Raw genomic sequence first — 71,667 nt, forward strand, 5'->3', positions numbered from 1 at the left:
ACCTAGGCGTCCTGGAGAACCAACATTGATCTTTGGACTGATATCATTTCTATAGCCCCAAAGGAAAAGGATCACAGAGTAGCTGGGCCTAGAACTTTTCTCAGTCCTAGACACATGTCATAACTTAAACTGAGCTTGTATGTTGTCCTTTCTACTAGAAAAATAGAACATTCTCCTACAGATCAGGGACATCATTTTGTACATAACAGCATAATATAACTACCATAGCCAACAGTGTATGAGCAATACACTTGGTATTGATGAGGAGTTACTGACCAACACATCATATTGATAACAGTAATACAGCTTTGCCATCAGGTCACCTGAAAAAGGTCATGAGGTTAGCTCAGTCCTCATGCCCAGAGGAACCATAAACATGAGCACCATGCAAGATAGAGCCTGTCATGCTAGAGCAGCATTTCCTGCTATGTGTGCTGAGAAAACTGGCCCTGCCTGGGCTCTGGGACCAAACAGAGACTTGCATTTCCTTAGGACTAGAGCTGGGAATCTGCATCCTGGCTCTCTTTGGGAGTCTGCTATAGCACACTCCGAGAAGGTTCTGATACGGCCTGTAGCTGAAGTATCTGCCTGGGTTCATCCTGGACAGTCCTTAATATATTCTATCCAGAGAACGCTTCACACAGGAAATAGGCTAATGTTACAGAGAGCACTGTTCAAAGGTGGGAATCTCTCCTCTACCCAGAATGTTCCTAAATAAAAATGCTGTTTCAGAAAGGTATGGTGGTGCACACCTTTAAATCACATCTCTGGGGAGGCTGAAGCAGGCAGGTCTCTGTGAGTTCAAGGAAAGTCTGCTGAGAGCAGAGAAAGGTCAGGAGGGAGAAAGTGAGACTCAATTCTAATAAAACATGAATACCAATGTATTATTTTCTGGATAGAATTTCTTGTTGACTGAATCAGCACAAATATCTTTTGGTTTCTTTTCATGGTTCTATTTCGGAGCCAAGCAGAGGAGCAGAAACTTATAAAAGACAAAGGTCCAAGGAACAGGGGATCCACTTGTCTGTACCATGTCCTCCCATTCTGGGCTCCTACCTCATCTGGGAGAACTCAAAGTGATGCTGCAGCTTTTCTGCTAAGTCCTTTTTCTGGGTGTCTGTTTCCTTCTGCTTCAGCAGGAACTGAAGTCTTTCCACCAATCCCTTGAGCTCCTGTTCATTAAAAGATTGTGTTCTTAGTGGAGGATTACACAATCTCACACAAATCTAAGCACATACAAAGGATCCCAGTAGCTTGCTGGTCATCCAGGAAGGAAAAACAGTAAACATCCAGGGAAGTAAGGAAGCCTGATTCAAGGCAGAGACTGAATAGAAACACAGTGGTCTCTGCTAGCCAATGCACACGTGTGCCATGCACCACAACACCCATATGCTTACACTACATACACATAGGCACACACACAAATACACACACACACACACACACACACACACACACACACAAGAACTGAGAGTTAAAGAAAAAGGAACAGAGAGGGAGAAATAGAGTTTGTAGAAACATCATGGCGGATGAGCAGTTTAGACGAACCATATCAGCTCTTTCAGAACAGTCCCACAACTCAGCCATCATTTCTTGAGGATTACTACGGTTGTGATTTGCTTGGCCAGACTATGTCGAGCTGATAGAGAAATTCTTCCCCTGCAGGCCCAAACCTCCCACTTTCCACCACCAGCTTGTTAAAACCCCCAGCAGATCATCCAATCAAACCCAGACTGAAGTCTGCTGGATGGGAGAACTGTCCAGCACTAATCCCAGACAACAGGGCTGAGGAGCTGCTGCTACTCAGGCTCTGTCACTGGGAACTGAGAGCTGGGCAAAGGGAAGAGAACTCACTGGGACACAGGAAGAAAGGAGAAGGCCCCATGCTACCCTAACCCATGCCAGTGAGGGGCACTCAATAGGCCTTGCATGGGGATCTCCTCCTCGCAAACTGCTTCCCACCTGTGATCTCACATGAGCCCTGCCAAGCAAATGAGGCCCAGGAGCCAGACCTCACTCACTCAAAGCTCTGTGCATAGAATGCTACCTATCATGGATCCATGTACGTGTGTGGTATGTTATTGACCCTTCCCTTCACTGGACTGCAGCTCCAAACAGAGCAGCAGGAATGGTTCTCCTGTTTCAGACAGCAATTCCAGGTCTTGGTGACTATTGCTGTGCACCTAGACAGAGCAATAACTCAGTTTCTCCTAAGAGGCTAACTTCCCAGAAGTACTTGCGCATGGACCCTGAAATGAACACCTGGTAGCATGAGGTGGGTGACTAATGGGAACATGAAAGAGTCAGGTGGGGGCGATAGCACAGGTGAGGGTGGGCAGAGAGCAGTCAGAAGGGCAAATGGGGCCAGACCGTAGCCTGACTGATTTGCCTGCCCCACCTGTTGTTGCTGGGTTTTGACGTCACTGTTCTCCTCTTGGATCTTACAGAGCACTTTCAAGTCCTCTATGTGGTGCATCAGTAGGACCCAATCATCCCGCAATTTCTTCTTCTCCTGTCTCAGCAAGTCCACCTTCTGCTCCAGGTGAGTATGCTGCAGCAGGAGCCTGCTGTGCAGACCTCTGAAAACACAATCTGCATAGTAAGGCCCCGCCAGCCTCCTCCTGCCTCCTCTGCCTCACCCCAAAAGGCTTTATGTTTCCTGGAAGATGTAGCTAAGAGTCTGACACAGCCTTGACAGCTACACTCAGAAAGCCAAAGTGAGACAGCAGCTAATACCAGAAAGCATTAAACTACTATGGAAAACCCAACACCAAAGAGGATCCACGTCCCTTCAATAGGAAGAGGAGTCTCCCACAATTGTCCTTAACTGTCCATAGTAATGGAAAAACATCACCAAGTAGATGGCGAATACCCTCCAAGAGGGGACAGGTGACCAAAGGTGAGCTTATTCTACCTACAAGTTCCACAGCCCCCAGATCTCTAAAGCCTGGGCCTGTGTTCCAGACACTCAGGGCTGCCTGGCATTTCCCTCATGGTGCAAAGCCCTTTTCTATCTAGAGGCTCCAGAGGCTCTAGGACAATGGTGGTAGGGCTAACAGTCTCTTTCACACTCCCAATGAGTCTGAGAGACACAAGTCCCAGAGCTGCTTGCTAAGAAGCAGAAAGTCTAGAAGCAGAGGCAGGAAGTCTCCATGCAGAGAAAAACAAAGGCAGAGATGGCCGTTCCACAACTTTCAGGGCCCACGTCAAGATGTGCCCTTACCGATACAAGACTGTCTCCAAGGTCAGCTCACTCAACTTTTCTGAGGCCTCGGTGTTCTCGTCCTCCAGGCGCTTTAGTGCTGACAAGGCCTGTTTGTGCTGTAGCTTCACTTTCTCATTCAGGGGATTTGGCGGGTGGTAGGGCCTAAAACAGGAGGAAAGACTCCCATGAACACAGGCCTCAAGGATCATGGAAACTTAAGTTGTATCCTGGTCTACCACAGCCCAGGGGTTGCCACATTCTGGATACTATGTTCTGGAACCTCGTGATGCTTATTTCTTGTTATCCTGACCCTAGGTCAGCAGAGGCCTGCATGAGCTCACGCAGTAGGCCTAGATGGTCAGTCTAGCTCTCTGTGTTACCAGGAGTCTATACCACAGGTCTTGCCACACCAGATATTGCAATGAAATCTCTTCTGTTTCAGAAAGCGATTCTAGACCCGGGATGACTGTCATTGAGCAGTAAGAGAGAGAACACAACTCTGGGTTTGAGACCCAACAGCAGGACAGCAATATAAACAAACTCCATAAGGGATTCCTAGGTGCCATCAAAGTGAGCACATAAGACAACATTAGTAATGCTTAAAGTGGGGATCCCACCCTCAGCAGTGGTGTCTCCTAGAAACTGGGTCAGGCAAATCCTTAGCTTCTACCACAGATCCCTGGCTGCTGTTGTCTGCAGGGACAGAAAAACATGCAAATGTGTGTATGCAGACTCACATGCAATAGAGAGAGAAGGAGAGATATAGAGACACAGAGAGGAAAAACACCCATAATCAGATGCCAAAGAAATGTGTGGAGCAGTATTGTCAATGAGTACAATGCACAAAATTAAAGGGAAACAGTGATGAGCACCAGAACTTCCAGTGACACTGAGATGGACCAAGTGGGAAGAGGCCCCTCCAGCTGCTACCAGCACTTTTCTGCACCCGAAGACTCACCACAAGCTAACAGCAGCTCGTATCTCACACGGCCACCATCTGTCATGTCTTGATAATGCATGTTGGGAACTACACATTACTGCCCCAATCCCTGAGCTGTGTGACTCAGACCACAGGCTCTGGTTTTCATTTGCAGGAAGCAGAATTGTTAGAGTCCCCATCTCAGCTTCGGGGCTGCCTCTCCTCTGAGAGGAACTTAGGACATGAGGTTAGTCAATCAGGAAGTGCAGCCTCCTAGAACCCAACAGCTTTTTTTTTATCAGATTTTTTTTTATTTTTTATTTAAATAGAATTATTGATACTTCTTTTACATACTGATCACATATACCCCTCCCTCCTCTCCTCGCTGTTGCCCCCTTTCCCATCTATACCTCCCTCCCGTTCCACTCCTCCTCTGTCTCCAGCAGAAACAGGCAGGCCTCCTGTGGACTTGAGGAAAACACGGCAATACAGGCTGAGCTCCCTGCCTCGTGTCATATCTAGGGTAGGCAAGGAAGTCCAGCATGGGAAGAGGTTCCCAAAAGGCAGATAAGCTCCAGGGAAGGGTCCTGATTTCACTGATAGGAGCCCTACTAAGAGATCAAGCTACACACTGTTACACACATGCAGAGGGCCTAGGTCATCCCATGGAGGCTCCCATCTGTTGGTCCAGAGTCCATGAGCTCCCACAAGCTCAGGTGAGATGGCACTGTGGAGCCCAAGACCTTAAAAGAAAGCAGGTGAGGGGGACATTGCTGACAGTCCCATGAAGTCTGAAACAATGGATACCTATCATCCACCTTTCCTTCCGTGATAAAGATCACGTGATCTCTCAGCTCATTTCTTTTCCTGGTCATCAGCTGCAGCTCCCTGGTCAGCCTCTCCATTTCCTTCTGCATCTGTTTCTGGGTACGGGGCCTTGGTTTGGATGATGGCACCATAGCATCATCTGTGGGTAGATGGAACACTAGTGAGATGGCATAGCAACAAGGCATAGACAATGGACCCTGAGGACCAAACAGAAATACCATGTCGGGAACCTGGTGACAACCCAGGCTGAGATGCTCCCTCTGCGGACCTCGGCTCTCCCATCGCTCTAGAGATGTGGCTACATAAGCAGCTGGGGCTTTCCTCTGCCTCCTACACATGCTCAGGGGAACAGACACCACCTCTTCAGACACAGTATTCACAGCAGCACAGAATGCAGCATGGTCCGAAGCCCTGAAGCCTGCCTGGGTTTCAGAAGCCGGAGAATAACAGCACAGTGCATGAGCACTCAGCTGCTGTGAGGAGCCCAGCTCTCCTTCCTGGTCAATCCAGGCCCACGGCTGTCAACTGAAAAGCCATGCGGGGGCACAACATGGTCAACGGGCTCCCCAGGTCACCCACTGACTATCCAGATCACGGAAGCTGGCAGGAGGCAGCCAGTCTCTGCTCTGCTCCCATACCTCAGACAGTTGTTTGGCTACACTAGAGAACTGCCTGCCATCCTCAACTGCTGACATAGAACAGGGGGCCACTGTCAGGGAGAGGTGCTCAGAGGAATTCTGCAGTACAGTCTGAGCACATAATGTCTTGTCCAGAGAACTTTTCTTCCCTTGTGGCTAGTGTCAGAGAGAGACTGGACCCACAGGAAACTGCAGAAGGTGAGAGGCAGTGATGCCTCCCTAAGATGGAGACACATTAGTCCCTCCCTTCTTTCTGTGGTCTCCTTCCGTCCCCACATATCAACCCAAACCACAGTGAAGGTCACAGCTAAGCGGTCATCCCAGCACAACATCCTTGGCCTGGTCAGCTTCTGGCTTAGGAGATGGGTAAACTAATGTTCTGGAACCCTTGACCTTGATGAATTATGATAAGCAGGGATGTCCATTAGCTACTGAGAGGCTCCTGGTCCTCTGCCCCATTACTGGAAGGCCCACCTCAAATCCACCTTTTCCAGAAAGCTGCCCACCTCCTGCCCATGACTCACAGAGTCTTTGCCAGAACTGTTTATTCCTTCCTGCTTTACGCCCAAACTGAGCGTCAGCTTCCTCCCCCCTCTCTCTGTTCTTTGGACCTTCTCCATCCGCTCTCCTAATTAGACCCCTCAGTCTTGAGAACATGACTCCTGCTGGACCCTGTGGGCACCGAGGAATGTCCTAAGGGCAGTTGGTGTTGCTACAACACTGGTGACATCACATGGAATGTAGGGAGCTCTCCGGGATACAGTAGAATTGTCCGGGGAAGGGACTGCTGATGTCATGGGGACCTGCATTTGTCCCCCTGCTAACTAGCAGTCCTGAACTGACCAGAACCCCAGCTTCCCCATCCAGGAGCCTCTCTGGGAACACAGAGTAAACCACTCAGCACCCCCTCCTTCCAAACCCAGAGTTCCCTTAGCTTGATTGGAGGCCATAGTTGAGAACTGAGCTTTTCCTTCAAAAGATGCTGAAAATGTCTCATTCCTTCCTCAAAATCACTCTGTTCATCAATATGAGCAAGCAACTCTTACTGAGAGTCTATGTTACTATGAACATAACCAAGGAAAGGTCACCTTCCTCAAGAACAAATGTTAGAAAGCACGTTCAGGAAGAACCTGCAGAGCTGGTTACAGTGTGGGATTTAGGTTAAGGGTACAGTCATGGAAACCATGTACTTAGCTTTAGAAAATTACCCTGGGACTCCTTAACACATAAGGAATGCCCACATGAGGGTGCTAGCAAAAGTGTGATGATCCATTAGCAGAGAAAACTGAACTAGGGAATCCCCGGGGGTGGGGGGGTGGGGGGGGAAGCCCACAGGCTGAGTGTGGTGCTCTCCACTCTGCTCAAACTCAGAACCTCAGGGCTTCTATTGCTGTGGATTTTTATTCACCATGAAATAAAATTCCAGATCTCTAACGTGAGTGCCCTTTGCCCATTGCTCTGCTTCCTGCTCCTGGCATTCAGCTAGGGTCCCCCTCCTCTATCTTCACGTCTCTCTCACTCACATTCACACTCCTTCTCCTTCTCCCCTTCCTCCTCTCTGTGCAAACCCCATGTCCAGAGGCCAATCTGATGGCATCTGAGTGACTCCAGTGGACCTTCCCTCCACCCCACACACGCGCACGCCCCTGAACCCTGTCCTTGTTCCAGCTCTGTTATTGTCATTCTGTCCTTCAGGAACCTTGGAGAGGTCATGCTGTGTCACGTTCTATTTTATGCCTCTGTTCTGCTTGGCTTCTGTTATTGTTTCCAGTACAGTTTTCCATTTCTGACCTGTTCCCAGGTTCCTTCATTAACATATAAGGGACATTAACATATCAGGGACAGCAAGCCTTCATTGTCTCTGGGTTCTAGATGGCTTTCAAAACCGACCTTTGCCACACTTTGAGAAATTTGACAGACTCTTTGTCTGGATCGTCCTCTGAGGAACAGAGACTCATCAGGATCTAAAGCCTCTGATTATTTTCACTTGGTGTTTACATAGAACATATTGCTGTGGCATTGAGTTGAACTGCACGTCAGCCTGGCTCCACTGACTGCTGGTGTCAGAGCTGCACTGCCCTCGCTGCGGTCTATTTTACATTTTAAGCACCTCTAGCTACAGGAGGTTCTGGTTTGGAGGTGGGAGGGGCCTGCCCACAATAAGGAAGTCTTGAAGACAATGGCTTCCCAGGGAATGGGTTGGGCGCCCTCTGAGGTCCTTGGCTCTTCTGGAATAGCAGCTCCAACTCACGTTCTCCTCTTCCTAGCCTCTAGCCTACACCAGCACTCTAGCAAAGATGGAGTGTCTAAATTATTTCTCCTCTAGGCAAGCATAGGGCACCTGCCAGCTCTTGAGTCACTGGCTAGGTTTGTGTGTAGCCTCCTGGGGACATATTCTTATGTGGATGGATTTTAGAATTTTGGATCTTGGACCTTGATTGCTATTCTTTTTTCCTATCTCCCTTTAGCTCCCTGCTATCAGAGACTTTGTGGTCAATAGGTTTTATTCTTGCTTAATGCCTACTGAGTTTTTCTACCACACAATGGCAGGTTGGAAGGGTCTTGTAGACAATGCTGTGAAGACTCCTGGAAGAGGACACCAGCAGGAAACTTGAGAAGATTACTGCCTTTCATAACCTTTTCTGCTGCAGGGGGAGGTAGTGGGTCCTCCCTGCTGTCTACAAGGCTCTCAGACTCAGCCAGGTTCTGCCACTCTGTCCTGCACTTGCTTTTCTTCCATGAACTTTATCCATCCCGAGACTCACCGATCCCACAGGTTTCCGGGTTGATCCATCACATCCCTCACTCAACCTGCCCTGGCTCCTCCACAGAAGGCCTGGAGAGCTCAAGCGAAGGAAAGTGACCCGTGGTCAACACCAGGGAGTTTTCAATAGATTACAGGGTGTATAATATGAACTCAGCCCCAATATCAATCAGAAGGAGGCTAGTAACATCACCTGTATCCTTTTCAGGAAAACAGCATTCTGCACAGTTATGAGAGGGATCTGTTCTAAGACACAGCCATGCACAGGATAGAGCCAACAACTCAATGTCAGCAAAGGGATGCACTGTGGGATTCCTTGTTGTGAAGCCACTGAGACATTTCCTTTGCTGTAAGCTGTGTGCAATGAAAGGAAAGAAGTCTACTTTTCATTTTTAAAATAGCTGTCTTGTTTGATTTTTCTTATTTACCACAGAACACATTAATTCCAAAATAATAAATTTGTGTAAAAGAAGAGAGCGCTACTACATCCTTCCTTTTTCTGAACTGTAGAAACTCGTAACAATTAGATGAGACAAAGCAAGACAGAAGGTCCACCTTGGAAGACAGGAGATCCGGAAAGGGCTGGCCAGCCAAAATAGCCAGAACAGAAAATTTCAGGTTCAGTAAGAGACCTAGGGTCAAGGGAATAACGGAATGAACAACAGAGCACTACACCGGAGTTTATTATGTAGCCTGCAAACACATCCACCAATGTACACATTTACACACCTGCATCAATACACACAAAGCACAGAAATCAGAAGGGAGCCGAAAAAAGAGGATGACATCATGGTGAATGAACAGTTGAGTTTAGACTATGCACACCAGGTTGAATGAACAGTTGAATTAAGACAATGCACATACGGTGTTTCAACTGAGACCCACACCTCTGCAATCCATCCCATGGAGACTAAAAATGCCTAGAGGAGCACATAGATTAGCCGAACGACACTGAGGTGATTGGATAAAATGTTCTCTCTTGAAACCTCAAATCTGTTACCCCAACCTTCAGCAAAGACTGCCCACATCTAGGGTCACCCAGTCAGCTTCAGACTGGAAGCACCAGGATGAGAGAACTTCCCAGCACCACCTACAGAAAACAGGCCGACAAGCTGATACTCACACTTCTGCCAGTGTGAACCAAGAGTTGAGCAAGGGGAAGAGAACACACTGGGATGCAGGAAGAAAGACCATATGCAAACCATAAAAGTTGACACTGAGAACCACTCACTTGGCAATGGCACTGGGTTCTAGTACTAGCAAGCTACTTCCTACCTGATATCTCACAGGACCCCTGCAGTGCAAATGAGCCCCAGGCCTCCGATCTCATCAATGAAAGCTCTGTGCTATTTCTAAAGTAGCTCTCTGCAGAGCAGTCCTCCATCCATAGTGACATGTAGGTGTGTAATGTGATTGACCCATCTCTCTGAAGGCACTGCGGTTTATAGCAGAGAAGGAGGGTTTGCTGGACAACCATCAAGCTTCTTGCAAGAGACTAACTCTCCAGAGAGACTTATGATATCACAGAAATTAGCAATTGGAAGGTATGTAGGTCAGAGTCTGGATGGCTGGGTGGATGGATATGTGGGTGTCTCAATGTTTATGGGTGGACAGGTGAGCAGGCCCCCACTGCCTCGGCCAACCTGATGCCCACAGATCTTCTCAATGGCCTCCTTAATGAGCCTCCTACCTCCTCACAGGACTCTTGCAGTTCAATCTTCTCCTTCCGCAGCAATCGGTTCTTCAGCCTCAACACATGCACATTTTCTTTCCGCTGAGTCAAATCTTGCAGGACCAGGCTGTGGAGATAACTGAACCACCATACAAAAATGGTGAGCCCCATCCAGTCTGCACCTGCCATCCCTACCTCCAGGTACCACCAGCCCTGAAAAGTTCCAAGACCCCAGACATCAAAGACTAGAGCTCACAGTAGTCAAGCCAGTATCACTCAGAAGCAGACCAAATCCAGAGAATAAACAAATTCCAGAAAGAGTCAAACTACTTCTGAAAACCTGGGCACCCAAAGTTACACTGCGACCCTGAGAACAGGATGCAGTCCCACCTGTGCTTAATGGGTCATGGAATTGGGAAAGCATCCGCAGATGGAGGGCAGACACTCCTGAATGAGGGCAGAAGTCCCAAATAGAATAAATTCTGTCTACGCATCCCATGGATATCAGCTCTGTAAAGCCCCTGCCAGAGTCCCAGAGCCCCTAGAGCTACCTAACACTCACTTCACAGTGCAAACCATTTTTCTATCTAAGGGTTCCTGAGGCTGGCAGGACATCACTGGGAGGGGCACAGTATCTTTTCACACTCAGCAAAACTGAATCAAAGAGGCACAATTCCAAGGGTCACAAGACAGGTTCCTTCTAAGAGACAGACAGACCAGAACCAGAGACCTCATATTGCTTCAAAGACAGAGGGAAGTGACAATCTCTCCAAAGCTAAATCAGGCCCTTACTTTAGGATTCGTTCTCCTCTCCCAGTCGCTTGAACTCATTCAAGGCATCACTGACCTCCATGGGCCATTTCTGCAGGTCCGACATCATGGGCTTCTGCTCATTTTTCAGCATCTCAAGAGAATTCAGGCTGTGCCTGGACTACCCAGGACAGTGAATGTCACAGCCTGGTATCTATACACTGAGACCTCCTGGTGCTTATACAAAATTATATACGATAAGAACAAATATCCTATCCTAACTAGCTTAAGTCTTGCATAATAAGGAACTTGTCCAAGTCATAAGAGGAAAGTAACTACAATTATCTAGTCTTCAACCCCATCGAAGACCCGAGAAGGGAGATAATATCACTTGAGTAAGCAGGAAATGCCATCAAGCAACTTCCAAAACGTGCAACACATGACAGAGACAACTGGCTGCCTGGGCAGTCACCCAAAGTCTCATTTGCAATGTTGAAGTAACCAACTTTGGCTAAGGCCTAGAATAACTGACAGACTATTTTCAAAGGAGAGAAACTTTTCAAAACCGTCTCACCCTGTCTTGACAAGAGTTGACAGTCCTACTTATCCATTTCCAGATACTATGTATTTTGACATTGGTTGAGGCATGGGCATTTCTTTGCCCACAGGCCAGTTTTTGCCAAGAAAAATACAAGCTCCAAGTGGAGTGTCTTTGGTGCTCAACATTCTCTCAGGAATAGATCAGTGCTGCCAGGAGCAATTGTGTCTCACTTCAACAGAACTCTAAGTTATTTAAACGCCATATTCTACAGCTCTTTGAAGTGGTTGAAGATTATCTATCTATGCAGAATATAATCTCTATGTATCTAAAGAACCTGACTAGTCTAACTATAAGTATGACAAACATAGATGACTATTGATCTATAATTCTTAATACCTATATAACTTAAAAACTAAGACAATAAACGAGGACAATGACCTCCAAATGTAAATAATATATAAGTATCTTGATCAGAGATAGAAATGTACACTGCAATATGGTAAATATATAATCAATACATAAAAAATGTTTTAAACAGAGGTAGAAGCATGCATGCATACAATATTCAATATAATTTAACTTGGTATCAATATACAAGAATGTATACCAATGTAATTGTCTATAAATAATAACTCACAAATACCAATCTATTATCCCATCATCCAATTTTCAAAATTTTTCAAAAAGATTCCTGAGCTTAAAAAATTCCTCCCCCAACCTTCAACTGTATACCAATTATAATCAACTCCTAAATGCTGTCCCTAAGCCTGAGGACTAGCTTTTCTGGGATAGGGGACATCATCCTCTAGAATTACTTCCAGCTGTCATGGGGGCGACATTCTTTCTAGGGGATCCTGTGAAAGTAAAATAATGGTTAAATTTCAAGATTAATGTCTGGTAAGACTGCAAATAGTCTCTGAGTATTTTGTGGAGGTCTGGCCAGAACATTGTAAAAGATGTGCACCATTTTAGCTAACCAAGTTAGAACTGGCTTGTGCACCTGGTACCCAAAACAGGTCTTGTAGTAGCGCTATCAGTATCATGACATCATATCAACCAGGTGGAGTTGTCCTTTTTTGCCTCTAATAAGATGATCATATGGTCTCTGTCCTTACTGATTTTTTCAGATTAATAACAGCTGGGTTTTGATATTGTTCCTATCTGAATATTTTTTTTTTTTTGATTTTGAGACAGGGTTTCTCCGTAGCTTTTTGGTTCCTGTCCTGGAACTAGCTCTTGTAGACCAGGCTGGCCTCGAACTCACAGAGATCCGCCTGCCTCTGCCTCCCGAGTGCTGGGATTAAAGGCGTGCACCACCACCGCCCAGCTTCTATCTGAATATTTCTGTGCTTCTGTTCTGTTGTGGACTAAGTAACTAAGCATTTTTTTTTTTGGTTTGTTTCACCAAACCCAATTAATAGACTTTTTTTTTAAAGGGATGGATGCTGATTCTGATTTTAATCAGGGATGAATCAAAGACATTGATGTGTATACTAACTTATTTCCACATGTACAATCTTACATCATTTTACAGCACAATAATTTCATTAGACATAGCACACAGATTGTTTTTTGCATTGTCTCTGCTACTATATCCATGTTATGCCTAAGAACTAAAAATATTAATATTGAGATTCTATTATCACTTGTGTCCCTGAGAACCACCAAGAATTTAAAATTCAAAGTCCTTGCTTTGAACTCCAAGGATCAATATGAACACATGACATATTTTATCTTCTTTATATATAGAATACCCTCAAATGTAAAAACATTGTAAGTCTTTAATATTGCTAAAGAACAAATGATACAAGTCGATTAAATGTTTAAATATTTAAATATATTTCATACTTAGCCTTGTGAATTTTGAATACATTCAGCAACTGCAGTTACAGGGTCTTCTCGTAAAACAACAGAGCACCTAGCCTGTACCCTTGTTGGGGAAATGGACTTGGGTTATACCAGCCATGTGATCCCTAGCCTACATCCAGCTGCCAGTGCTCAGGACACATGATAGACATATTTGGCTTCATCATGAGCATGCAGTCAGAAAACCCAAACCATGAAGAACTACATGCCAAAGAGTTAAGAGTTCTCCCATACCACAGATAAACTGTCAAGGAGAATTAGAGACAAGAAGGAAAATGTGGGTTCTGGGAATTATGTCATCAAAAACAATAACCTTTAAGAATAAGTGACTGGGGATGTATACCTGGGTGACAATAAAAACAGATATGACTCGGTGTATCTGTTACTACTGGTGGGGGAGAGAACAATGCCTTTGGGTGGGGTACCTGAGGGGCCTCTGAGGAACCAGAAATTTGTTTAATCTGCCTGTTGATTGTGAGATGTCCATTTATCATTAGGCACTAAATCCTGCATTTGTTTTGGGTGTTGATGCAGAGGCCATGGAGGGTGCTGCTTACTGGCTCACTCTCCACAGCTTGCTCAGCCTGCTCTCTTACAGAGAACAGAACCACCATCTCAGGGGTGGCCCCACCCACAATGGGCTGGACCCTCCCATATCAACCAATAATTAGAAAAATGCCTTAAAGGCTTGCTTATCTTATGGAGGCATTTTTTTTCAGTTGAGGCTCTCTTCTCTCTGATGACTTTAGCTTGTGTCAAGTTGATTTAAAATTGGGCAGCACAAGCAAGCTGTAGGATGTGTTTCCATATTCACACACACACATTCCTTCAACACATGATATTCTAGTTTGCTTTTATATTGCTGTGATTAAACACTCTGATCAAAAGCAAATTAAAGAAAGTATTTATTTCATCTTACAATTCTCATGTCACAATCCCCAAGGGAATTCGGGGCAGGAACTCAGGGCAGAAACTGGCACAGCCCATGGAGGAGTGCAGCTTGTCACTGGTGGTCTTGCTCTTATTCAGCTACCTTTCTTAAACAGCTAGCCCATGCTTCCCCACCCACTCACAGTGGGCTGGGCTCTCCTGTATCAACCGTTAGTCAAGAAATTCCCCCATAGACATGTCTACAGGCCAATAGGATGGATGCAATTCTTCAATAAAGGCTCCTCTGTCCAGTCTGTCAAGTTGACAATGAAGGTGGTCCCACACGCCCACAAATAAATATTAAAACAAAGAGTATTTAATAAAATTAACCCATGATTTTTGCCTTATACTTTACATTTTTTAAAAAACATGTAAACTTAAATACACCGGGCAAGATTTCTACCATGTTTTTATGTCCCCCAGACCCTGTAACTTCACGAGTGTGTGCACGTGTTGGAATGCACACGGGCATGGAAGCCAGAAGAGAGCTTCCAGTGCTAGTCAACTTTATTTCTTTTTAAAAGCAAACAGGGTCTTTTATCGTCTGGAGCTCTCGAAATGGCTAGGCTGGCTCACCACCGAGCCCCAGGGATTGCCTTGGTCCTCCCTTTTTAATTATTGGCATTTATCACCATACCCAGTTTTTTCTGCACATAGGTTCTGTGGACCAGACTCAGGATCTTGTGTTTGCTTACACAGCATGCCCTTCTTGACTGAGCATCTCACGACCCCTAACTTAACATATCTTTAATTTTGCTTCCCCCCTGCCAACTTTGGGGTTTTTGCTTTTTTTAAACTTAACATAGAGTCAAACTTACTTTTTTCAGTTTAGAGTTCTGAGTTTGGACATAGATGTAGTATTGTGTAACCATGACCAGAACCAAGAGAAAAGACACCTCTGTCATCCCAGAATTCTCTATGTTACTATACTTTATACTATATAATACAGCCTCCCACTACCCAGCCACTCAGAGTTTTGCCTTTTCTGGAATGTTAGGGGGTGAAATAATACAATGGATAACCTTTTGAATCTTGCTTATTTCACTAGCAATAATGCATTTTGTGTAATGACATGTATCAATAATCCATTCTTGTTCATCACTGCATACTAATTTATTTCTTCTGTTATTGCCTATTTCTCCTTTGGTTTCTATCCAGTTTGGTGAAATTGATATGGAAACTGCCTATATGGAGAGGAGAAAAGAGATACTAAAATAAGAGATCAGACACCCCCACCTAGAAAGGGAGAGAGAGCAATGGAGAAGGATGTGTCCTAATGATGGTCCACTTCCCTCAATCAGAGGTTCTGGTGTGGTATTCTGTGTGTATAACTTAGGGGTTGTTTTTTAACTCATTCTCCAAGTGTGTTTCTGCTCTTTGCATACATAAACTTCAATTTTTTTCCCTGCAGAACTACAGAAAAGCTGCCTTGTTTTGTAAAATCCCCATAATAATCATCCCACCTGCAATGAATGTTAATTGGCTTAAGTAAAGAGCACATAAAAGGGATGTTTGTGTACATGAACAATATTGCTGTTCAACTATATACGATGCTATGCTAACAGTTCCTTTCCTATACAACACCATGTTTTCTGCAGCTGTCTGATGTTCCCATTTCTTTGGTTTCCCATATACTCCTGCTAGTTCACCAGCAAACCTTCCAACAGATCTTAAAACAGGAGAGGTCAGGGACTGTCTAATGGCTGGGGCTTCCTTACACTGACTTGGTGGAACCCCATGTGTTGGGATTTACAAACCTCTAGAGGTTGTACAAGAATGGTTTTCCCATCAAATTTTAGACATGAATATTTTACAAGTTTCATATTTCATTTTCACAACTATAAGGAGAAAATATGTAGGAAATTCACATGGAAAATACTGGAAACATCAACGATAACACATATGGTGATAATCAGTTTAATTATACAAAAACAGGAGAGAAAATTCAATTTCTCATGATGAGTAAAGTTTATAACTTAAGCAAACAAACAATTCTAGTGAATAGAATTTCCTATGCTATACAAAGCTTCAGGATTATGATTTATGATAACTGTCGTATTTCAGAGCTTACTCGTCCTGGAGACTATCTGCCCTTAGGAAGTAAATATTTAAGAGATGGTATAATTCTACTTTCGGCAGTCAGAGCAGGTATAAACTCAGAATACACTCAAGGCAGAAAGAGGACTTTGCCCTTTGCTTCAGAATCTTACTCACTGCACTCTCGACACCGTCAAGTGTAAAGTCCTCTCTCGCTGATGTCAGGAAAGGGAGAGGACACTGAATCGGAGACATTGATTCTAACTAAGCTCTAATTTCTCATCAGGTACATTTTTGCCTCATAAACTACTACCCCTTCGTTATTTTAACCACATAAAAATTTAATTATTTTCAGGATAATACATTTTTACAGATTCTTCTGAAAAATGTCCAGGCTATACTTGATAAGCAAGAATTGTTTGGAACCGAATGTTAAATCTAGTGGTGTCTAAACTGTGACCAAAGGGTTATTAGAGCACATACATGTTTATCTTTTGAAACATTGTGACAGTATACTGTCATCTACAAAGTTAATATCAGAGAAACATGCAATCAAATTATCAAAAGCAGTGAAGAATATCACAAAAATACCTCATTATATTTTAAGATTTTGTGTTGGACTACACTCATACCTAACCTGGGTCACATGTGACCTGCAGGCTGTGGGTTAGATATCTCTGCTTTAGACTCACTAACCCCTGAATGTCTTCTGAAGTACAGGGTATCTTTAGACTCAACAACCGCTAAGGGATTGGAGGAAGAGCCCCAGCAGCTGGTCAACAGGTAAGACTCCTGCAGGCAGGCCGCTCCACCACCCCTGCCACCTACTAGACGCTGGAACCTTCAAGTCCCACTCCGCCTCCCAAGCCCACAGAACCCATCACCCTCCCTCCAGGCCAACTACCCCCTGCAGCATCAGCAGCCCCTGAAGGCACAGACACCACCTGTACCAATTGGAGGAAGAATCAATACCTGTACCTATAATTAATCCCAAACCCAGATGAGTAGACAGTAGTATAAAAATACATTCAACAACATAAAGGGCAATGTGGCACCACCAAAACCAAGGGGTTCTACAATAGCAACACCTGACTATCCCAACACAGATGAAGCAGGAGAAAATGACCTTAAAAATAACTTTATGAAGATAACAGAAGCCCTTAAAGAGAAAATTAAAAATTCCCTTAAAGAAATCAAGGAAAAGACAAAAAACTGGAAGAAATCAATAAATCCCTTAAAGAAAGTCAAGAAAACCAAGAAAAAGCAATCAAGTAAGTAAAGAAAACAGTTCAAGAAAATTGAAATATAGACAATAAAGAAAACACAAACCAAGGGAAATCTGAAAATGAAAAATTTGGGAACCACAGATACAAGCATAAACAACAGAATACAAGAGATGGAAGACAGAATCTTAGGCGGTGAAGATACATCAGAGGAAATAGATTCATCAAAGAAAACATTAAATCCAACAAAATCTTAACACAAAAAAAAATTTGAGACACCATGGAAAGACCAAACCTAAGACTAATAGAGATAGAAGGAGACAAATACTAGCTCAAAGGCACAGAAAATATATTCAACAAAATCATAGAAAAAAACTTTCTCAACCTAAAGAAGGACATGCGTATGAAGATACAAGAGGCTTACAGAACACCAAAAATACTGAACAAAAAAAAAAAAATAGAAAAAAAGAAAAAAGTTCCCTCGCCACATAATAATCAAAACACTGAATATACAGAATAAAGAAAGAATATTAAAAGCTGCAAAGGAAAACGGCCAAGTAACATATAAAGGCAGACCTATCAAGAATAATACCCAACTTCTCAATGGAGACAATGAAAGCCAGAAGGTTCTGGGCAGATGTGCTACAGAAACTAAGAAACCACGAACGTCTAGCCCAGACGACTAGATTCAGCAAAACTTTCAATCACCACAGAAGAAAACAAGATATTCCATGACAAAACCAGATGTAACCAATACCTATCCAAAAACCCAGCCCGACACAAAGTACTAGAAGGAAAATTGCAATCTAAGAAGTTAGCCACGCCCACAAAAAGACAGACAATAGATAATCCCACATCAGCAAATTCAAAAAAGTGAAAAAAACACACACACACCACACACACACACACAACTACCAACACCACCACCAAAACCAAAAACAACAGGAATAAACAATCACTGGTCATTAATACACCTTAATATAAATGGACTCAATTCACCTGTAAAAATACTCAGGCTAACTAACAGAATGGATACGAAAATAGGAGCAGCCCTTCTGCTGCACACAAGAACCACACCTCAACCTCAAAGACAGACATTACCTCAGGATAATGGTTTGGGAAAAGACCTTCCAATCAAACAGACCTAAGAAACAATCTGGTGTCGCTATCTTAATATCTAACGAAACAGACTGCAAACTAAAATTAAGAGATGTAAAAGGACACTTCATATTCATCACAGGAAAAATCCAAGATGAAGTCTCAGTTCTGAACATCTATGCAGCAAATAGAAGAGCACCCACATTTGTAAAAGAAACATTACTAAAGTTTAAATCACACATCAAACCCCACACACTCATAGTGGGAGATTTCAACACCCCACTCTCACCACTGGACAGTTCATCCAGACAGAAACCTAACAGAAACAGGAAACTAGCAGATGTCATTAATCTAATGGACTTATTAACAGACATCTACAGCACAAAAGAATGTACCTTCTTCTCAGCACCTCAAGGAACCTTCTCAAAAACTGACCACACACCCGGTCACAAAGCAAACCTCAAGTGATACAAAAACAATAAAATATCCCCCTGTATCTTATCAGATCACCACGGTTTAAAGTTAGAATTTAACAACACTAATTGCAGAAAGCCTACAGACTCATGGAAACTGAAAAATGTTCAACTGAATCACCCCCTGGGTCAAGCAAAAACTGAAGAAAGAAAGTAAAGATTTCCTAGAATTCAATAAAAATGAATGCACAACATACCCAAACCTATTTGGACACTATGAAAGCAGTGCTAAGAGGAAAGTTCATAGCACTAAGTGCTTACATAAGAAAGTGGAAGAAATCTCACACTAGCTAATTAACAGAACACCTGAAAGCTCTAGAACAAAAAGCAGGAGTAGACAACAGGAAATAATCAAATTGAGGACTGAAATTAGTAAAATAGAAACAAAGAGAATACAAAGAATCAATGAAGCAAAGAGCTGGTTATTTAAGAAAAAACAAGATAGACAGATCCTTATCGAAACTAACCAAACAACAGAGAAAGACTATATAAATTAACAAAATCAAAAATGAAAAGGGGGGCATAACAACAGACACTGAAGAAATCTAGAGAATCATGAGGTCATACTTCAAAACCTTATATTCCATAAAATTGGAAAATATAAAAGAAATATACAATTTTCTATATAGGTACCATATATCAAAATTAAGTCAAGACCAGATAAACAATTTAAATAGACCTATAACCCCTACGGAAATAGAAGCAGTCATTAAAAGCCTCCCAAACAAAAACAGAAGCAGATGGTATCAGTGCGGAATTCTACCAGATTTTCAAAGAGCTAATACCAAAACTCCTCAAACTGTTCCACACAATAGAAACAGAAGGAACACTGCCAAACTCCTTTTGAGGCTACAGATACCCTGATATCCAACCACATGAAGGTGCAACAAAGAAAGAGAATTACAGACCAATCTCCCTCATGAATATTAAGGAAAAAATAATCAATAAAATACTTGTAAAACGAATCTAAGAACACATCAAAAAAAAAATCATCTGCCATGATCATGAACACCCCAGAGATACAGGGAAGGTTCAACACATAAAAATCCATCAATATAATCCCACCATAAAAACAAACTGAACCATATGATCCCCACATCTCAAAGCCTTTATCAAAATCCAACACCCCTTCATGATAAAAGTCTTGGAGAGAGCAAGGATACAAGGAACATTCCTAAACATAATAAAGGCAATATATAGCAAGCCAACAGCTGACATCAAATTAAATGGAGAGAAACTCACAGCAATTTCACTAAAATCAGGAATAAGGCAAGGCTGTCCACTCTCTCCGGATCTGTTCAATATACTTGCAGGCAGCATTCTCAAAAGTTGTGTCATCTCTCTAGTCTCCTGCCATACCTTTTAAAAACCAAACTTTGTTTTATAGTTTTGAATGTTAAGACCTTTAAGTTAAAACTTTATGACACAAAACTAAAAAGGAATTAAGTTAATCCATTAGATTTAGACATAAAGAATTCTTTTTTTTTTTTTTGGTTGCTTAAGATAGGGTTTTCCTGTGTAGCCTGGACTATCCTGGAACTCGCTCTGTAGACCAGGTTATTCTCAAACTCACAGAGATGCCTCTGCCTCCAAGGGCTAGGTTAAAGGTGTGTGCCACCTCTGCCTAGCCTAAAAGATTCCCTTTTTTTAAAAAGATTTATTTATTTATTTATTTATTTATTATGTATTCAGTGTTCTGCCTGCATGTACCACTGCAGGCCAGAAGAGGGCACCAAATCTCATTACAAAAGGTTGTGAGCACATGTGGTTGCTGGAACTTGAACTCAGGACCTTTGGAAGAGCAGACAAAGGTCTTAACCACTGAGCCATCTCTCCAGCCCCAGCCTAAAGGATTCTTAAAAGGCCCTATTTTACACAGATTTTCAGTTAAAGAAACTGACAACCCAAGACACTTGAATATATTGCAGACCTTCATTTTTATTTAAATATATTCATCTTGAGAGAGACTACACAGCAAATATAAATGTAAACATGCATGTCTACATCAGAATTAAGCCAAATGAATTTTTAGGCACAAGATTTTAAATATCATTAATAAAGGAGACAAGGAATCTAAGACCAAAATAACAGAGGCAACAAAAACACACTTCCTAACACTTCCTACTGGTTAAGGCCTGAGTCTTAGAAAGTCTAAGTTCCTTGCCAAGTGGAAAGATCCACTTTATTGTTCTTAATACATATCTACAAAACAGATTAAATTCTCTTTCAAAATAATGTAATAAATATCACACACACACACACACACACACACACACACACACTAAACCATACTATCAATACAGAAAAGAAAGGACTTTGGAATTTTCAAGTTTCCCTATTACTGCAGCATATCACCCATAGATAAAATTATTCTGCTACAGAAATAAATTACCAGTGGCATTATTACAAATCTCTAGTTTATCTGTATTGCATTTTCCCAAAACTTTTCAAAGGATTGCCATGGCTTCTCTGTAGAACTAGTTTTCCCACCTCACCCAAGTGGCTAACATTGCATAGAACAAATAAAAGGTAATTTAAAAATTCAGTAGGGACTTGCATGGGTAGTTTCAGCTTTGTCTCAATGCCTGGAATGATGGAGAAAGGTCATTTGTCTATCTGTTGCTTTCATTGGTTAATTAACAAAGAAACTGCTTGGCCTTTGATAGGACAGAAAATTAGGTAGGCAGAGTAGACAGAACAGAAGAATGCTGGGAAGACGGGAAGTGAGGCAGACGCTATAGCTCTCCTCTCCAAGATGGATGCAGGTTAAGATCCCTTCTGGTAAGCCACCACCTCATGGTGCTACACTCATTAATAGAAATGGGTTAATCAAGATGTGAGAGTTAGCCAGTAAGAGGCTAGAGCTAATGGGCCAAGCAGTGTTTAAAAGAATACAGTTTCCGTGTAATTATTTCCAGGTATAAAGCTACAGAGTGGCGCTCCAACGTGGTAACTAACACCACGTAAAACCTGAGAGGGCTTAAAAAGGAGAGAGAGAGAATTTAACACAGCTTTTTGCTGTTTGTGGGTGGCAACCTGCAAAGAAATTTCCCTGACTCAGCAGCCATAGCAGGAAAAAAGCTGCTGCAAGTTTAAAACGCAGCTTCCTGGGCTGTGCCGCCAGCGCGAACTCTGGCTATAAAGCATTTCAATGGCTTTTATGAGACTGGATGTTTGTGTTCCCGCTCGGGATCAGGAGGAAAGTAGCTGAGACCATGGCCTTGGCCCAGCTCTTGCTGCCTGGGCAGATGGCAGAATCAGATTTAGGCAGGCTGGAGAGCATGGCGGATTCCTGCTGCCATACAGAGAGATGTTTTCAGACTATGCAGTGTTCTGCATGTCCGATTTGGCTGCAACTTGGATGAAGAGAGTTTCTGTGCCACACGCTCAGTCTCAGAGTTAAAGTGCTGAGTGCGGCTCCTACCTGGTGGCCCCAGAGCTAGTAGAAAATGGTACGTCCTCCATTTTGAAATCGGAGAGAGGTGGAGCCAACAACCAGAGCAGCCCTCCGCTCTGCAGCTCAGAGGCACAAGTGACCCAGAAGCACAAGCAGCTCCGCCATGCTGAACTGTGCTGGTCTCAGGCAGGAACTATCGTAATTATCCTAATAACCGCGCAATTAAGGTTTAGACTGGCAGTAAACAGGTGGTACCGTATTACCTCTACATGGCGCAACTTAAGTTTTTAAGAAGTGCTTAACATTTTAAGAAGTGTTCCTGGATAGTAAAAAATTACAGATTCACAATAGGACAGATTCAGACATAAAAGACCACTAAATGGGTCACAATGTTGGATGAGTGTACGTAGGCTTGAGAGAGAGAAAAAAAAAGATGGAGAGAATAAAAACAAAGGGTAAAGTCTTTAAAGAGACAGAGTACAGATAGTTATAGATTAAAAGAAATAAAAGAAAAATAAGCCACGTAAAAATGGAAAATTCACAGAGAGTCTGGATTATGTACATTGTGTTTTCTTTAAAATTTTTGACTGTAAAGGAGCTAAGTACAAGGAGACATTTCATTATATGGGCTACCAAGCTAGACCAGAATGGATATCATAAGGGTATGACTTCAGAATTTGGACCGAAGGATATGATGCTTTGGAGAGGGTCTTCTTTTGTTTTCACAGAGGATGAGACCCTGTGGATTGCTTCTATCCCAATTTGGTATGATAGACCACGCCCTCCTGAAAGGTTGCTATGAACACCCTCAAAAAAATTACTTCATTCAACTGCCAACTGAGATGAACCTGGCACACAGGTTACACCATAAAAGACCTGATTAACAGCGCCCCCATACAGCAGGAAGCAGTTTGGAGAAAAAACTGTGTCCATGTTCCCAAATACTGTTTATAAATGTTCTTTTACATTTAAAAGGGGATATGATATAGATATGAATAATCTACATTGGTATAAATTTTACTTTATTGGTATTAAGGTCAATTTTGTTATATGTATATGTATTTCTGATCTTTATTAAGGTATTGTGATTGTGTAGTTCATTTAAAAATGTAATGTATAATCAGGAAATATAGGTTGTTAATGAATAATCATCGATAATAGTCAAGCATGTAGTCATGTAGACATTCTTCATGTCATTCAAAGACTGCAGAATATGACATTTAATGTTTTAATAACTTAGGGCTTTTCATGACAATGAGACACGTCTGCTCCTGGCAGCACCAATCTACTTCAAGAGAAAGATGGACTTCGAAGAGGATCCTTACGGAGTTGGTTAGCCATTTGGACACGAAACTGCTTTTGCCTGGACTGATGCATAACTGGACACAGAGAACCTTCAGAGAGAGGACTGCTGAACTTGCCTAAAGGTGAGATGGTCTTGCGGGGTTCCTGCTTCATAAAAGAATTCGCGAAACATTCTGCAGGACACAGCAGATAGTGACTGAACTGTCTTTGAAATTTCCTGCTTCATGAAAATATCTGCTGGATACTATGGGCCTATAGGCCGAAGATGGATGCCCCAACGGTACAGAGGAACTTTGGGTAATTGTCCAGGCAGCAAGATGTCTCTGTCATTTCTAGATTTTTGAAAGTTGCTTATTTCTTGTTTACTTAGGTAATATTATATCCTTTTTTCCTTCTGGAGTCTTTGATGGAGTTGAAGAATGGATAGTTATAGTTTTCCTTAGTTATGATACAAGATAAAATAGATATAAATATTGTAACTGCAATTCTTGCTTGATAACTGTTTTGTTATATGTAATTTTACTATGTTAAAGTAAAAGCCTTTTTTTTTGTTTAAACAGAAAAAGGGGAAATGATGGAGAAAGGTCATTTGTCTATCTGTTGCTTTCATTGGTTAATTAATAAAGAAACTGCTTGGCCTTTGATAGGACAGAAAATTAGGTAGGCAGAGTAGACAGAACAGAATGCTGGGAAGAAGTGAGGCAGACGCTATAGCTCTCCTCTCCAAGATGGATGCAGGTTAAGATCCCTTCTGGTAAGCCACCACCTCGTGGTGCTACACTCATTAATAGAAATGGGTTAATCAAGATGTGAGAGTTAGCCAGTAAGAGGCTAGAGCTAATGGGCCAAGCAGTGTTTAAAAGAATACAGTTTCTGTGTAATTATTTCCGGGTATAAAGCTACACTGGAATGTTTCCCCTATGCTTATTCTCAATCCTTAACTAGTTAGTTCTCTCAGCCTCTTGCCCTCTAAGCTAGGAGCACATGCATGTCTACTTCTGTACTTTTGAGGTGCTCATACCAACCAGAAACCAGGTAGGAGAAAGGCAATTTGTATGCACATTAGGACATACCCCATAGGTGGGAAGACCTGAAGAGTTGGTGAAGATGGTACCTGAGGAGTCTGGAGAAGGTTGAGTGGGTGAAGAGGAGGGAACAGCAAAGGCACAGAGACAGGAAGGAAGTCACTCAGTTGGCACAAGGATACCCCTGAGAAGTCATCATTGTCATCATCAATGTAAGAGGCAAGAGTCTGGATTTTCAAAAATGGTTTTTGTTGGTTTTTTTGTTTGTTTGTTTTTGTTTTGCTTTTTACTAAGGAAGGGAAAGGAGATGGGAGCACTGAAGGACTGTGCAGAGAGCACAGACTGGAGCCAACAAAAGCATGTGGTGCTGGATAGGCCGGGTGACATGGAGTCTGACTGACCAAGCCCAGTGCCACATGCAGGCACTTCCTATAGAAACAGTCACTGGCCAGCATACCCACACACAGTTCTGTCTACAGAAACCAAGGCTTTAGAGAAGGGCAGAGCAAGGGGAGACCTACATAGCATTTTTAGTTCAAGTTCCTGGAACCTGCCCCAGTGTAAGCAGGCAAAGAACAGTAAGACAATTCAGTTCCCAGATCCAGGGACAATTCAAGCCACCCAATCAGAACCTGCACCTTCCCTGAGCTGCCATTACCAAAGAATTATAAAGCAATTATCAGCTTGCTATAAGGAGGTTCCCACCTGCCATGGAGATTCACCGAGCATCGCCCCAGAGGCTGAGACCCCAGCACAAGGTACTTGGGCAGAATGGTGTACATGTGCTGCTGGGCAATGGCTTCTATCCTACCTCAGCTCACTGCAATCTGAGGATCAAACAGTTAGGATCGTACCTATATGGTATGAGTCTAACCTAAGTCCCACCATGGACCATTCATTTCCTTTCTAGGTCCACAACACCTCCCTCCACTAGCTCAGGAGAAAGGCTTATGTGAGTGGAGGAAAACCCAAGGTAAAAAGAACATTAGTATTATCTGAAAGACAGGAATTTCCTAGGATATATTCATTCTAACTACATCTACTGTGAGATGGGTGGCAACGTACAAGTCACCACACACTTCCTCAGTATGGAAAATTGACTCGTGACCAGTTTCCAGCAAGAACAGTTATTTGGAAATGGCACACTGCAAAAGGCAATCTTGTGATTCTCTTCTATGAAAATACCAATTGGTCTGGGAGTCAGGCACAAAAGCATAGAGAGCTCAAGAAGAGTGTTTCATACGGCAGAACTCCTATCTGGACTCTGGAGGCTTGCAGCTGGCCAATCTGCTCAGAGGGTTCCCCACTACACCCCTCCTTGATTCCTATCCTCCGCTAACAGCCACAGGATTTAGAATACCTGAGGATGGATCCATGTGAACCCAGAAGTCTCAGATGAGCTGAGGATGTGCGTCAGCGTGGCAGCTGCTGCTCACTCCGCCTCACATACACGGGAATTGCCTGAGTCTGAATCCGAGCTGAATGGCAGCAATGCTTTTGTCTTTGGAATCTGACAGAAACGTCTGTGCAGAAAAGTCTGACGCCAGCAAGTGTAATTCAAAGAAGTAGCGAGCAAGCGTACACCTGAGACAGGTGACTGGACATTCCCTGCAGTGTGCTTTCCTTTCCTAGCTGCGCTGGGTCGAGCAACTGGATTTCTAGCACACACACCCACAACCACACACCCACACATACCCACACACACACTAATTGACCCAAAGACTCTGCCAAGGTCTACTTCTATGGTCTTATCAAACTGGGTCACACAAAACTTCCTTACCACTTCATGTCAAACATGGAAAGTGGTCTTAACATATTTCTATGACACAGTTTGAGGATCTCCTTTCTTTCCATAACCCTCAAAGACTTTTATTTTACTGGTACAGACTGCCTGGCCAAACTGATGGCTGCTGAATTACTGGCCTGGTGAGGACAGGGGCCTTGAGGGCCTGAGATCAGGGTGCAATGGCCTGTTTTTCATTAATAATGTTAACCACGTGGAAACAGAATTCCATTCATTCTCCTATAGATCTACTTAAACTCTGAAACAAGAGATTGTTCAAGAATTATGTGAGAAAATCACCCACCACCACCAAGTCAAAAACTGAGTGTCTGCATGCTCTCAGGCCTTAACTCCTCCTACAGGCCCTGCTGTGCAACATCCTCCTGTGGCGTGGAATCCTGGCAGAAGTCGCTGGGTCTTGCAGCATGTCCACGTACCGGAAGCAGATTTCAAAAGCCTGGAGCTAGTCATCACTGTCACTGCCAGACTCACTTAACTGCAAGTCATTTCCTACGAAAGAAAACAAAATGAAGCTAAGAGCATAGCAGTTAATAACTTTTCTGGCCCCTCTGCCTTCTTCACTTCCCTCTGCTCTGCCTAGAGTGTAGCTCTTTATACTTTAATATGCTTATATTTCTCCTTCACTTAAAACATCAAGACTTCTTTAAAATTCTTTGGCTGGCTGCTCAGCTATCACATAATACTAAAAGTTTCCAAATCGGGACTGGAGAGATGGTTCAATGGTTAAGAGCATTTGTTGCTCTTGCAGAGGACCCAGGTTTGATTCCTGATACCCAAATGGTGGCTCACAACTACCTATAGCTCCAGTTCCAAGGGCATCAAACATGCACATAGCATTAACACATACAAGCAGGCAAAACATATACACAAAATAAAAAGAATAAATCTAATTTAAAAACAAAATAAATACCAAAAAAACTTTGTTAATCCAATTTATAAGGCAGGAAAACCAATCTGGCTCACTGAAAAGGCTGGAGCAGTTGACATTCTAAAAGAAACACTCTTTTTAGGATGTACAAAGCAGTTTGGTACTGCTTATTAGTACTGAGAAGGAGCAGCAAGACGGTTTTAAATGTGCTAAGAAAATAGAAATAACACACAGCATCTGGCAGACTCATTCACATTAAGTTGCTTTATAATTATTTTATTTTATGTATATGAGTGTTTGGCCAGCATTCATGTCTATATACCATGTGGGTACCTGGTACCCTTGGAGGTCAGAAGAGGGCATTGGATCCCCTGGAACTGGAGCTATAGGTGGTTGTGAACTAGCATGTGTATGCCAGGAATCAAACCCAGGTTGTCTGCAAGAACAAGTGCTCTTAACCCTAAGCCATCTTAGCAGCTTCATAAAATTGTTTTAGGAAAAACTAAGAGCCAGGTGTGGTGGTTCATGCCCATTATCCCACTACCAAGGAGGCTGCAGCAGGAAGAGCACGAATCCAAGCCCCAGGTGTGGTGGCTCATGCCCATAACCACAGTACCAAGAAGGCTCTGGCAGGAAGATCAAATTAAATTCAACCTCCCTAACTCCCCACCCGACTTTCAAAAAAGTTAAGTAAACAAGATGTTTCCATTATGGAAGCTGAGAGCCATAGCATGCTAATCCAGTGTCACCTCTGCCTACCTCTGACCAGGATATTTCTATTTCTTTAAGAGAAAGCTCCAGATTCTTAGATGGTATGTAGGTATCTAGAATTCAAAAGGACTCAATACTTCAAGTTCACATAACAGAAATGTATATAAAAGAACTTTAGCTGACGGCAGTTGAATGAAAGTGAACGTCCATATTTCTTAAGTTTAAATCAGCTTTTTCTGTCTCTGGACTCAGCACCCTTGCAGAGGGCCCAGCATCATCCCTAAGGACTTCCTTTTTTGGCTGTGTGAGGACAGACTTCTTACCTGGACCTCAACTTACACAGACGACAGGGCACACCAACCAGGCAAAATGCTGAGGTGTTTTAGGTGAAGGCCAGACACTACACACCCAACAAGGCCTGCAGAAAGGAACTACCCATCCTGGAATGTCCACAGTGTTGAAACTAATGTCTGCTTGGGCCACATTGCAGGGTTAATCAGGTCTGCATCCCACCTCTGCTGCTAGGCCTTCTAACTTCATCATGCAAGGTTCCAAAAAGGGAGTGAGTGAAGGAGGGAGGGAGGAAGAGAGAGGGAGAGAGGGAGAGGGAGAGAGAGAGAGAACACAGAATCGCCCCACTCTGAAACAAAGCCAATATTTATGGCTTTTCTGTTACCTTATCAACTGCTGGAAATATACCCAAGCATGACAATATCCTGTCTTTTCTCTTGCCAAAGGCTACCTAAATAGAGGTAATGGGTTAACTTTTAAAAGCCAGCTGTAGGCAGACCATATCTTAAACCTGGTGTATGGAAAACCAAAGAGCGTACAATCAAGTTTAAGCATTTTGTAGAAGTCACAGCCACAAGTAAAGGGTAAAAAGAAAGAAAAGATTGTGAATTTGGGGTCCTTGTCAAGAACCTTCCCTATGCCCTAAATGCCTATAAATATAGGTTCTGGCACAGGGCAACAGAAGCTGCATATGGTGTGCCCTGTCTCAGCCACTAAAGGAGGACACACTTACTGAGCGTATTCATCAGCTGAGAGCTTCCTTGGGGCCGGCTGGTTCCATTGGCCACTGTGGGCCTGCTGTTGTAGGACTGCTGGTGTGAAGGCTGGGGAGGAGAGGCTGGGCCGTTGTCCTCTCCTCCGCTGCTGGAGCTGTCGTCATCACTCCCAGAGGAGCTCTCAGAGTCAGAGGAACTGCTCCCACTGCTGCTGCTCATCTGCTCGATGATGTCGACCTCAGCCCGCAGCTCTGCAACGACACCAGGGCATCAGTACCACCCCGCTCTGAGATGACAGGAAGTGTCTAGGAACAGTGAGCTGACAAGACCAACACCAGAGAGGGACTTCGATCTTCCGTTTCTGGAGTACAACACAATGAACCTCCAAACTGACAACAATACCTACTCCATTTTGGGGCTGATGGGAACACTGAATTCATCAAAATGAACAAAAGGCAGAGCTGCTACAGAATGTCTCTTCTGTGTAAGGCACATCAGGGTTATTACTCCCTTAAATACAGACCCTGATTTGGGTGTGGTGTGTGCCCATAGCCAGTGGAGTCAGGAGAGCTTGAGTTTGGGACCAGCCTGGGCTACAGAGCAAGACTTTTTCCACAGACAAGCAGACAAATGGGAGTTATCATCTAAAACTCCAGCTGAGAGAGAAGAAAAACACTTACCAAGCAGTGGCAAGTCAGAGGGCTTATTTTAGATCCAATCTCAGTTTCTCTTTCTGTCACTGTGACATAGCGAGGATTTATTCCAGCTCCCAGCTATCAGTGAAGTCACAATGCAGGAGCCTGAGGCACTGAGTCACTCTGCACCCAGTCACATGCAGAGAGCAACAGAAGCCTGTGTTTGCACTTTCTCTTCCTCTATAGTCGGTGATCAAATCCGATGGTGCCTGGTGCCCAGGTGTTCCTACCTCTAATCTAGACAATCCCCCAGGGCCATGCCCAGAGGCTAAATAACCCCTCACCGGAGTGCCTAGAGGCTTGTCCCTAAGTGATTTATTTCAGAGCCTGACAACTTGACAGTTAACACTAAACATCACAACTGCTGACTAGGAGTGAGGCCCATGTCAATGGATTTCCTCAGCCACTAAGGAAAAGAGACAACTGGCCAGCCTGTGTGAGCCTGAGACCTTTCTGACTCCCATGGACGCCTGTAAGGAAGACCCTGGCAAGGGGGGCATGGTGTGGGACAATTCTACATTCTGTCAATTATGTTTTAAATAAATGTTCATTGGCCAGTAGCCAGGCAGAAAGTATAGGCAGGGCAACCAGACAGGAAGTAGAGATAAGGCAATGAGAACGGAGTATTCTAGGAAGAAGGGAACTCTCTCCCAAGTCCTGTCCAGACACTGAGGAAGCAGGATGTGACCTGCCCCCCTGAAAAAGGTATTGATCCATGTGGCTAACATAGATAAGAATAATGGGTTAATATAAATTGTAAGAGCTAATACGAAGCCTGAGCTAATGGACCAATCAGTTTTATCATTAATATAGACTTCTGTGTATTTTTTTGGGGATTTACCAGCTGTGGGAACTGGGCAGGACAGAAACCCCAACAAGGAGGCCCTCATGTTACAGAATGGCGCCCAACGTGTGGACAGCTGCATCCACATAAAGTCTGAAATAGCCTGGGAAGTAATTCTAGAAGAAAATAACAGCATTACGCATGGTTTCTTGGTAGCAGCAATTTCTCAGATCTGCTCTGCTTGCTAGAGGCAAGCAAGGGCTCTCATCTAAGAGAGGCTTCCTGACTCAGCTTTAGCTGTAAAGCCTTGCAGCTCTTTTAAGAGGTCCTGCCAAGAAACACTTAAATAGTGTTGATAAAAAGCTGACCGCATACTTTTCAGTTTTCAGCTGTAGCAGGAAAAAAAGCTGTGCCATTTTAAAATGCCAGCTTTCTGGGCCATCCTGTCAGGGCAAACTGACTCTTTCAGGCAGGCGGTCTGACTACAGAGCATTTGAGTGTGGTTTGTGCGCATACTGCTGCAGCTTACTTGCTGGCAGGGACCTTGAAATGCCATAGAGTTATGGCAATAAACATGGCTCCTGCCGGTACCTCAGCCATGAGGCTGGAATCTCATAAAGCTAAGGAATGGGGTGGATTCAGCCATCAAAGCCACAGCTTTAATCCTATCCATATTGCTTGGTAAATTAAAGACTTGTGCAGTCAGAAAAAGAGAGATATACAGTAAGGAAAGATTCAAAGAAAAAAAACCTCTAAATGTTTTACTGTATGTTAAAAATATATGCTGGCTTGGGAGAGAAAAGAAAAAGGATTAAGTCCTTAAAATAAAAAAGAAAGAGAATAGTTGAGTGTGGTGGTACACACCATTAATCCCAACACTTGGGAGGCAGAGCGAGACGGATCTCTATAAATTCAAGGTATGGTGGCACATGCCTTTAATCCCAATGCCTGGGAGGCAGAGGCAGACAGATCTCTGTGAGTTCAAGGTGTGGTAGCACACACCTTTAATCCCAACACTTGGGAGGCAGTGGCAGGTGGATCCCTGTGAGTTCAAAGATAGCCTGGTCTACAGAGGGAGTTCCAGGACAGCCAGAGATATAGAAAGAACCTGTCTCAAAAAGTAAAAGTAAAAATAAAAGAAATAGATGTTAAAGTAACGTCACATAAAGGTGGAAAATACACAGCGAATCTGGATACTGTATGTTATATTTGCGTACATTAGTATGTGAGTTCAGAGAGCTCAGAATCTATACACTGAGAATATTCTTTCCAGGAGTCTAAAGCCCTGGATAGCTCTGGCTTTAGCCCTGGATAGTAGTGCTTACTTAGCCCCTAAGCCTCTAAGAATGCTGCCAAGACAATCCCACTCAACCCGAACTCATTCTTGTCAAATGATGCATGGGAAAATGTCAGCCCTCAGCAGCTCCAGAGCCAGGAGCTCTGGTGACACATCTATAAGGTAGTATGAACTCTGTGAGCTTCTTGAGAACCCTGTGCCTGACTGCATGCACTAGCCCAGTGCTCTTACCTCTTTTGATGTCATCCAGCTGGGGCTCAGGTGAGGGCGTATCCTTTAAGGGAGATGTTTTGGGTCCAGCTGGAGGCTTCGTTGGGGCTCGGAATGGTATGGGTGGTGGAGGAGGAGGTAGCTGTGATGGCTGTGGGGGACGAGCAGGCTGTTGTTCCATTCGGGCTTGGATTTTACTGCTCCCCTCGGCTCTGAAATAGACATTAAATCAAGAGGCAAAATAGTTTCTCTCCTGATGACCAAGCACACAGGCAGTGTCTGCAGAACCAGTGTTCTTTCCGGGTGACTATAAATCTGATCTTTATGACTTCATGAAAAAGCACTCAACAACCACATGGCTACTGCATCCTAGAACTGTACTAAGCATCGGCAATTCAAAATAATGAAATGACCCTCTGCTTCCAAGGAGCATACATTTTTTCCTTTCTGAGTCAGGGTCTAACTGTACTCTGGGACAGCCTCAGCCTTCCAAGAGATGAGATTATAGATGTGCCACATCCAATATAAGTTCAGCAAGGAGATAAAACACAGATATAGTGTGATTAAATGTGTTTATAAGAAAATATCACAATATGACTTAAATTCAATATACAGTTGTAATAATAAAGTTTCTGAATAAACTAGATTTTGAAATGTTGGCAGCTTGCAAAATTTTCCATTATTTCCATTATCTACTTCCAAGTGAGAAATTTTACTCATTAATAATTCCTCCTGCTCCTCTCATACATGCTGTGATTGTTTGTGGGAGCCCGGTGTATGTGGGACTCCTAACAGTGGAGTGGGGGTGTCTCCAACTCTTTTGCTTGCCCTTGGAGCTCTCTTCCTCCTACTGGGTTGCCTCATCCAGCCTGGATTAAGAGGGTTTGGCCTAATCTTATTGCACCTTGGTATGCTATGTTCTGTAGATACCAATGGGAGGCCTGCTCTTTTCTGAAGGGAAATGGAGGCACAGTAGACCTGGTCAGGGGAAAGCTGGGAGAAACTACAGTTGAGATGTATTGTTGAGAGAAGAATTAAAAGAGAAATCAAAATGCTCAGAAATGACTAGATGAAAAAATATATACTGTTCAATAACCAATAAAAGGTGTCTGTATACTAAAAAAGTAATAATTTCTTCTGCAAATGAAATAGCCCAGTGCTTTTCAACTTTAGCATCTGCACAAATCCCCTGAGATCTCTGCAGGTTCTGACCTAGTAGGTCTTGCTATTCTGAGAGTATAACAAGTACCCAGGAGGGATGCTGCTAGTTCCCAGACCACAGAGTAGTAAGGGAACAGAGCACCACTGGTAGCACAGGAACAGCAGGTTTACCGTAGGCCTTGATACAAGACAAAGGGGCAGGACAGAAACAGGCACTACAGCCTCATCCCCTAGGGTGAGGTCTCATCTCTAACAGTCAAATTAGGTAAATCACAACTTCTGCAAAGCCCAGGCGCATCCCCTGCCTCAAAGAAACAATAATCCAGAAATTACTGGTAAAGACTAGGTACCACACCTAAAACATCCGGCGTATGGCCCATGATAATCTCAATGAGTGGGAGCTTTTCCTTTTCTGGTAAAATGAGTGAAAGAAATCTGGCTCAGGGAAGCAGAAACAGACATCAGGCTGCAATAGCTCTCAAAACTTAATTAGCGGACTTGTGATTTAGCTCAGTGGTAAGAGCACTTGCCTACCATGTGCAAAGCTCTGGATCTGATGCCCAGTACCCCATCCCACCCCCACAGAACCCGTAATCACTATCTTACAATGAATACTCTATTCCAGGGTCTTTATATAATAAATTGATGTCCAGACAAACTCTAATGTTGAATGACCTACTAAGAAAGTTCACTATTTAAAAAATTAAGAAACATTTTGTTTTATTTTAAAATTTTTAAGTTATATTTCTATCCGTGTGGGTCCTGAGGACTCATCTCAGGTCGTCAGAGTTGGTGGCTAACATCTTTACCCACACTAAGCAATCTTGTAAGCCCATGTTCTGTCACTGCTGTTGTTGTCTTGAGACAAGGTTTTATGTAACTAAGACTAGCCTCAAACTCACTATGTAGCTGCCAATAGCCGTGGCTTCTTCATCCTGCTGCCTGCAACTCTCAAATGCTAGGCTTACAAGTGTGACCCCCATAGTCGGTTAGAGTTAGCAAGGGTTTATCTGACAATATAACCACCTCAAAACATCCCAGTTTATAAGCAACAATTCACTCTAAAAAGGTTATACAATTGTTATTTTGTAATTTTAAGTATATACGTATAAATCAAATTCCCTACTTGACAGCATAAGAGCAATTATGAGATTGACAAAATTGGCTCAATTATAAGTACCTTGTTTTCCCCAATGACTTCATGTTTCGGCTCTTAAATGCGTTATTTACTGCATTGAGAGAAATGTGCATTTCTGTCTGAGACAGAAGTAGCTAACATTACTGATGGGACACTATCAACAAGCAGATGTTGGCACCTTTATAAAATTGGACTAAATACCAAAGATTTAGAAACGTTTAAGGATATCCTTCAGGACAGCACCTGCTGGCACACATGATCCCCACAGTGCAAGAGAAAGGGAGGGCACAGAAGTCAGCCATACCTCGTCTTCTTGACCTGAATGCTGCTGCTGAGCTTCTCCAGCACATACTCTCCGGTGTCATGATTGATAATGAGCACACAATCTTTCTGATAAGGCCGTTTGTTCCCTTTGAACACGGTCATTGGTGGTGTGGACCCCTGTTTGCCACAAAAGTATAAACACACCAGTTATGAACAGCCTACCTTTACAAAGGACACTGTCTCATCCACCCTTCATCAGAGCTACTCAAAAAGAACAAATGGCAGCCAGGCGTGGTAACACGGGCCTTTAATCCCAGCACTAGGCGGGGGAGGCTGAGGCAGGGGGATCTCTGTGAGTTCAAGGCCAGAGTGGTCTACAAAGCAAGTTCCAGAACAGCCAGGGCTGTTAAAACAGAGAAACCCTGTCTTGGAAAAATAAATAAATAAATAAATAAATAAAAGCTCCTTTAATAAAAAATAAAAGAAAGAAAAAGAACAAATGACCAGTCTCTGTCGAGGCAAAAGGAACAATTAGAACCTAGCAAGCATCTGATTTTAGGTAATCACGAATGTATCATAAAAGTTTTAGGTTATAAGGCACATTTTTAAGGGTGTGGGAAATGTTTCAAGAATAATGCTACATGGACTAAGAACAATAAACTTTTCTCTACACGTAACTATCACTGTAACTGGTTAAACTAGTGAGTGATCTGTATTCCTTTGCAATTGAAGAGTCCAGGGTTTCTGCATCATGCAAAGGACCAACATAGCATTCTCCAATGGTAGCCAGTAAACCTGGTAAGCAGAAATTAACCCAAGCTAGTCATCTAAGCAAGCCTTTCAACTGCTCCCCTGTTGCTCTAGGACCAAAGGGTACCATCTTTAAGGTGGCCCCTGGCTCCACCCATCCCACAGCGCTATGATTTTCAGAAAACAAGGAGCTCTTGTTCCTGCCTCAGGGCTTTAACTGGGCTTCTGCCTGCTATACCGTGACACTCCTGTCTAAATTCGTCAACTTTCTGCTAAGTCCAAAGATGAGCTAGCTTTCCACAACAAGTACTTGTTTTGGAGACAGGGTCCCAAGCAGCCCAGGCTGGCCTTGTACTCTCAATCATCTTGCTTCCACCTTTCAAATGCTGGGATTACAGGAGAGCATCACATCCAGCAATGGCTATACGTTCCCATTTAATTCCGGACCCCAAGCTGCACAAAGGCAAGAAATTTACTTGTTTAAAGTTCAATTCTTAGAGCCTAGGAATGGACTAGTACCCTGAACATCCATTCACTATTTGTCAGACATAAGATTTAATTTCTTGCTTAGGAAAAAAAAAATGCTTGGCTCTTCAACCCCTTATTTTTGCAATAAAAATTTAGGTTTGAAAGGGAGCTTAGGGACCATTTACCCAACCCCTTCATTTTTCATTTGGGAAACTAAGGTCCAATGGGAGATGATGTAACCTGCCACAGTAACATGCAAGAAAAGAGGAGTCTGCATGAACAGGCTGTTGTTTTTCCTCAGCTCAGAGGTATACAGGCCATTCTGTCAACAGTTACACAGAGCCTACTGTATTTGAGGACACAGCTGTGGAATGTGCTAAGAACCTCTTCTGTTTTAACTTGTTTGTTTGCATGTGTGTGCAGGGTCTTACATGTGTACTTGTTTCCTTGTGTGGGGGCAGATTGTGTGTGCATACAACCCCTGGAGGCTCTTCCTCAACTGCTCTACACTTTCCTTTGCTGAGGCAGGGTCTCTTGCTGAACCCCACTAAGTCGAGCTTGCCACCATGCCCCAGGGATATCTGTCCCTACTTCTGTAAATGTGGGACCATGGGCAGCTGCCATGTTTTCCATGCTTTCTACATGGATTCTGAGGACCCAACTCCAGTCCTCAGGTTTGTGCCCTTTATTCTGGGCCATCTTCCCAGGCCAAAGCACTGTTAACACACACTTCAGTTACGGTTTCTTTCTGTTTTTCCTTTGGCTGAGGATTGAACCTAGGACCTCATCATGCAAAGCAAGTCCTCTCCCACTGAGCTACAGCTACAGATCCAAAGTGCTGCCCTGAAAAGAGCTTTACAAAATCTTTTCTTCCAAGTCCCTGGTGCAGCTTTTAACTGAGTTCTTCATCCTTAAATTAGCAATGTTCCAAACCTTTAGTTACTGCCTGGGACCATCAGCCTGCACGGGACCCTTACCATATATAAATTTGCCCCTCTGGCTCCTACCTGCCTTCTGGCTGCCTGTTCAGAAGTTGCTATGGTTACACATGGCACATGGGGCCTTTCTCTCCAGAACAGTATGGGAGAAACTCTATGTATGTCTAGCAGAGGGGCCACTGTCCAGATGGAAGCCCACCTACTAAACTGCATGCTCGGGAGAGGGGGGCTCAGGAACAAGGGCAAAGAGCTACCTTAAACCAAGTCCCATGACACGAGTTACTACCCACCCAACCCCTAAATTCCAATTTTACTTACATTGACTTTTTAAAAATCTAAATAAATAAATAAATAAACAGAAGGAAATTCAAACTAAATAAAATACAAGGATTCATTATACGAAGTCAACGATGGGAACAACTCACAGGAATGTGTGGCAGTGTGATTGTGACTTCATCTCCTTTGCCCACCTGGAGCTCTCCTTCACAGGAAGTGTCTATCGATGCTGGCTTAAAATCATCTAAAGGAAAGAAAGAATATTTCCCATTGGGGGACTGAATATAAGGGCTTCTGGGGCATTTTAATTTCAAATTAAAAATTGTATTACTTAAATAAAAATTGTTGAGGATTCTTTCATGGATGTATGTATGTTCCTGTATGTACATGAGTACATATATCTGTAGGATTTTAGTCTCTCAGGTACTGTTAGTCTTTTTGTTATTGTGGTTTTTTTTTTTTTTTTTTTTTGGTTGGTTTTGGTTTTTCAAGACAGGGTTTCTCTGAGTAGCCCTGGCAGTCCTGAAGCTGCTCTGGAGGCCAGGCTGGCCGTGAACTCACAGAGATCTGACTGCCTCTGCCTCCTGAGGGCTAGGATTAAAGGCGTGCGCCACCACTGCGGTTGTCTTGTTCTGAGACAGTCTCTCATTGGCCTGGAACTCACAGAGTAAGTGAGGCCAGCCAAGTCACCCGTGATCCTTCTGTCTCGATGTCCCCAGCACTGGGATGACAGCTGTTTACTACCACACTGTGACACTTTTATGTGGGTTCTAGAAATCCAAATCAGAGACCCATCCGTTCATAGGAAGCATTTCATAAACTAAGCCAACTGCCCAGCCCCATCATTTAAAATTCTTAAAAAAAAAAAAAGAAAAAATTACAACATAGAAAACTTTATATATGCTGAAGTATAGAGACTAGAACAATGAGCCCAAAAATATCGCCATCCAATTCAAGAATTACCAAGTCAGGAACACCTACCTCTACATATGTTGCCTTTAATGACATTATTATTTTAGTGTAGGGAGCTGGAACTCATACACTCTTATGTTAATGTAAGATATTCCCATATTCCAAGAGAGAGCTAACAGCTAACATCTATCTTCCATAACACGGGAATTATTACAACTGTGTGCACAGAAGCCACAGAGCAAACATTCTGGCTGCAAATCGACATGAGACACAGGAGGCCACACGAGGCTGACTTCTTTCTGCACAGAAATGGTCAAAAGTAGAACCTGCCACACTCAAGCTTTCTCATTTTGAAAAAGATACTTCTGGATATATTCAGAAGTAGACGGGCGAACTCCAGAAGTTATCTTTCTTATTCTTACAAATGACACAATCGGAAGAGCCATTTTACTTCCTGTTACCACACCTGCCTCACACTTCAGGCCAGGCACACATGTGCAGATTCTCACTTATCGTACTGCCCCTCAGTGGAGAGGGAAAAAACGATAGTCTTATCACTTCCCCAGTATTGCTTCGTTCAAACAGCTGGCTCCGCTGTCAGAGGGAAGCACAGAAACGGCATGACAAGGGGCCACACAAAGATGAGACTTTTGTATCTAACACGCCACACACCCTCTTCCGATGTGTTGAGTCACATCTATTAGCTCCCGTGACGGAGCATGTCTTAAGTGGTGCTAACGCTACCGGAAACCAGAAGCCTGTGAATCAGAGAGGGGTGTGCTCGGTCAGCCGAATCTTTACTCAGGACAGTGGAAGTAGCCCTCTGAGAGTCTATAATCATGTAGGAAAAGGCCCGACATAATGACTATTTCCATATTCCTTACGCTGCTGTCTTCATTTTCCAAACATAGATCAAGCTTTAACTTATGCCAGGTCCACAAACTCGAATTTTATTCTTCCCCCACAAGTGAGTTGGCCCATAGGGTGGTGTAGGTGACTTGAAGACGTTAACGTCAGCTAGGCATGGTAGGTCAGGGCCATAATTTAGGCACTACAGAGACTGAGGCAGGCCTACAGCATGTTCAGGACAGGCCTGATATATACAGTGAGTTCTAGGCCAGCAGAGCCTACATTAAGACAGTCTCAACCAACAACAAAATGTGTCAAAAGAAGCACAGAAAGAGGAAGAGAAAAATCTCATGGGTGCTACAAAGAATGCAGATTCCCTAGATGTGGATGGGGACCAAGAGCCCCAAGGGAAAAGGAAAAGAATGGTGCAGAAGGGAGTAAATGACGCTCGTGGCAAACGAGAAGTCTTTTCCAGGGCGTCAGTCCTGATGGAGTAATTCGACAAAGGGGACACAGGAGAAGAAAGGGGCCTCGTTCCAAAGGAGTAAAGTTTGGCTTAAGGACTGTACGGTAAAGGAATAGTTAGTTGGCAGCAGTCAGAGATTTGGTTTGAGAGGAGCCATCTGAAAATAAAAGAACAGATCGAAGTCCCAGAGGATCTGGGGTGAGAGATAAGAAAAGAGACGCTTTGGAGAGCCGAGGTTGGCCAGGAGGGAGTCGGAGCTGGCACGTGGTGGTCAGAGAGGCAGAAGGGAACACGGGAAGGGCTCACTTACAGCGAATAGTGTGGAAGGAGGCCCGCGGTCGTTTCTCGAAGCTCTCCCCCAGCCGCAGGCAGTGCTCCTCGCGATCCAGCAGCGGGTTCGCCGTGCCGTTCATGGCCTTGCAACTGGCTGGCACCGGGGTCGGCGCTCTCCTCGCGCGGCCGCAGTCCCAGATCCCCGCGCAAGCGGCCCGCAGGACCTCGCTCCCGGGACACAGTTCCGGAGCGCGCACTGAGCCAAGTCCGCGCCCACTGGGGGCCGGAAACCAGTCTCCACCGCGTCCAGAGAGACTCTGAGGAAGTACTGCCGCTGCGCTTCCGGCGGCGGGGAGGGACTTCCGGCTCCCCAGCGGAAATAGCGGGGGGAGTGCCATGGGCAGAGAGAACTTCAATGGGCGCTCCTGGGCAGTAGCTGCCCTCGTCTCAGGAGGTTAACACCTCAGTTGGGAGATTCGACAGACAGGTGAGTGCGCCCTGGCCTGTCCTTTGCTGGTAACCCTGTGAATTGATGGCCGGGCGCCCCGAGCGAGGGGAGTGGGTGCATGCGAGGCTGAGCGTTGATTCCGACGACCCCAGACGTGCCCTAGACCCTTGCGGCCTGGTTTATCCTGAGGGTCCCGAAAGAGATGACGGATCTGGGAACTCAGCGACCCGTCCCTCGGTCCTTCCTACTCCGCTCCATGGCTGCGGTGTGAGGGTTTCAGTTCTTGGCCGGCACGCTTCCTTCGGTTGGTGATGTAGCCTTTTTGGATCAGAAACTCCGGCCTCTCCGGATTAGTTCCATCACCTCCGAAAACAAGAAGCTACGGTCCCAGCGAACCGTGATTCCTCTTTTTACCTGGCAGTAGTCTTCCCGCCTTCAGTTCTGGCTGCTGCTGTCGTTTTAAAGTCTCATTTTCTATGGCACTGAACGTTGATGAGAGTTTTCTTCTCACATGTACTCAGTCAATTCGTGGAAGCGTTCCTTTGCCTCAACCGAATCTATTTCTTGTAGTACTTGACTCATCTGGTTTGAACCGGAATCCGCTACGTGAGAGTTCTGCTCTCTGTCTGTGGAGAGCCGTCTCTTTGTGCTGTAGAGGCGGACTTGGGCTTTGTGACCTCTCCCATCCCCGGCAGGGCGGCAGGGCCGTTGGGTAGGGTCAGCATCTGGTGGGTGTTTGGTGAATCTAGCCGGTGCCTTAAAAGCTCGTCAGGAACCCCCCCGCCCCCCAGAGTCTTGGACTATTTTAGAACCAAACTCTAGAAGTTCTAAAGAATGCTCTAGCTCGGTGAGTCGGTACACCCACAATCCCAGCACTTGGAAGGCTGAGGCAGGAGGATGTACATTCAAGTGACAGCCTGGGCTTCTTCCATAGGGAATTGAAGGCCAACTTTCCATAACTAGACCCTGGCTAACAGGAACAAAGGAGTGGGGATGGAGCCCAGGCAGGCTATTACAGAATCACTAACCAGAATCTTTTTCCTAAGTAGCATTGTAGGCTGCTGAAGCTTGAAAGTCACCTGGGGACAGTGCACCTGGGAAAACCCCGTGTCCGCAGTATCAGCTCCAAGTGCTCATCCGGTCAAAGACCAGAGAATCTTTAGCAGCGTTGAATGTGTTCCTACCAGCTGCAATGGCTTCTTTCCAAAGGCAAAGTCTGCAAGCAAGGATTCTTAGCTCAGAAGAAGAGGACAAGCTGCAAAGAGACCGAGCTTTGGTGTCTGATTTTAAACAGCAAAAACTGGAAAAAGAGGCTCAGAAGAATTGGGACCTTTTTTACAAAAGAAACAGTACCAATTTTTTCAAGGACAGACACTGGACCACCAGAGAGTTTGAGGAGCTGAGATCATGTAGGGAGGTAGGCTGGGGTTTCTGCTGGCCCTGAGCCATCTTCATCTGGAATGGGAGCATAGAATATGTGCTCCCAGATGTGAACCTTGGCTGTCATTTCTCCGAAGCTGTCTACCGTGTTTTTTGAAACAGCATCTCTCACTAGGACCTGGGACACACAGATTAGCTTGGGCTAGATGGCCGGTAAGCCTCAGGGAGCCTTCCAAGCACTGGGATTCCAAGCACGTGTCACTGTGACTAGCTTTTTACATGAACGCCAGGACTTGAACTCAGGCCCTTATCATGGTGTGGCAAGCGCTTTACTGACTGAACTATCCTAAAGAAAATTTATAGAGCCTGTCCTATTTGTGAAGGAGCGTTCTGTTTGGTTTCAAGTAATTTTAGCAATTTTGGTGCTGTTTAGTAGGGAAGAACTTTTAAGGTTTTCTTTTTAGATTAGTTTATTTTTATTATCTTATGTGTATAAGTGTTTTGCCTGCATGTATGTCTGCACCACATGCGTGTCTGGTTCCTGTGGAGGTGAGAAAGCTCTAGAGGGCACCAGATCCACTGGAGCTGGAATTACAGGCAGTTGTCAGTTGCCATATGGATGTAGGCAATTGAACCTGGCTCCTCTGGAGAGGCAGCACGTGCTCTTAACCACAAAGCCATCTCTCCAGCCTCTTAATGTTATTTTCTGCTTACTTTAAAGCTAATCTGAAAGTTGGAAATATTAAAGATTCAGAGTAAACTTTAGCGACAGATTGAGACTACTTACTTATAGTAGTTAATAGTAGCAATCAACCATTTCTAAGAATCCTACATACATTCTCCTATTTAAGCTTTATAGCGGATCTATGAAGTCCATTAGTATTCTCATTTGTAGAAAAATTTGGAGGCTCAAAGCTGTAGAAATAGTTGCCCAAGGACTGAATACAGAGGCAAAGAAGAGTTGGGATTTGAGGCAGAAGGCTAGCCCCAGAGTGTCTGCACTGTGCTCATGCTGGTTTAATTCTTGTAGTTGTTGTTCTTATTACTGAACTGCCTAGTTTGAGGTCATTATAAGTGAGGTACCAGTATTAGCTTTTCCTTACTGGTTCTGTTACTTGTTATCTGCTTCATGAGGTTAGAGATGTTGTCTCTTGCCTGCCAAACCTTTTAGCTTGGTGTGTTTAATGTCCTGTCAATGTTTTGTGTTTTCATTCCTCAGTATGAAGGTCAAAAATTGGTTTTGTTGGAAGCTGGATGTGGAGTTGGGAACTGTTTATTCCCACTGTTGGAAGAAGATGTGAATATCTTTGCCTATGCCTGTGACTTTTCTCCAAGGGCAGTTGACTATGTTAAGGTTGGTGCACCATATATTATTCTTTTGTTTCTGTCCTTGGCCCGTTTGTCTAATTCCAGTCCTTTTATAGCACTTAGCAGCTATGATCACCATGCATGGCATTTTCTTTTGAATGTATGTATGAAAGCATTTTGATTCAAAGCAAAGCAAGAAAAATACTGAACAGTGCCTTTATACTTCATTCATATCAGTTGCTTTATAGATTTGTCTCTGATTGTTTGCATTTATAAATCAGGTTAATGTGACCAGTATTGCACATGTGATTCTCAAAACTCATGCGCAGTCCTCTGTGACAAATAGTAGAGGAAATAAAATTCCTCAGAAGAAAAGTGTGAATATTTAAATTTTAATAGCTAATATCATGTTTCCTTTTAAAAATGTTATGCGCTGTGTGTGTGTGTGTGTGTGTGTGTGTGTGTGTATTTTTGAGGGGTGGTGGTTTCAAGACAGTGTTTCTCTGTGTAGCTCTGTCTGTCCTGGAACTCACTCTGTAAACCAGGGTGGCCTCAGACTCAGAGATCTTCCTACCTCTGATGGGATTAAAGGCGTGTGCCATCACTGCCCAGCTGTCAGTTGATGTAAAAGGCACTCTTTCCTCTGTTTCCTCAATATTTTTTGATTTTGCCAATCATTGAGAAAAATAATGTCTCAGTATTTTATTTTTCTTATTACCAGAGATATTAAAGATTGAAATATGCAAATATAAATACCTTTTCTTCTGCCATGAACTCCTTTCTTCTACATGTATTTATTGAGAGCTTACTGGGACAATCCTTTTGCAAGGGTGCACAGATGAACTCCCCAAGGTAGCAGTTGCTTGGCTTGGAGGACCGTCTCTCTGAACATCTAATTTATTCATTTAAAAACTGACTTTTGTGTCAGGTGGTTGTCGCACACACCTTTAATCCCAGCACTCGGGAGGCTGAGGCGGGCGGATCTCTGAGTTTAAGGCCAGCGTGGTCCTACAGAGTGAGTTCCCGGACAGCCAGGGCTACACAGAGAAACCCTATTTCAAAGATTAAAAAAAATGCCTTTCGCAGGACAGAAGATTCAGTTCAGTAGTTTAAAGTGCTTACTGCTCTCATAGAGAATCTGGGTTTGATTCCCAGCACCCTCATCTGGTGGCTAACAACTGACTGTGTGAGACCCTCATCCCTTATTCTCAAAGGGACGAGAAGGAATTTCCTAGCAGAATGTTTTAAAATTAGAAACCCCAGACTAGCTTCATGTTCCCAGAAAGTGGCCTCCCCCCACACACACACCCGGGGAAATTCCAAAGCATAAGGACCCGACCACCTGGTAGAGGCTGACAAAGATGGCCTGACTCAGGGGCAGGGTGGCCTTGCTCTGAAAACAAAGAACAAGCTAACAACGGATGGGAGAGAAAGCAAAGACCTGCTAAACCCCCCTGACTTCCCAGAAGGGCTGCTTGTGATTTATGCCTTTGAAAAGGCTAACCCCACAAAGGAACACTTAACTCCTCTCTCTACCTCGCTGTGGTGGGGTGTTGGAGACGGAGGTTCCAAGCTAGCTCGCAATAAAACCTTGCTTTTTGCAGTCTGGTCTTCTCTGATTTCTAGTGGTCTCTCTGGAGGTCGTAATCTGGGCACAACTCTAACTCTACTTCCAGTGGATTCAGTGCCATCTGGCCTCCAAGGGCACCTGTACTCACCTGTACATACAGAAACATAAATAAAAATAAATGAATCCTTTTTTTAATACTAAATATTCTCACCCAGTAGCTTTACGTATTAATTTATTCAGGTCCCTGTTTACATGATTAAAAAAAGGTTATTTCCTTCCTTTATAATACTCATACATGTGCTGGAGCCTATCAATCAACTGTGCCAGGCGTGTACTTGTTAGAAAGTATACTAGGTTAGGATCATTAGTCTTTTATCTCTAGAGAAGCGGGCCTCTGAGATGCTTGGGTTTTTTTTTTCCCCATTTATTTATTTATTAAAGATTTCTGTCTCTTCCCCTCCACCGCCTCCCATTTCCCTCCCCCTCCCCCAATCAAGTTCCCCTCCCTTGTCAGCATATAGAGCTATCAGGGTTCCCTGCCCTGTGGGAAGTCCAAGGACTGAGATGCTTGTTTTTAACTAAGTGATAGACTATATTCTGCCTTCAGTTAAAAACAGTTTGCTGAAATACTACCTTGCTCCCTGTAGCAGTGTCAAATATTACTTCCCCAGTAACAAGTGGCCAGTCTATGTAGCAGTAAACAAGTAGAAACAGGATCTTTCTTCAGTGCTACATGTTCATACATAAATCAGCAGGATGGTTAATTAAAATCCTTAGTCCTTTCTGTTTTTCCCCTCTCTAGCAAAATCCTTTATATAATACAGAGAGATGCAAAGTGTTCCAGTGTGACCTCACTAAAGATGACCTTCTTGACCATATCCCACCAGAGTCTGTGGATGCCGTTACATTGATCTTTGTGCTCTCAGCTATTCACCCTGAGAAGATGCACCTTGTCTTACTAAATGTGTACAAGGTTAGTGACTGATGTCTGTACTTGAGGGTTGGCCACCCTGGCTTCCTTGCTGTAGCCCCAGCATCTTCCCATTTTCAGTGGGTAGACTGTAGGCAGTCTAGGGGGAGGACTCTCTGGCATGAAGCAGCCACTGAAGCTCTGGGTTTGTGCAGTGCCATGGTTGCACTTCAGAGCATGGCCAGCTCCAGAACAAGGAAGGTGTTGCAGTTACCGTAAGGTGAGAGGGAATGTGATTAAGTAGAGAGTACAGTCGCTCTAAGCCTAGATTCTAAGCTGGGTCACTACTTAGGCAGGTTCCTTCACCTCTTCAAGCCTGTTTCTATGCCTGAAAACTATTGGGCTAATGCTTCTGGGACGGTAGCAGTTGAGGAGGATGGAATAAGATACATGGCATGTGCCCAGCACAGTGCCTGCACTCTGCTAAGTGCTCCTCAGGACTGCTGTGACTTGGGACTGAGGTAGGAGGATTGCCATGAGTTCAAGGCCAGCCTGAGCTATAAACTTTCTCTGAAAACAAGCCAGCATGCCAGCATACACCTTCAGCCTCAGGAATGTCAGGAGTTCAAGATCATTCTCATCTATAAAGCAAATTTGAAGCTAGCCTGGGTTATTTTACACTATGTCTCTAAAACAAGAAGAACAACAACCAAAATGAGCTTTACATGATTCAAGACAAGCTATGGCACCTATCTGTGAGCCTCAGTTTCCTCTTAGTGCTAAAGCTGAGAATGTAAATGAGTGCTATCACTGCTTTGGAGAACCACAGTGGAGGATTCCTATAGACACCATAGTCACGGTGTCAGGCAGCCCTTAAGAATCAATGAAATCAATCATTTACAATGGTAATTCTGATGGACATGGTGGCACATCTTGTGATTTCAGTACTCAGGAGGCTACAACAGGAGGATTCTAAATTTAACACCAGCCTGAGCTACATGGTAAAACAAAACACACATGTACATACACAGAAAGGAATTTTAACATAAAAGCCTGAGCACTTATTTTTTTATAGCTCTCAGTAGTCGTTATTTTGAGTATGAGACTTAGATTCTCTTACATGAATGCACACAGTAGGCTGTGGTTCTTTAATAGGGGAGTGAGGGGCTTGGAGGTATATCTCTGCCCTTACCTGGCATGTGAGAGGCCCTCCTTCAAACACTGATTTTAAAAAGTAGAAGAGAAGCCGGGCAGTGGTGGCGCTCACCTTTAATCCTAGCACTCAGGAGGCAGAGGCAGGTGGATCTTTGTGAGTTCGAGGCCAGCCTGGTCTATAAGAGCTAGTTCCAGGACAGGCTCTAAAGCTACAAAGAAACCCTGTCTCAAAAAACAAAAAAAACAAAACAACAAAAAAAGGTAGAAGAATTTAAAAACAATAAGAAAATATCTGAGGGCAGGTTGTATTTTGACCCAGACTTTATAGCAGAGGCTCACACTAACTAAAAACAGCTTGATCAACATTTCTATATCGAGTCTTTTCAAATTTTAAAAAAACTTTAAAAAAAAAAAGTTTTTCGAAACAGGATCTTGTGTGTGTGTATTTTTATTGAGCTATACATTCTTTTCCAGCTGAAACAGGGTCTTGTTACGTACCTCTTTCTGGCCTGGAACTTCATACATAGACCAGGTTAGCCTCAAACTTTGAGCAGTGCTCCTAGTTCTACTTCCTGACTCTGGGGATTATACTCATGTGCCACTGTGCTGGTGAAATGTTTGGCTTTATGTAGTAATTTTAGGCATCTTAACTCACGTTCATGTCATTGCTGTTATGAATACAGCACAAGTTGGGACCTTGGTTGATCCCATGGCAGGTGAGGGCCGCAGGTGGGAGACAAATGCACCATATAGACAGAGCTTGAATGTGGAGTTTGTTGAGAGAAGAGTGGGGGGGGGGGAAGCAAAGAACAACAGAAGAGAACGGGAGTAGGCAGGGCTTGTCTCTTAAAGGGACAGGAAACCCTGTCTAAAAGAATTGACGTGATACAAGAATATTTATGATTTTCGCTAGTTACCCTCCAAATTCATAATGCAGTACACAGCTTTCGTAATTAAAGAAATGCTACATTCCCATGGAAAGCAGTAAAAGTAAAGATGTATCTTTATTTTTCCACTTGAAATTTGCAGCCCTCTGAGTTCTAACTTTATGCTTTTTGGACCTATGGACTCTAGGTAAAGAATTTCTTTTGGTGGATAGAAGGCAGGGGGGCTAGGAACCTATGGCAGGTAATGTTCCATTGGTGGTCATCTAGCGTTTAGAGCAGCAGATTCAACTTAGAATTCACAGCTTGCATGTGCTGTCCATGCTGTGCACTGTCCTAAGCTTTAGTATTCAGGAGATAAGTGCCCCAATCCTAAGTATACAATTAGGACCTTTGCTTATGTGTACAATGAGTATACCACCCAGATACTGAACACCTCCAGCATCTCTGAGGTTCCCAGTACCCCTAACTCCGTCCTCACAGATCAGCCTCTAAACTTTTTATCGAAATAAATAATACGTCATCGATATTTTAGTAGGTATGACATGTCATATTTGTAACTATTTTCTTGAGCTGTCTCAGGACACGATTTCCTTTAGTGACAAATTCCATTTCAGTATACTTCCCATTTTTAGTCTCCATTAGAGATCTTTTTCTCAGCTGAGCCACAATGACTTTCTAGCCCAGTTCAATTACTCTCTCACTGTCATTATGGTGATTGGCTGATTGATTTAAAATTGTGTGTTGTTGGGAAAGTACTAAAGAAAGAAACCATCTTCAGGCTCTGCTGACAGGACACCAGCAGCCTGGGGGACATCCAGTGTGAACAGTCCGGGGCATAAACTTCCCACCATAGATCTCATTACTCCAGGGCTCACACCAGGCAGGCTGCTTAAGTCACAGAATTTAATTTGAAAAGCAACAAAGAAGTTGAATTCCCTCACTTCCTAAACAGAATGATGGTCTGTGGTGAGAACACTTGAGCTTGTGTCTCCATTATGCTACTGACTTGCCCTTAAAACCTCAACAAGAAACTCACTTTTGTTCTGGACCTTCCTGAAAAGTAGGCCTAGTAATGCCCACCTGCTGCTTTGCCACTGGGGAATATAATGGCCCACCTGCTACTTTGGGGCCTTGTTGGAGGGACAGACTTGTCACTGGCGAACTGTGCAGAACTACACACTGCTGTGAGCAAGGAAGGCATTGGTATTGCAGTGACTGTCTGACAGACTTGCTCAGGGCGACTCAGCGAGTGACAGGGAAACTGGGTTGCGGGGCAGATGTCCAGCTGAATCCAGGCGTGTCCTTCTCACCGCCTCATGAAGCCTTTCCTTCCTTCTGAAGTGAAGAATGGGTCACCTGTGAATGAGATTTTTCAGTTGTTTTTTTTTTTTTGAGATAGGGTTTCTCTGTGTCACTTTGTTGCCTGCCCTGGAACTAGCTCTTGTAGACCAGGCTGGCCTCAAACTCACAGAGATCCTCCTGCCTCTGCCTCCCGAGTGCTGGCATTAAAGGTGTGCACCACCACCAGGCTTCAGATTTTTTTTTTTGTGCCATTGGTGTGACACACACCTATAATCACAGCACCCAGGAAGCTAAGGCAGGAGAATTTCTACAAGTTCAAGATCAGCCTAAGCTACCTAGTAATGAATTAGCAGGCCAGCCAAGGCTGCATATATAACAAGACCCATCTCAAAAAACTAGGAAAAAGGCTGGGAAGACATGACTGTACAATTGCGCCAACATAAACTTTCCAAAGGACAAAACTGCCACCAAAGGTGTCATCTGTCATTTTAAAACAAGTGCTCTGTGCACGGCGAGCTGCTGTGGGTCTTGGCACACCTGTCACCTAGGGTGTAGAGTAGATGTCCTTGCTGAGGAAAGGGTGGCTTTCCTTATTCTCCCACATGGTGCAGACTTCCTGCTACAAAGAGCAGATGGTCAGGCCAGAGCCCAGCACTTCAGGGGGGGGGGGGGGGATCAGGGTTGGAACCCAGTAGGGAGTCTCACACAGGAGCCCTTCAGAGCTAAGTTGTCAGAAGCAGATAGCTGTAAACTCGGGCTAATGGAGATGGCTTATGCCTTGTGGAAGGCAGAGAGTATCTCTTGTTCTTACTTTTATGTGGGACCTGAAACTGTACTGTGGTCCCTTACATCTAAAAACTTACTTAAGACATTTTTTCTAATTTTTGGTTTTTTGTTTTGTTTTGTTTTGAGATAGGGTCCTCTTGCTATGTATCCCTGTTGGGCCAGGTACTCAGTAGGTAGGCCAGGTTGGCCTCAAACTCAGAATGCTACTCCTGCCTCAGCCTCTTGAGTGCTGGGATTACAGGTGTGTACCATATCTGACAAGTTTTTTTGTTTTTTGTTTTGTTTTGTTTTTTGGAGACAGGGTTTCTCTGTAGCTTTGGAGCCTGTCCTGGAACTAGCTCTTGTAGACCAGGCTGGCCTCGAACTTACAGAGATCCTCCTACCTCTGCCTCCCGAGTGCTGGGATTAAAGGCGTGCGCCACCACCGCCCGGCCCTGACAAGTTTTTTAAAAGCAACCATTCATATTAAGGTATTTTATATGCTTTCATAACTACCACAGGTCTGCGTTTTAATACCGAATGTCATCAGATTGTATTTTATTGGACTGGGTTCCTCTGAGTTATTTGCAACCTGCTTTACTTTTGTAGGTACTAAAACCAGGCAGAAGTGTCTTGTTCCGTGACTACGGGCTGCATGATCATGCGATGCTTAGATTTAAAGCTGGAAGCAAACTTGGAGAAAATTTTTATGTCAGACAAGATGGAACCAGGTCCTATTTTTTTACTGATGGTAAGAGGAATGGAGTATTTCCTTAGTGTTTCAGTCTGTGTCTCTGTTTACTTGACTCCATATCAGTGGACTGCTGCTGGGGCAGCTAATGTGGCCATGCCAGCACAAGTCCCAGATCCTTAGAATAAACCTGCTGAGACGACCCCAGCTCTGGCCTCTGCCGATGGTGGTGACTAATGAGTGAGCTGGGAGAGTAGACAGGCCTCAGACATGTCACATGGGGCCAATGGGAGAACCGTAAGATAGCATGGTAACTGAGGCTAATTTCCCAGACCAGAGGCAAAATTCTTCTTGAATAAAAGTGATTGGATCTGTTTTCAAATAGACAAATTTGCTGCCAAAGAATCCTGGGACTATAACTCAGTTGCTAGAGTGCTGGCCCTACTATGAGAAGTAGGAATGTGTTTTTTGTTTTTGTTTTTTAAAAAAATATCAACAAATGAATGAAGGAAAAGAAAGAAAGCCTGGCATGCTAGCACAGGCCTGTGTACCAAGCACTGGGGAAGCTGAGGCAGAAGCATTAAAAATGCCAGGCCAGGGCCGGGCGGTGGTGGCGCACGCCTTTAATCCCAGCACTCGGGAGGCAGAGGCAGGCGGATCTCTGTGAGTTCAAGGCCAGCCTGGTCTACAAGAGCTAGTTCCACGACAGGAACCAAAAAGCTACGGAGAAACCCTGTCTCGAAAATTTAAAAAAAAAAAAAAAAAAAAAATGCCAGGCCAGCCAGAGATGTAAAGTAAAATTCTGTCTCAGTGGGGGAAATCAAAGAAAAAAAGTTTAGCAAGAAATGAAATAAAATTTAGCATTGAAGTTTGCATTACAGGAAAAACAACAGACAATCTTACAGCCTGTCTCAGTCCTCACCCTCAGAGCTCACAACTCCTTGCCTTCTAGAGTTCCTGGCGCAGCTCTTTGCAGATGCAGGTTATGAGGAAGTGGTGAACGAGTATGTGTTCCGAGAGACGGTGAATAGAAAAGAAGGCTTGTGTGTGCCTCGAGTTTTCCTGCAGAGCAAGTTTCGGAAACCGCCAAAGAATCAAGACCCTGCCACTGACTCTGCTTCACTTTGAAGAAAGAAGTTTTAATCTACTTTATATACTTTTATATTCTGAATTTTTCAAATTCCATGCATAATTTTTGTATGATAAACAAGTGAGGACTGGGGAGTTGGCTCAGCAGGTAAAGTGTTATCTGTGCATGCCTAACCAAGTGTGAACCCCAGGAATCTGTCTAGGAAAAAAAAGGCAGAGTGCTGGAGAGATGGCTCAGTGGTCAAGAGTGTTGGCTGCTCCTTCAGAGGATCTGGGTTCGATTTTCAGCACCCACATGACATCTCTAGTTCCAGGGGACCACTGAGGATGAAATGCCCTTTTCTGGCCTCTTCAGATGGTATATAGACATACGTGTAGGCAAAACACTCAAAAAGAAAAAATTCAGGTTTGGTAATAATCTATAATCCAGTACTCCTACCTCAAGAGAAGCAGAGATAGAAGAATCATCTGGAAGCTATAGGACCAGCTAGCCTGAACGACGCAGTATGGCAGAGAAGAGGCAAGAGACCTGGCCGCAGAAAGGTAGAGGGTGAGAACCAACTCCTGAGAATTGTTCTCTGACCTTCCCATGTGCACAGATGAGTAAGTGAACAGTGAATATTTGCACACATAGAAAACTCTAGGCCAGCCTGGTCTACAAGAGCTAGTTCCAGGACAGGTTCCAAAGCTACAGAGAAACCCTGTCTCAAAAAACCAATAAGTAAATAAATAAATTGAGCCAAGAGTAGTAGCTCACGCTTTTAATCCCAGCCCTCAGAAGGCAGAGACAGGTGGATCTTTATGAGTTTGAAGCCAGATTGGTCTACAAAGAGAGTTCCAAGACAGTCAACCAAGATTACAGGACCCTGTCTCGAAAAAGAAAAAAAAAAAAATCTTGGGTTGGAACTGACAGTAGCTCAGTTGGTAGAATGCTGGTCTAGCATGGATGAAACTGGGTCACATCCTCATCACTGAATTAACCAGGTGTAGGGGCACACACCATAATCTAAGCTCTTGAGGAATAAAGGCAGAAAGAAGTGTTGGGCTAAGGAGATAGCAAGAGCTTGTTTACAAGTGAGGACCAAATTTAAATCCCAAGAATCTGCATGAAGCCAGGTATGGTGATGTGCATTGTAATTCTAGCAGTGGGAGATGGGAGGTGTGGACAAAATTTCTCAGAAGTCAGCTAGCCATGTGTATGCAACCACAAACAGCAGAGATAACGTGGTACAAAGTGGAGGTCCAATAACAGAGATTGTCCTGTCTCACACGGTTCCCTGACACCCATGCATATAGATACACACACACACACACACACACACACCAGGCCTTCTGACCCATTCAAAACCTGGGACCCACATTGTGAAAAGAGAGACTTGGTTTTCACAGATTGTTCTCTGACCTCCATATGCACACCATGGCACATGTGCATCCATGTGCACACACAGTTAATAAATGTTTTTAAAAGGTTGTTTTTGTTTTAATTTGTTAGATAGGGTTTCTCTGTGTTTTCTTGGCTGTTATAGAACTCGAACTGTAGACCAAGATGGCTTCAAACTCAGAGATCTACCTGCTTCTGCTTCCTGAGTGCTGAGATTAAAGGCACACACCATCACTGCCCAGTTTGTTTGTTTGTTTGTTTGATTGATTGATTGATTGTTTTAGATGGCATCTCTCTATGTAGTTCTGAGTGTTCTGGAACTTGCTCATTAGACAAGGCTGCCTTCAACTCACAGAGATCCACCTGCCTCTGCCTCCTGAGTGCTGGGATTAAAGGTGTACATAGCAAGTTTGAGGCCAGGTTGGACTATGTGAGGCTCCAGCCCCAAAACAGAGCCAAGAATTAAATCTTGGTTGAATACTTGATACGTAAAATGCCGAGCATCTTCAGTTTTTTCATAGTTAATTGATACTTTCTTGTGATCACCATTTCTGAAAATACCACATAAATATGTGCAATACAGAATAGCAGGAGCATGTTTATGGTTGTTTCAGGAATTGTTGAAAATTGTGTTCTATTCCTAAACCAAAATGTAATGACGTTTAAAGAAACACAAGTCACCAGGTGATGGCAGCACATGCCTTTAATCCCAGCAAGTGGCCCTCTGAGTTCTAAGCCAGTCTGGTCTACAGAGTGAATTTAAGGACAGCCAGGGCTACACAGAGAAACCCGGTCTTGAACACTCCCCCCAAAAAGAAACAAGTCAGCAATTTACTGGGTTTTTTGTTTGGGGGTGTGTATGTGTGTGTGTGTGTGTGTGTGTGTAGTGGCATTTCAATTGTAATTTAACAAATAGAGACTGCCTGAATATCTGAGAGTAAAACAGTTCCACTGGTCTGTAAGGCTGACTGCCACTGACTCTACCTCAGTCTGAAACGGTGATCCTGCCTCCAGGAATCTCAGAGTGGGACTGTATGTTGAAAGCTGTTTCCTCCAATTTTATAATCTTCTCTAGAGCTGGGATTAGAGGCGTGCACCACTGTCATTAAAGGCATGTACCGCCCAGTTTCTATGGCAACTATTGTAGCTACAGGGATTAAAGGTGTGTGTCATTATGGCTACTGATATTAAAGGTGTGTTACCATAATCTGGTATGTAAGGGACTGTTTTACTCTCAGATCTTCAGGCAGTCTTTATTTATTAAAATACAATTGAAATGCCACTACGTGTGTGTGTGTGTGTGTGTGTGTGTGTGTGTGTGTGTGTGCGTGCGCGCATGTGCACAGGTGTGAATGTCTTCCTCTTTCACTCTATACCTTATATCCTGGAGGCAGTCACTTGCTGAACCAGGAGCTTGTCATCTGGCTAGGCTGACTAGTCATTGGGTTCTTAGCATCCACCAGTCTCCGCCTCCCAGTGCTGGTGTTATAGGGTCATGTAGCCATGCCCAGCTTTTTATATGGATGCTGGATATTTGACCTCAAGTCCTTGTGCCTTCACTCTTAAGCACTAGGCCCTTTAAATAGTAAGTTTTTATGTTTTTGTTTACAGGTATTTTGTCTGCAGGTATGTCTGTATACTACATGCCTAGTTGTCCTAGAGGCCAGATGGTATCAGATCCTCTGGAACTGGCATTACAGACTATTGAGTCTTGAACCACTATGTGAGGTCTGAGAATCGAACCTAGGTCCTCTGGAAGAGCTTTTAACCATTGGGCTCCAGTCCCTTTAAACAGTAATTTTAAAAATCATTCTCACAGTACAATTTTAAAGATATACTAATTTGATATTTACATGCTGAGGAGTGGTGGTAGGAAAATATTAAAAGTCTGCTTGGCCTAATTAAACCATTGTTTCTGGACGTCTTAGTTTGGGTGCTATTGCTATGATGAAACACCATGACCAAAAGCAAGTTGAGGAGGAAAGGGTTTATGCTTCTACATCCACAGTCCATCATTAAAAAAAAAAAAATCAGGAAAGGAATTCAAACAGGACAGGAACCAGGAGGCAGGAGCTGATGCAGAGGCCATGGAGGCTGCTTACCAGCTTGCTCCCCATGGCTTGCTCAGCCTGCTTTCTTGTGGAGCCCAACCCAGGGACGGCCCCGCCCACAGCAGGCTGTGTGGTGATTGGAACAAGTATGGCCCCCATAGACTCGTGTGTTTGAATGTGTGGCCTGTACGGAGTGCACTATTAGGTGTGACCATGTTTAGTAAGTGTGGTCTTGTTGGAGGACTTGTGTCTCTGTGGGGTGGGGCTTTGAGGTCTCAAGCTCTGCCCAATGTGGAGCACAATCCACTTCTGCTGCCTATGGATCAAGATAAAGCACTCTCAGCTCCTTCTGCAGCTCCATATCTGCCTGCCTGCTGCCATGCTTCCCACCATGGTGATAATGGACTAAACTATAAGACAGCCCCAATTACATGTTTTCTTTTATAAGAGTTAACATTAGAGTCAGTGTGGTCATGATGTCTCTTAATAGCAATAGAAACCCTAACTAAGACAGACTGGGCCCTCCCCTCTATCACTAATTAAGAAAATCCCCTACAGACCTGCCTACAGCACAGTCTTAGGGAGACACTTTCTCAAATGAGGTTCCCTCCTCTTATGACTCTTGCCTTTGTCAAGTTAATATAAAATTAGCCAACATACTGTGAGAACAGAAAACTATAAACAGTTTGAAAATGACAAAACACTGCAGTTCGTAATATATAGTAGTACATAGTCGTCTTGAGCCTAGGCTGAACTGTTTTAGACGGTGTTGTTAGTGTGTGCTGTGACTGCATGCACCAGGCAAGGCGTACGTACATGTTTGTTCACAGCCAAGGCTGCAGTGACATCACACAGTGCATCGCAGGTAGGCATGGCCAGCATGGCCTTAGGTTCATTTCACCTTTGACTCTGAAATAGCATTTGGTGATTGCACATTTAGAAAACTTTTGTGACCCTCACCTTTAGTTATCTGACCTTGTATGTGGTCAGCACCCACCGTTTAAAAACCTGGGACATAAAGACACTTTTGTCATTAATGGGACTTATGTCTCCAGGTCGCCCAACAGACAACTCAAGGGGAAAATGGGGCTGAAACAACCCCTACTTTTAGCCTGATTGATCTTTTTCTGTTGTCTCATATTTACCATTTTCTCTGTTTAAATCATTTGGTACTTCTCTAGCACCGGTGTTCCTAAACACTGCTCTTGTCTGCTGAAGAACCTATCATGGCTTTCTGCCTTTTTGCTAATTGTTGTGTGTGTGTATGTGCACACGCACGTGCTCACAACCATCTGTAACTCCATTTCCAAGGGATTCAACACTTTTATCTGGCTTTCTCTGGCACCAGGCATTCTTTTGCTGCAATACATATATGCAGGCAAAATATTCATACACATTAATAAATGTAAAAGCAAATGTTTCTGTTGCTGTTGAGACAGGGTCTTGCTGTGTAGTCCTGGCGGCCTGGAATATACTGTGTAGATCAGCCTGGCCTCTGCTGGGATTAAAAGCATACACCACCACACCTAGCTGAGATACTTAGTTTTTTGTTGTTGTACTAGAGATTGAACCCAGGCCCTCACATGTGCTAGGCAAGTACTTTATCATTGAGCTAACCCACAATCCTTTAAAAAAAAAAATTAACACTGAAACAACTCAGGTCCTCAAGCCTGATAGCAAGTACCTTTATCTGCTAAGCCATCTTGCCAGCCCTTTCTGCCAGATTGTGGGTGCCCTCTATAATTGGCCAGTTGCCCTGAGAAGGGGATAGGAAGACCACCACCTATCCCACCCAACCCCCATCTGCCCAGTGCAGTTTCTCCAGAAACACAGTTGATGCTTGCTTCAGAGTTTGAATTTTAGCTGTGAAGGGGAATTGGAGTGTGCCCAGTTTCCTGCTGGGAAGCAGTGGCTAGAGAGAATTGCTGAGGCCCAGTGCTAATTTTGCTGTAGACTATAGGGAATTCCCTAAATTGGTCTGATGACCTGGACCCTGTCATACATGACTTTTACATTATGACACAGAATTGAAGTTCTTTGTATATGTTCATAAAAAATGGCCTTGCAAGACGTTCCAATGTTTGGTGTGGGACAATTCTGTATTCTGTCAATTACATTTTAAATAAACACTGATTGGCCAGTGGCCAGGCAGGAAGTATAGGCAAGGCAAAGAGAACAGGAGAATTCTGGAAAGAAGGAAGCCCATTCCTCCCCAGACCTGCCCAGACACGGAAGAAGCAGGATGTGACCTGCCCCGCTGAATAAGGTACTGAGCCACATGGCTAACACAGATAATGGGCTAATAATGGGCTATATAAGTTATAAGAGTTAGCCAATAAGAAACCTGAACTAATGGGCCAAGCAGTGTTTTAGTGAATACAGTTTCTGTGTGATTTTGATTATTTCGGGGCTAAGCTAGCTGGGCGGCCTGGGCAACAAGCAGGCCCTCATGTTACATTTTTTATTGCAGAAAGTTGTTGATAAGAACACCACCCTGGGGGCTGGAGAGATGGCTCAGAGGTTAAGAGCACCACCTGCTCTTCCAAAGGTCCTGAGTTCAATTCCCAGCAACCACGTGGTGGCTCACAACTATCTGTAATGGGGTCTGGTGCCCTCTTCTGGCCTGCAGGCACACACACAGAATATTGTAAAATAAATAAATATTAAAAAAAAAAAAGAACACCACCCTGAGCATATGGTTTGCCTGCATGTGCAGCCAACTAGGGCCTTCCAACCTCAACCATTTTTTGAAGAGAGGCAGTACTGATGGAGATAGGCACTATTCATGTGGTTCTGTCCAGTCAGAATAAATCCCCCAGTCCTGAATAGAGGAGGAGTTGACTTACAGCTCAGGCTTCCTGGCTGACCTTCAGGGCCATCTGTTTCAGCTTGGGAGGATCCCTTTTCTCCTGCTAGTCAGTTCTATTGTAGTCTCTCCTTTGGAGACTCAAAAATGGCTATACAAGCAAGAAGAAAACTGATGAGGGGGTTTTGTCTTTTGCAGTGTTTTTCTTTAAATCAACTTGTAAAAAGAGACAAGAAATTACATAGGTCCCAAAGGAGGAGCAGTTATGGGGGGAGGGCAGGAGGGTCTGGGTCTCAATTCAGTCCCTTGCTTCCACCAAAGGCATCCCATGCTGGCTTAGCCCAGAAAGTTCTTTCCCTCTACCTCAGATTTTGTGGCTGAGCCTGGTGAAGACAGCATAAAGTAGGAAGAGAGAAAGGCTTAGTGTAATGGTGAAGTGTAGGCGGAGATCCGAGTAATCACACAAAACTATATTAATTACAACACAGTTTGGCCAATAGCTTAGGCTTATTACTAGCTAGTTCTTACATCTTAAGTTAACTCATTTCTATTAATCTGTGTATCATCATGAGGATGTGGCCAACTGGTAAGATTACAGTGTCTTTCTCCTCTAGCAGCTAGCTACATGGTGTCTCCCTGACTCTACCTACTCTCTCTCTCTATCTCTGTTTGGATTTCCCACCTGGCTTCATTCTGCTAAGCCATTGGCTGAAACAGCTTTATTCATTATCCAATAAAAACAACACATATACATAAGGACTTCCCACATCAGTGAAGTTAACCTGGGAATTCTGGTCTAATTCCTTTGCTTTTTGAACCTCAGATTAGATTCCCCATGTAAAATGTGACCTCAGAATATGAGGATTAAATGAAAAGCTTCTGATTTTCAGAGTAAACACCCCAGGTACACAGGTCTCTTTTTAACGCATTGTTGTTTAGCCTGTACACAAAAAGCTACGTAAACAAGACAGGGTTTTTCACAGTGATGAGTTCAGGGATGTCACAGTGGGCATACCTGTTGACAAGCATCCAGCTGAAGAAATGATCAGTATTCCTAAATGTTCCTTCTGGTCACTGATCCCCCACCCAGGGTAAGTACCATGCTGACTTCCAACACCATAGTTTTCCCTTTCTGTTTGAAAATTCTCCCTAAAGGAAATTAAAGATGACTTGGAAAGTTGGGACGTAAAGAAATGGTTCTGTGGTTAAGAGCACTTGCTGCTTGGCAGGGGACCCAAGTTTGCTCCCACATGATGGCTCCCAACCATCTTGTAACTCCAGTCCTAGGGAATCCTGGCCACTGCAGGAACCAGGCACACATGTTGTGCACAGACAAACATACAAGCAAAACACCAATGCACATAAAATACATTTTAAAACTAAAATTTCAGTCGACAAATTCTAAGTAAGGAAATGATGGAGCAAGTTGAGTTCAAGAGTAAGATAAACACATTATAAAGGCCTTGTGCTTGAGGAGATCTTACAAACAGCTCAGTTACAAATGTTACTTCTTAGAGAGGGGGTTATCACTTTCTTGCTGGAGATAAAGCTGAGGCCTTTGCTCCTGAGTTCTCATGCACTGCACCGCCATCCTTGTAGCACCTTCAACAGCTTCAGTAATGAACAGAAGAGCCACTGTTGTTTCTGCTAGTGTTGATGAGGATGTAATCTCAAGGGACTAAACAGGTATTTGGTCTGGTGGAAATAGCTGAAAGGGGGTGGGGATTCCTGGGGACTGGGGATGGCCTGGCAGTCTCCGTAATCCTCTGGCCATAGTGAGATAGCTCAGTGGATAAAAAGGCTTGACACACAAGCCTAACTACAAGTCCCATCCCCAGAACCCAAATTAAAAGCTGGTGTGGTGGTGCATGTCTCTAATCCTAGCACTGCCAAATGGAGATAGGAGGAGAGTCACCTGGAAACTGTCAGGCTGGCTAGTGTTGAAGAAACAGCTGGCAGAAACCAGGAAGGCTCCGCCTCAGTGAGGGGGAAGGAGAGAAACAGCCACCAGAAGTTTCCTCTGGCCTTCACATGTGCACCGTGGAACTCGGGCCCATGCACTTAGGTCGGCACATGCACACACATTAATCATGTTTTAAAAAGAGGGTTTGATGTGAGTGGACAAGTTTTTTAAAGTTACACTTCTTTATGTGTGTACATGTATGTGGGTATGCATATGTCACGATACATGTATGGAAATAAGAGGACAAATTGCTGAAATTAGTTCTCTCCTTCTATCATGTGGGTCCTAGGAATTAACTCAGGTCATCAGGCTTAGCAGGAAGTACCCTTATACTGAGACATCTCTCCGAAGAGACGACCAGTACAGCTTTGCCACTGCACACACAAAACAACTCCAGAGACCTAGTGAACTTCACACTACTACAGGAGATGGTGTGTGTGTGTGCAGTACTAGCAGAGTTGGAGGTATGACTGTAAAATACACTGCACAGTATGTGTACATACTTAATGCTATATACTAAAGTTAAATAGATTGTACACATTAGTATTAATAAAATATCACAGGGTTTGAGTTTGATCATTCATGTCCCTGGACCTAGTTGTCAGGTGTTCAAGACTGTGGTCTCTAGGACTGCCATCAGGACTAAATGAGACCATCCACATCAGAGAGTGTTGCCCATACTGTGAAACATAAACTGAAATTCCGTCAAATGCTAAGTATTTTTAATATTTTTTTGCCTTCTGCCTCCAACCTCCCACATGATTTTTTTTATGTCCAAATGTTTCAAACAACTCATAACCTAGCTCCTCATCAAGGAGGCTTAATTTTGGAACACTTGCAAATACCTAGGATTAAGAATAGGCTACCACAAGGTGGCGATAGACGTTCAATGTCCTATTGACTTTTTTATGAGACAATGTCTTATGTAGTCTTGTCCCTGGATTTGTGTTCACAGAGCTCCTCTTGCTTCAGTGCTGGGATTAAAGGTGTGTGCCACCATGATCAGTTTCTACTACCATCTTAGTCACAGTTACACAGGGACCACTTTTACTGCCCTCACAGAGTAAGGAAAACATTGTCAAAACGTGCTTTCTAGGTCAACTTCAGCTGTTAGGGTCGATTTGTGCTTCACTGGACAAAACAAACTGAAGATGCTCTACCAACATTCTGTCTACTTTTGTCTCCTGAAATCAGTTTGTTTTCAATCAAATTTTCACCTTCTAGGCAATCTCTGTGATATCTGTAAGGCCTTAAGGCACACTGGAGAGCATAAATAGATGAAAGACCTAATAGACGATCTGAAGCTTTCCCCTGTGGATAATAATGTACACTCTGTGGACCTCTTCTATTGATAAATAACTCTGCAGACATATTTTATTACTGCTCAGGATTAAGGCCAAGCAAGGGCAGGGCTACATCTTGGATATCAGTCTGCTACACATTATTTATAGTGTTCTTTTGTGTGAATCCAGGGCTTGAACTCAGATCCTCAGGCTTGGTGATAGATGCCTTTACCAGCTGAGCTCTCTGTGGTCCCAGTAGTCTTTCATAGGGTGGTTTCCTGTTTCACAGCTGCCACTCAAGGAGGGAAAAATGGGGAAAAGCAAAGGGCGCTTTGCAGGATCATGTTTTCTGTTAGGAATAAAATATTTTCTGTAAACTATATAATTTCTGTTTCTAAAACCAAATATTTTATTAGAAATAAAATTAGGTTGGGTGGTGGTGGCACATACCTTTAATCGCAGCACTTGGGAGGCAGAGGCAGGTAGATCTCTGAGTTTGAGCCCAGCCTGGTCTACAGAGTGAGTTCTAGCACAATTAAAACCACACAGAGAAACTCTGCCTCAAAAAGCCAAGGGGAAAAAAGGGGAGGAAAAAGACTGTAAGATCAGGCTCTAGCAGACAAGCCTGTAGGACATTTTCTCAGTTAGTGGTTGATATGCAAGGGCACAGCCCAATTAGGTTATCTTGGCTGGCCAGTGAGTTCCAGGAATCCTCCTGTCTTTATCTTCTCAGCAATAAGGTGACAGCAGCTGCCCCACACTGGGATTGCTGGACAGGTTCTGCGGATGAAGCCCAGGCCCTCATGTCTACAGGGCTGACACTTTTACTGACCAAGTAATCTCCCGAGCTCTGCACTTGCCCATTTAGTAAAATTGTTTGATTTTTTTTGTTATCTAGTTGTTGTGGTGTTTGTGCTTTGTTTTTTATTGTTTTTTTAGCTCTTTGTATATTTTTTATGAAAGTGTTTTTGCTCTTTAAAGTGTGTGTGTGTGTGTGTGTGTGTGTGTGTGTGTGTGTGTGTGTAGTGCCTGTGGAGGCCAAAGGCGTCAGATTCCTTGGAGCTAGAAATTATAACAGGTGATTGTGAGCCACCTGATACGGGTGCTGAGCATCAAACTGAGGTTCTCTGAAAGAACAACAAGCGCTGACTTCACTGCTGAGCAACCTCTCCAGTCCTCTTTCTGTATTCTGGATATCAGTCGTGTGTCAGACGAGTAGCTAGCAAATATTTTGTTCCATTCTGTAGGCTGTCTCTTCGTTTAACTAACTGTTCCCTTTGTATGGTCAGACGCTTCTTCATTTCATGAGGTACCACTTGAAAATGCTGCACTATTTGGAGACTGGCCTGCTCCACAGTGAATTCCAAGTCAGCCAAGGATACTTGGCATGACTCAGAAAGAAAAGAGGAAGGGAAGAGGGTGGGGCGGGTTATGTTTGGTAATTCAGAGAGCAGAGAGGCCGATCTGTCTACATAGGGAGTTCCAGAACAGCCCAATTTACATGGTGAGACCCTGTCCTAAATCCTCCCCACTCTTAAAAAAAAAATTAAAAAGATGTTGGCTATAATAAGAGTGAGAGCAGCAGGGCCAAGCATGTGGTTCAGGCCTGTAATCCCAGGACTTGAGAGGCTGGAGCAGGAGGGCGGGGAGCTCTGGGCCTGGAGAGCCTGCCTCAAGAAAAGAAAAAGGAGCAGTGTGCAGCAGGCCAGTCAGTGCCATTGAAGGGCTGAGATCTAGAAGACACTTTCAAAGTCAGCTAAGACATGTGAGGAGCCAAGGACATTCCCACAGACTGTTCACTTCATATTAGGGGACTTCCTCTGCCACAAGCCAACATGGTTTCTCCCTTTCCATGTGAGTGCCAACACAGCAGGCAGTCGCAGAACCACTGGGGAAGGGAAGGAAAACTGCCCAACATGAGAACCCCCACTAGGAAGGGGGCATTCCTGACTTTAGCGTGATGCTACTACATGACAGAAGAGCATCCTGATTCAGCCTCCCTAGGGCTAGGATCATAGGCTTACGTGGGTGCTAGGGATGGGACCCAGGGCCTCGCACACTCAGCAGCTGCTCTACCAGCTGAACTTCATCACCAGCCCCGAGATTTCAGTGTTTGCTGTCCTCTAGGAATCCCGCTTGATTGTGGAGCCCGAGATTTCAGTGTTCGCTCTCCCCAGGAATCCCGCTCGATTGTGACTTTTGAGTCTGTAAATCTAGAACAGACTCTGAGATTCTACATTTTTATCTGAGAATCTTCTACTTCCTCCTCCTCATTCTCTTCCTCAATTTCTTCCTCCAAATATGATCTTTCATAGCCAAAGCTGGCCTCAAACTCAGTTTGTAGCCAAAGATGACCTTGTTTTTCTGATCCTCCTACCTCTGCCAGAGTGCTGGGATCACAGACATGACAATCACATCCACTCTTTGTTGAGCTTGGGATCAAACCCAGGCCTCCGTGCATCCTCTACAGGCGCATCACCTGTGGACCCCATCTGAAGAGACTGAGCTCCCTTCTGTCTTGGTGTTGTCACATTGGTCTTGTCACATAAGGGCCCTGTGGAGGCCCCCTGGGTAAACAGATCCCAAGAAAAGCTTCTACTAGCTAATTGCATGACCCCTCTCAGGACTCGGTTCCGGTGTCACCCTATCTAGAAAGCCCCCCTCCATGCCTATGTCTACAGTGTATCTTACCAAGATCTGACTGGGAGCCCTCCTCCTCACTGCTTGTCCCCATCTGTGACCACACCACCGTCACTCTGTACTGTAGTCAGTGCCTAAAGTCAAGACCCATGTCCTTGGTACTGCCAGAGCATCTGGAACCTTTAACAGAAATAAGGAAAAAATTTATTCTGGTCAAACATGAGTGGTCTTGGCCTAGACAGTGGTTCTCAACCTTCCTAATGCTGGGACCCTTTAATACAGTTACTCATGTGTAGTAGAAGGCCGCTAGTTTGTTCCCGGCTGCTCAGCCCCAAAATAATTACTCAGAAACCATATTGTTTGATCAATAGCTTAAGAGTATTTCTGGCTAAGTCTTATGTCTTAATTTAACCCATCTCTATTAATCTGTATATCACCACGAGGTCGTGGCCTACCAGCAAAGTTTCAGTGTATCTGTCTCCAGCAGTGGCTCCATGGCTTCTCCTTATTCTGCCTCCTTTCTCCCAGCATCCAGTTTAGTCCCTGTCCGTCGCCCTCCCTCACCCCCGCCAAGCTCTACTCCACCCTATCAGGCCAACTTGTTTATAATTTACCAGTTGTATTCACAGCATACAGAGGGGAATCCCACATCACTCATGTTGTGGTTACCCCCAACCATAAAATAATTTCATTGTTGCTTGTTCATAACTGTAATTTTGCTAGTAATGAAGCTTAATGTAAATATGATATGCAAGATATCTACTATGTGACTTCCAAAGGGGTTACAACCCACAGGTTGAGAACCATTGGTCTAGTAGAATGGATTCAAGTTAGTTTGAATGACAAGCTCCACCGTGGAAGAAATGACATGGGCCTTCAGAGTCACAGAACAAAACAAAGACATGCATCAATGGGATCACCAGTTAGATGGGCTGCAGACATTTCTGCTCTAACTTTTACATTTTCTTTTCTCTCTCTCTCTCTTTCTCTCTCTCAATCTCTCTCTCTCTCGCTTCAGGTTCTCTGGGTGGATGTGGCCTCTTCAGAGAACTTGACTTTAAAGAACTCAGTAAAGGGGCTGTTAAGATGGGTTTGTGGCAAAAAGAAAAGAGAGAGAGAGAGAGAGAGAGAGAGAGAGAGAGAGAGAAGGGAGGGAGAAGAAAGAAAAAAAGAGAAAGAAAGAGAGAAAGAAAGAAAGAAGACAAACTAGGAATGGGAGCTCAATAGTGACACAGCATACTCCAGACCAGGACTTACAGGCCAGGCCTCTGTTTATTCTCAGGGCTGCAATGATCCACTTGGCTCTGGTTGTGGGCCAAGCTGTCTCCTCCTTAAATCCATGCTGTGCAGCCCTAACCCCATGGTGATGTTTCTGGAGGCCTAATCCAATAAGACTTGAGCCTTTAGAAGAGAGGCAGCAGCAGGACGCATGTGCGCAGGAAAGGGTCACGTAAGGACTTAGGAAGAAAGGGGCTCTGGGCACATCAAGGAGCCAGGTCTCTGGAGAAAGCAAAGCTGCCTGATAGCAGACCTGAAGTCTCCAGAACTAAGAAAACAGCCTTCTGCTGTTTCAGCCACCCAGGCTGAGGTGTGGTGTGATGGCAGCCCTGGCGACAAGCCTAGGAATGAACCAGGAACCTACGGTTTCTAGGCCAACTCTGTTTTCACAGAAGTTTTTCAGCTCACAGAGACCTCTGCAAGAATCAGCTCAGCTCCTGCCCTCCACTCCCCCAGGGCTGGGGTGGAAAACTTCCTTTGGGCTGAGGAGTTTTGCTGGGAAACTAGAGAAAGGGGTACTCCTGAGACTCCAGTAACACTTCTCAGAGAGTCATGTCTAAATTCCCAAACTTGGATTTTGGGTAACATGTTTTCTCCTGTTCTCTTCTGCCTAATAACTATATCCTCAGTTCTCTTTCCCACTTGCTCTTTGGAGCAAGGTCTGGTTCTTTTTTTTGGACAGGGTTTCTTTGTGTAACATCCCTGGCTGTAGTGGAACTTGCTCTGTAGACCAGGCTGGCCTTGAACTCGGAGATCTGCCTGCCTCTGCCTCCCGGGTGCTGGGATTAAAGGAATGCGACACCACCACCTGGTGTGTACCAGTGATTTCTTAACTATGTCTATGTAGTGTGATGTAACTAGAAAGATGGCTCAGTGGTTAAGAACACTGGCTACTCTTCCAGAGGATCCAGATTCAAATCCCAGCACCCACATGGCAGCTCACAGCTGTCTGTAACTCCAGTTCCAGGGGATCTGATGCCATTTTATGTCACTGCACACATGTGGTACATAGTACATGCAGACAAAATACCATACACATAAAATAAAGATAAATCTTAAAAAATTAAAATGCGGGCTGGAGAGATGGCTCAGAGGTTAAGAGCACTGACTGTTCTTCCAGAGGTTCTGAGTTCAAGTCCCAGCAACCACATGATGGCTCATGACCATCTGTAGTGAGATCTGATGCCCTCTTCTGGCCTGCAGGGACACATGCAAGTAGAATGTTGTATACATAATTAAATAAATCTTAAAAAAAATTAAAATGCGGGTTTCACCCTCAAAGATTCTTATTATTGGTTAGGTGAATGGCCTAGGATCTGTGTTTTAAAATACTTCCTGAATAAGGGGACCACCTTGCAACCTCAGCACTCAGGAGACAGATGGGAGGGTAGCTGCAAATTGAAGGCCAGCCTGGACTACATAACCAGTTCCTGTCCAGCCAGTGCTAAATAGTGACATGCTGTCCTTTTTTTTTTTAAAGATACAGACAAGCAGATTGGATTTTTTAAAAAGATTTATTTATTTATTATGTATACAACATTCCTTCCATGTATGTTTGTATGCCAGAAGAGGGCACCAGATCTCATTATAGATGGTTGTGAGCCACCATGTGGTTGCTGGGGATTGAACTCAGCACCTCTGGAAGAGCAATCAGTGCTCTTAACCTCTAAGCCGTCTCTCCAGCCCGTGACATGCTGTCTTTAAAAATATAATAAAATAGCTCCTAGTTGATGGAGGATGAGAGATTAAAGGTAAGATGACTAAAATAAGGACAGCTTTAAGAAGTACATGCCTGTAATGCCTACACTCTGCAAGCTGAGGCAGGAGGATAAGACATTTGAGGATATCTCCAGCTACATAGTGGGGAGGAGGAGGAGAAATAAAGTTGACAAAGCCAGTCAAGGTTTCACAGGCCTATAACCCTGCACTTTGGAGCCTGGGACAAAAGGGACCAGGAGTTTGAGGCCAGTGTTGGCTACATAGATACTTTGAGACCAATCTAGACTATATAGCAAGACTCTCATCAGTTTTGACAGGGAGTGGGGTAGACCCAAAGAATGTATTACTCTCAATTAAAAAACAAAAGCAAAACCCCACAGGGACCGTCAGCCCAGTGTGTAACCCTGAGCCCCATCCCTGGAACCCACATGGTGGGAAGAAAGAACCTACTCCTGGAAGCTGTTCTCTGACCTCTACATGTGTGTCATGGTGTGCCTCCCCACATACAGAGAGAAATGTAAGTCTTGTCCTTAAGAAAACAACTACAGATCAATCTCATGGTTAAAGATATAATCTAGTAATGATTAAAAAGTAACACTATTAGAAAGACCAAGCAGAGTGTGTTCTGGAAATGCAAGTGGGTAGTGTGTGTGCTGGTTTAATAACTAGTTCTCTGAGAAAGAAAAGCAAGTAGGCTTGACATATGGTGTTTGTCAGTTTCAGTGGTGTAAACACGCTCATCCACATGAGTTTTAAATTGCCAGCATGCATGACCTCAGCCATTTTGAAAGATTCTGGAGAGATTAACAAGTGAGCTCCCTCAAGCTGGTGAGACTCAGCTGCAAACACTCTTGTGGCCCAGTTTGTCCATAAAGAAGTACAGCAGCGAACTGACTGCCTCAGGTGGACCCGGGTAAGCTACCAGTCCCTTACACGTGTTTGTGACCAAGTCAGGGCCACTCCCCCTCACAGTCCTGACAGCACTGGATTCAGTCCAGGCCGCTGCTGACTAGTGGCAAACGCTGCTGTCACCTCTGCATTTTTTCTGCAGGTAGAGAGCAGGGGAAACTGCACTACTTCCTTAGCTGGTGGATATCCTGCCCTTCCTCAACCTTAAGAGGAATGGGAAGCAAGGCAGGGTTCCACCAAAAGTCTGAAGCTGAGGCCAGGCTTCCTGCCCGCGGGCATTCTTGGCTTGCATTCTGGTCTCACATAGATCATCTACTCAGCCCTGCATTTCCTTACGTTCCCACCTTCACTGTGCCAGGTCCTCCGTCTCTGTGCCTCCCACATCTTTCCAGTAAGTTCCATTCTGTTTAGCTACCCACCATCTAATATCATTGCTGCCAAATCATTCCTGAATACCATCATTCCTTGTGCAAGGGAGTTGAACCCCTGGGTACGGGAACCCAAACAAGTCACATCAAGAATAGATGATGACCAAATTCATTCTCTGGGTTTGCTTGGAATGGGATTCTGAGAATGTGGACTCAATAGCTCCTTCCAGGTTTACCTGGGGATTGAACTCGTGTGGCCTTGCACATGCCAGGCAAGCACTGTGCTGATGAACTACACCACTGTGCCCGTGAGCTACACCCTCAGTCCGTGCTTGGCAACTCTTCGAGAGATTTCAGAGAACTCTGGGAACAGGCTGTTGTGTAAGTCACTGAACATGAGCTAATGCCCCAGGGCCAACAGTGCTGACTGGGAGCTCTGAGCTCTGTCCTCCCCACATTAGCAAAGCACAGTGAGGAGTGAGTAGAGCGCTCGTTATCCTCCGTGCTCTCGCCCAGTACGGCAGTGCAGCGCCTGTTGTGACCATTTCTTGCTGGGCACAAGAGCAGTGAGCCCGAGAAACGTGGATGCCAGTAGCCCCAGATTTCATCCAGAGAAGGAAAATGAGCAAAGCAGTCCTAAACAAACGGAGGAATGGGTTGCTGGGAGAGAGTTGTAAGAAACAAGACAGAAGAAGAGGACAGAGGGAAAGAGAGAGCTTCTTTACCTCAGGAAGTCAGGGAAAGACATTCTGAGAAAATAACCCAGACAGAGGGAGAGCCTGCCTATGAGGAAGAACAAGTCAGCTTGCCAATCAGAGGGAAAAGCGAAGTCAAAGGCCCCGCGGGAAGGTGGGCGTGGTACTGCAGAGGCTGGAGGTCCAGTGTGGCTGCAGAGAGGTCGGTGGGGACCAGATCATCATAAGGGGCTAGTGGGCACCAAGAAGTTTCTCTGCTTGCGATGGAAACTGATCAGGAAGTTTTAAGCAGGAAGGGTCGTGAGCTCTGACTGGGTTTAGGAAGTCTGCTGTGGCTATGGCAGGAAGAATGGACTGTGCTGGACCAACCATGGAGGCAGGAATCTGTCTGGCAGGAGGCTGGGAGACCAGAGATAGTGGCAACAGGGAGCCATCTGGTATGCAAGGCTATACTTAATCATGGGAACCCTCCCCAAAGCCTCCTATCACTACAACCCAGGAGCACAGCACATACTTGCCAAAACAATCCCTATATATTCATTCTGAAACAGTAATTATGGGGCAATCCCTCTTCACGCCTTCCCTGCTAACTGCTGATCACCCCCAGCAATTACCTCCTGTAATCTGTTCAGCCCACCAGCCCACCTGCTCTGACACTAAATTCAAGCCATCTGCTCTACCCCTTTGTATATTATGGATATTCTGTATTATGGATTTACATCACCACTTTTTTTTTTTTGAGACAAGCTCTCTCTGTGTAGCCTAATCTGGCTTTGAATGTGCTATACAGACCAGGCTGACCTGGAACTCATCATCTTCCCGCCACCACCAGTGAGCTTGGATTACAGGTGTGTGCCACCATGGCTAGTCCTCCCAACTTGTGTGTGTGTGTGTGTGTGTGTGTGTGTGTGTGTGTGTGTATATATATATATATATATATATATATATATATATATATATATATATTACCAGATGTATAGGGAGGGATTAGATAAATTTTTGGAGCTAACTTTCACATATAAGTTTTTTGATGACTTTAGATAGCTTAAACACCCTAAATCCTTTACAGTGTGCAAAAATGTATTCATCCACATCTTTATCCATCTGCCCATCGAATTCCTAGGGTCTCTTCCATTCCTTGGTAGATAGAAGCTGGAGAGACTGAGGCAAATGGCACAGACAGACCTTACCCTCCAGTCGGGAGGCCCGCCTGCTCATTTCATCATGACTGGCTCTTTATTGGGTACCAGCTCTATTGTGCAGGCCACAGAGTTAGATTATTTTCCTATTGCAAGGAGAGATAAAAATTCCCACCCTGACTCTCCTCTCCGTGTCAGACAATAAGACGCCTCTACAGGTTTGACCACATCGTTCCTTCTCACAGCCTCCTGTTTGTAATGAATGAGGATACTGAGAAGGGAAAGTTTCCTTTTCAGTGTAATATATAGCTGGCGTATAGCAGAACTAGGACTGAAGCCCACCCTGCTCAATTCAAACTCCATGCTCAGGGGCTAAGGATGTAGCTTAGTGATGGAGTACTTGCCCAGCATGTCCAACTCCTGGGGTTCATTTCCCTCAATGAAATGAATTTAATTCATTCATTCATTAAAGTTTAAATTAAATAAATGTTTTTAAACAGACGTAGTAGTGCATATCTGTAATTCTAGCATTGTGAAGTAGAGGCAGAAGGATCAAGAGTTCATGACTGGGCTAGAGAGATGGCTCAGCAGTTAAGAACACTTCTTGTTCTTCCAGAGGACCAAGGTTCTGTTCCCAGCACCCACGTGATGGCTCAAAACCATCTGTAACTCCAATTCTGAAAGATTTGACACCCTCTCCTGACATTTGTGGGCACTGCACATGTGGGTATATATTCATGCAGTCAAAACATCCAAACACAAAAATAAAAATCTTTGCTGGGCATGGTGCTGCAAACCTTTAATCCCTGCACTCAGGAGGCAGAGGCAGATTAACCTCTGTGAGTTAAAGACTAGGTCAGTTTACATAGAGAGTTCCAGAACAGCCAGCGCTACATAGAGAGACCCTGCCTTAAAAAAAAATGTTCATGCCCAGCCCCAGCTATACTTGTAATTCTAGCACTCAGAAGGCTGAGGCAAGAGGATCATTTTGAGTTCAAGGTCAACCAGAACAACATGAGACACTGTACCAAAAATCAAAACAGGACTTTGGAAAGAGAAAATGGTCTCCACAGGCCGTCATGGTTCAAATGTAAAGAGTTGGATCAAACGAGAATTAATAACCAAACTAAACCAAAGAGAAGGACGTCCACATGCCAGTCCCTCCTTGGTCAAAATATGTCCTGAAGTGACAAAGAAGTCACATGTCATCTCCAGATGACGGCCTCCACAACAACAAAGGAGTCATGGAAACGGAGAGTCCTCATGGAAAAAACCCAGAAAGCTGCTTCACATCCCCGAATGAGTCATCCCAGAGAATGTTGGAGAACGACTAGAAAATGGATAGGTTTGGGTGTGATTACTTATCTGAACTTGAGTGGTAGGCAGAGTCCTGCGAGAACTGTGTATTTATCATCCAGATGGCTGGCTGGGAGCAGGGGGAGGAGACTCTGGGCCTTCCTGCCAAAGAGTGCCCTCACTGCAGGGTCAGCATCTCAACTCTGGGGGCCTGTTCCTATAGAACAGGCCACAGATGGAAAAGAGGTAGGATCTTTAGATGTATCTATCTATTCTCTTAAAAATTATGCAAAACTACCAGGTATTGTGATCATGTTCATAATCCTAGCACTCATGGAGGCTGAGGCAGAAGGATTGTTTCGAGTTCAAAGCCAGTCTGGGAGACATTGTGAGACCTTGTCTTAAAACAATGAATGAACTGGACAGAACAATTGCTGATGCTACTCCTAGTACTCAGAGGGCAGGGGCAGGCTGAGATACACAGAGAGTTTTGGGCTAACCAGCATTACATAGAGACTTTGTCTCATAAAATGAATAGAAAGAGGAAGGATATGGGGCACATGCCTGAATTTCCAGCTACGCAGGAGATGGAAGCAGGAGGAGCCCAAGTTTCAGGCTGGTATGTGCAAATTAGCAAGATCCAGTCTCAAAACAAAAGGGGCATGGATCACTGTGGGTGTAACTGAGTAGCAGAGCTTTTGCCTCGTATGTGGGAAGCCTTAGGCTCAGTCCCTGGTACCAAACAAAGCGAAACCCTTAAAACTCATGACCATAGTGCTGAGATCTATGATCCCAGTCACTAAAGAGACAGAAGGATCACAAGTTCAACTCCTTGCTACGCTCATAGTGAGCTCAAGACCGTGTAACTTAAAGGAGAACCTCTCCTGAAACAAAAAGTTAAAAAAAAAGATGGACTGAACAGTCAGGCATGGTGGTGCATGCTTTTAATCCTAGCACTTGGGAGGCAGGGATAGGCAGGTCTCTGAGTTTGAGGCCAGCCTTGGATCTGTACTAAAACAACCAAAAACCTAATAAGAAAATGAGCAACAACAACAACAACACAACAATAACATTCTTTTGATAGCAAACATT

At 44.1% G+C, this 71,667-nt stretch overlaps 2 protein-coding genes across 4 annotated transcripts; one reads left to right on the top strand and one right to left on the bottom strand.

The window, feature by feature from the left end:
- Positions 1–3,201: 3,201 nt before the first annotated feature.
- Positions 3,202–39,940, bottom strand: Eaf1 (ELL associated factor 1). 2 transcript variants are annotated; one of them, XM_041662235.1, is made up of 7 exons: positions 39,580–39,940; positions 37,192–37,286; positions 34,651–34,787; positions 32,069–32,259; positions 29,079–29,312; positions 26,892–26,964; positions 3,202–3,367 (listed from the first exon to the last, which is right to left on the bottom strand). In XM_041662235.1, exons 1-6 carry the CDS (start codon positions 39,938–39,940, stop codon positions 26,918–26,920), a joined length of 1,065 nt encoding a protein of 354 aa, XP_041518169.1. In that variant the 3' UTR covers positions 3,202–3,367; positions 26,892–26,917. The 2 variants fall into 2 exon arrangements, with proteins under 2 accessions (XP_041518169.1, XP_041518168.1); XM_041662234.1 differs by lacking the exon at positions 3,202–3,367 and having other exon boundaries at positions 24,411–26,964.
- Positions 39,917–51,812, top strand: Mettl6 (methyltransferase like 6). 2 transcript variants are annotated; one of them, XM_041662236.1, is made up of 6 exons: positions 39,917–40,029; positions 41,040–41,407; positions 42,590–42,724; positions 45,051–45,221; positions 49,877–50,018; positions 50,911–51,812. In XM_041662236.1, exons 2-6 carry the CDS (start codon positions 41,183–41,185, stop codon positions 51,084–51,086), a joined length of 849 nt encoding a protein of 282 aa, XP_041518170.1. In that variant the 5' UTR covers positions 39,917–40,029; positions 41,040–41,182; the 3' UTR covers positions 51,087–51,812. The 2 variants fall into 2 exon arrangements, with proteins under 2 accessions (XP_041518170.1, XP_041518171.1); XM_041662237.1 differs by lacking the exon at positions 49,877–50,018 and having other exon boundaries at positions 50,911–51,074.
- Positions 51,813–71,667: the final 19,855 nt, after the last annotated feature.

Source organism: Microtus oregoni, unplaced genomic scaffold, assembly GCF_018167655.1.
Source record: "Microtus oregoni isolate MIOR12 unplaced genomic scaffold, Mior012 000013F_ref0000133, whole genome shotgun sequence".
Classification (NCBI taxonomy): Eukaryota; Metazoa; Chordata; class Mammalia; order Rodentia; family Cricetidae; genus Microtus; species Microtus oregoni.

Bases quoted from the DNA above. Each gene is read 5' to 3' on its own strand.
- Eaf1 (XM_041662235.1), bottom strand. From the start codon at position 39,940: ATGGCACTCCCCCCGCTATTTCCGCTGGGGAGCCGGAAGTCCCTCCCC. The intron at 34,788-37,191 runs GTGAGTTGTTCC...TGTGGCAAACAG, and splicing joins TCACACTGCCACACATTCCT to GGGTCCACACCACCAATGAC. The intron at 26,965-29,078 runs GTAAGTGTGTCC...TTTCTTTCGTAG, and splicing joins TCAGCTGATGAATACGCTCA to GAAATGACTTGCAGTTAAGT.
- Mettl6 (XM_041662236.1), top strand. From the start codon at position 41,183: ATGGCTTCTTTCCAAAGGCAAAGTCTGCAAGCAAGGATTCTTAGCTCA. The intron at 42,725-45,050 runs GTTGGTGCACCA...TCCCCTCTCTAG, and splicing joins GGGCAGTTGACTATGTTAAG to CAAAATCCTTTATATAATAC. The intron at 50,019-50,910 runs GTAAGAGGAATG...CTTGCCTTCTAG, and splicing joins GTCCTATTTTTTTACTGATG to AGTTCCTGGCGCAGCTCTTT.